Source organism: Gorilla gorilla, chromosome 18 (genome assembly GCF_029281585.2).
Source record: "Gorilla gorilla gorilla isolate KB3781 chromosome 18, NHGRI_mGorGor1-v2.1_pri, whole genome shotgun sequence".
Classification (NCBI taxonomy): Eukaryota; Metazoa; Chordata; class Mammalia; order Primates; family Hominidae; genus Gorilla; species Gorilla gorilla.
The window spans coordinates 87,988,095-88,060,183 of NC_073242.2; the positions used below are offsets into that span (position 1 = coordinate 87,988,095).

Here is a 72,089-nt window from a genome sequence, read left to right on the forward strand (position 1 = left end):
TTCCATGTCTTTGCCATTGTGAATAGTGCTGCAATGAACATATGGGTGCATGTGTCTTTTTGATGGAATGATTAGCTGTGTTTTGGGTATATACCCAGTAATGAGATTGCTAGGTTAGATGGTAGTTCAACTCTTAGTTCTTTGGGATTCTACAAACTGCTCTCCACAGTGGTTGGACTAATTTATATTCCTCCCAACAGTGTATAAATGTTCCCTCTTCTCTACAGCCTCACCAACATCTGTTTTTTTTTGACTTTTTAATAAAAGCCATTCTGACTGGTGTGAGATAGTATGGCATTGTGGTTTTGGTTTGCATTTCTCTGATGATTACTGATGATGAGCATTTTTCACCTTCTTTTGAGCAGTGTCTATTCATGTACTTTGCCCACTTTTTGATTGGGTTATTGGTTTTTAAGACACCCCACACTCCTGTTTTTCCTCCTACACCATAGGCTGCTTCTTCTAAAGTTCACTTTCAGCCTGTCCTCCTCTTCCCTGCGTTGATATTGGATCAGACTAGCGCTCAGACCTCATGCATCTTTTCTTTTCTTCTTTAGCCTAGATGATAACATTTGACTTCAAGGCTTTAATTCTTACCTACATCCTGAGGTTTCCCCTTTGTACATACCCTTGGGCTTCCCCTGACTTAGAGGATGTGCATATGAACGAGTAAAAAGAGATAATGTTTCTCTTTTCACAGAAAGACACAGCAAAAAAGCCCAAATAAGAGTACGCAAAGGAATCTCACCTTTAGTTATGATCATCTGTGCCACTCTCATCTATTTCCTTCTTTGTGGTTAGAAAGATGTCTGTTTTAAGGACTCGAAGTCCACAGACTGTTTCGGTTGATATGCAGGCTGTATTTTACATCTAAATGTCCCTCCTAAAAGGTCTTCCTATGAGCTACATTGGAATGCCACTACTGGTGCCAAGACTTCAAACAATTTTATGCAGGTTTGAATTAAGAGTAGGAAATGAAAGCTGCTCATAGCAAATTGGCTTCTCTGCCTTCCCAGGAGTCATTTTCTACTTTCAAACAGTTAGGAAAATCACAAGTATTACTTTTTTGGTTATTAAATGTATGAATGACACTAGAATTTCAGGTTATGTTTCAGGGAGATTTGTGATTTAAAGCCTCAGATACTACGATATGCATGGTTGTTTAAAATGAATAAAATATCTGAAGAATTATTTATTTTCTGGGAAAATAGGTCAATTAGTATATGTGAAAACACAATATGGCCAGGTTTTTGTGGCTCATGTACAAGATTGATTGAGGTGCCTCTTCTCCTTTTATTATGTGGTAAATTTTTACAGGTTGTTTAGATTCGTCCTTTTCAGACTTCTGTGGTGATGTCTGTAGTGGTTTAAAATATTGGTGATTCATAGGGGTACTAAATTTCAGGTGTTAAACAGGACACATTGTCACGAAGTGTCTGTTTTAACTGACAATAATGAAGGGAAATGTTTTTAATATTAAAGTAGGCATGATTATATTATTAAGCTAACCTTTACTGATATACAATACTTAAACGGCATTCATTAAGCGATTACTTAAGACTTCCTGATTCTCCCTCAGCCCCGGGGCTATGTGCTTACTCTTCCCTGGAGTTAGAACTACATTGATGAGAGATTTGGGCAGCATATATACTTTGGTAGAGGGGGGCACATAAGCAATATCATGTTTATTTCTTTTCTTTTCTTTTTTTTTTTTTTTTTTTTTTTTTTGAGACAGACTCTTGCTCTGTCGCCCCGGCTGGAGTGCAGTGGTGCAATCTCAGCTCACTGCAACCTCTGGCTCCCAGGTTCAAGCAATTCTCCTGCCTTGGCCTCCTGAGTAGCTGGGACTACAGGCATGCACCACTACACCTGGCTAATTTTTGTATTTTTAGCAGAGATGGAGTTTCACCATGTTGGCCAGGCTGGTCTCGAACTCCTGACCTCGGGTGACCCACCCACCTTGGCCTCCCAAAGTGCTGACATTACAGGCGTCAGCCGCCGCACCCGGCCTCATGTTTATTTTTAATAGCGTCCAAGCTCGGCCTCATGTTTATTTCTAACAGTGTCTAAGCTCCCCCAATTGTGGGACTATACCTTCCTTTATTTCATAGCCCAGCAAGCAGCACAGTGCTTGGCACTGAGATAGAACTCTAATAAAACTTATTGACTGGAACTAAACCAGATAGAATATAGAAATTTCAAAAATAATCTGTAAGGCAATAACAGAATCTCTACAAACATAGAAAGATTGTATTGTTCTCTGGCAAAAGGACTTTCCTGGTTCTTACATGGGGCAGTGGCTTGTTGGACCTAAGAGTCGGAGTTTGGGAATCACTGGCATGGACAGGGGATGGCAAGGAATTTGTGGGGCTACTGTCAGAGCATCATTAGAAGATTGCTAGAAACTTAGGGCACGATGATTTGATTTGCATTCATAGACCCAAATATGATGGGCTAATGGCTATATGGAGACCTGCATTTACAACCAGATAGACAAATCTTGATATAGTCACATTGTACAGCAATGAGAGTGAACAAACTATAGTCAGAACAGTATAGATGAATCTCATGAATTTAGGGATCACTCTGTGTGATTGTGTTTCTATAAAGTTCTGAAAAAGAAGAGAAGCAAAATGAATGCATGGTGTTAGAAGTCACTCTGATTGGTATACCAGTTACCCTTGCCTGGGTAATTTGTTCAAGGCACAAGGGGACTTTGGGGACTGTGGCAATACCGTGTTCTTTGATTGGGTGCTGTCTATGCAGAAATGTTTACTTTGTGAAAAGTTTATCAATTTTTACAATTAGAATTTGTGCACTTTTCTGTGTGTATGTTACACATCAATAAAAAGTGAAAACAACTAACTTAAATAAAATGTGAGCATGAGCAAGAGAACAGCTAAGATGGCTAGAATCTGCCCAGAAGTGCCGAGATACCATCATAGGGAAAACTGACTTGAGAAGGACAAGGATCTGAGAATAAATGGGCTGCGTTGTTTCAGTTCACTTATACCTGAAACTCCTGAGTTTTATCCTTTTTCATCAAGCTCTAAGGATTCTGTATATCAGGCCAATAATAGGGGTTAGGCTATTAGAGGCACACATTCATGAGGAGGCTTTAAAAGTAATTTGGAATTTCCAGTCTGAGAAAGCAGCAGTGCAGACTTTTAGTTTTTTCTCCTTTTTTTCCCCCAGCATATTCAGCAGGAAGGGCCACAGGTCTGGAGGTGGCTTTGGGACTCCTTCCTTTGCTCTGCTAAGTTTTCAGGAGTATCAGGAATTGCTACTAACTGTTGTTGAGAAATCATTTTAAGGATCATACAAAATCCTGGTAATAACTGAAAGGAATTCAAAGCTATTTATACTGGGGCCTTATCCCAGTTTCTGCCCAAGTTGCTCTAGGTGGAAGATGAATGTGGATCCCTTTATTCCTTTTACTTTTAGCCAAATGAGTTAGAATCAAAACCTTTTCTTATATGTTAGGTGGCATTCAAGGAGGTGTACTCTTTCCCATCCTGAACATGGGGTCAAAATAATGTAGAATTTGTGATATTGGTGTGGGGCCAGTTAGAAAAATTATGTTATTAGATGAAAGCTATCCTACCTCATGTCGTAATTCTGTTTATGTTAGAAATAAAGAGGCTGGGCACAGTGGCTTAGGCCTGTAATCCCAGCACTTTTGGAGGCTGATGTGGGTGGATCACTTGAGGCCAGGAGTTCGAGACAAGCCTGGCCAACATAGCAAAATCTCATCACTACTAAAAACACAAACAGTTAGCTGGGCATGGTGGTGCATGCTTGTAATCCCAGCTACTCAGGAGGCTGAGGCATGAGAATCGCTTGAATCCGGGAGGCAGAGCTTGTAGTGAGCCGAGATTGCACCACTGCACTCCAGCCTGGGCGACAGAGGGAGACTCTGTCTCAAAACAAACAAAGGAAACAAACTACCCTTCCTATTCTGTGTGTGTTGGTATGCTTGCATGCAAGCTCACTGTGTGTTATGTGACCTGTCATGGAGATGCCAAAAGAAGTTGCGTTTAAGGGATAATGAATTTCATCTCATAATTTTTTTTTATTATACTTTAAGTTTTGGGGTACATGTGTACAACGTGCAGGTTTGTTACATATGTATACATGTGCCATGTTGGTGTGCTGCACCCACTAACTTGTCATTTAACATTACGTATATCTCCTAATGCTGTCCCTCCACCCTACCCCCACCCCACAACAGTCCCCAGAGTGTGATGTTCCCCTTCCTGTGTCCATGTGTTCTCATTGTTCAATTCCCACCTGTGAATGAGAACATGTGGTGTTTGGTTTTTTGTCCTTGTGATAGTTTGCTCAGAATGATGGTTTCCAGCTTCATCCATGTCCCTACAAAGGACATGAACTCAAATCATTTTTTACGGCTGCATAGTATTCCATGGTGTATATGTGCCACATTTTCTTAATCCAGTCTATCATTGTTGGACATTTTGGTTGGTTCCAAGTCTTTGCTATTGTGAATAGTGCCACAATAAACATATGTGTGCATGTGTCTTTATAGCAGCATGATTTATAATCCTTTGGGTATATACCCAGTAATGGGATGGCTGGGTCAAATGGTATTTCTAGTTCTAGATCCCCGAGGAATTGCCACACTGACTTCCATAATGGTTGAACTAGTTTCCAGTCCCACCAACAGTGTAAAAGTGTTCCTATTTCTCCACATCCTCTCCAGCACCTGTTGTTTCCTGACTTTTTAATGATTGCCATTCTAACTGGTGTGAGATGGTATGTCATTGTGGTTTTGATTTGCATTTCTCTGATGGCTAGTGATAATGAGCATTTTTTCATGTGTCTTTTGGCTGCATAAATGTCTTCTTTTCAGAAATGTCTGTTCATATCTTTTGCCCACTTTTTGATGGGGTTGTTTGTTTTTTTCTTGTAAATTTGTTTGAGTTCATTGTAGATGCTGGATATTAGCCCTTTGTCAGATGAGTAGATTGCAAAAATTTTCGCCCATTCTGTAGGTTTCCTGTTCACTCTGATGGTAATTTCTTTTGCTGTGCAGAAGCTCTTTAGTTTAATTAGATCCCATTTGTCAATTTTGGCTTTTGTTGCCATTGTTTTTGGTGTTTTAGACATGAAGTCCTTGCCCATGCCTATGTCCTGAATGATATTGCCTAGGTTTTCTTCTAGGGTTTTTATGGTTTCAGGTCTAACATTTAAGTCTTTAATCCATCTTGAATTAATTTTTGTATAAGGTGTAAGGAAGGGATCCAGTTTCAGCTTTCTACATATGGCTAGCCAGTTTTCCCAGCACCATTTATTAAATAGGGAATCCTTTCCCCATTGCTTGTTTTTGTCAGGTTTCTCAAAGATCAGATGGTTGCAGATGTGTGGTATTTTTTCTGAGGGTTCTGTTCTGTTCCATTGGTCTATATCTCTGTTTTGGTACCATTTAAAACATTTTTTGACCATTTAAAACATTTTTAATTTTTAATTTTTTAGAGATGGGGTCTTGCTATATTGCCCAGGCTGGTCCCAAATTCCTGGGCTCAAGTGATCCTCCCGCCTCAACCTCCCAAAGTGCTGGGATTACAGGCATGAGCTGCAGAGCCCGGCCAGTCTTAACCACTTTTAAGTGTACAGTTCAGTAGTGTTACATATATTCACATTGTTGTGCGACTGGTCTCCAGAACCTTCATCTTACAAAACTGCGACTGTATACCCATTAAACAACTTTCCACTTTCCACTCCTGGAAACCACCACTCTAGTTTCTGTTTCTATGAGTTTGACAACTCTAGGCATCTCATATTAGTGGAACCATACAATAAAGCTTTGTTTTAACTTTTCACCCTGAGCCTGGCTTAGACCAAGACTATGGCTAAAATAATTTTACTGCATATAGCTTAGAGCTGAATGAGCCATCCTGTAAGTTATAGCAGAAGACACAAGAGGTTAAGACTGTAGGTGAAAACTAAATGTGATGATCAGGTGGCCCATAGTAACCATGCCTTAGATGTGCTATTAACATCTTCTTGAATCTTTGACCTACATTTGCAATAGGAAAAGGAGGTCTAGGATAAGCAGAAACTTCAGCTAGAAAGCTTGATGGCCTCACCCAACATCCATGCCCCTACCCCAAATGGAAGAGTTGGGCAGAGGCACTGGTCCCAGAGTGTGCAGAGTTAAGTACTTATTGAGTGCCTAGGGTACACTGGGTTCTTTTTCATATAAGCCATCTGATTTTAATCCTCATGTTAATATTATAAAGTTGGTTATAATTGTACCTGTTTTATAGACAGGAAACTGGAACTAAGACAGTGACAGTCTTCTTCAGAATCCCAAAGTTAATCAATGACAGAGATGGTATTTGACCTTGATTTCATTCTACCCTTCTTTACTTTCTGTTATGCAGTGGTAGTGGGGGTAATATATTCATGATCCTTATATTAGGGATGATCAAACTGAGTTAAGTTAGGCTAAGCAATTTTTAAAAAATTACACATTTAGCAGGTGATAGAAATAGGAGTTGAAATCAGGACATTATTAAAAATAAGCTGCAAGCCCTTCCAAGATTTGGGACTATCTTTACACAAAGGTTTGTGGAATTCTAGAAGTTAAAAAAGACATTAGTATGTGAGAAGTCTGCATGTGCAGGAATGATACTGGTGTGGTGACATACAGCAGTGTCTTCTTCAGAGGAAATGAAGGTCATGGGGATCATTTCATGGAAGCCCTTGAATGATCCACCTAAGAATGGGTTCTTAATTTGGTAGGTAATCAGAGGGTTTTGAAGAACCTTGATTGAAGGTGATCAGAGCTTGTGCTTTTAGAAAAATCAATGCATACATTAGAAGGTGAAGCAACTGAATGTAAGCATTCTCTCTGAACACTAAAATTGGAATGACTTTATTGCTTCTCTGTATTCCCTTGACCTTTTCCCAGTATCATCTGGGAAACCTTCTGTTATTTAACATTTAATACAAGACTGTTTTTCCCAAAGGCATTTGAGTAGTAAGGCTGAGATTGCAAACTTTTGTATATATACAAAAGAAGACATTTTAATACCAAGTCGGTAAGTCAGAACAGAGTGTTTCAGTGATGAAGACTGAAATGTGAAATTCTACATGTTGTTTCTTAGTTGACTTTTAAATGGATGAAATGATAACTATGTTGCAATGAAGCTTATAAAACACGCACACACACACACACATACACACACACACACACACACTTAGGATTCAGAAACATGGGCTATTTTCTTTTACTTTCTTAATGTTCTTCTCAGTAACACTAGAGGTCACTCAGACCCTGTCTTTAATTCAGTTTTGCCGTGATTCATCTTTATTTAAGCTACATCTGAATTCCTGTTGTGGACTTGTATTTCTCTTTATGAATTATACAGCTCGCCTCTCTTAACCTGCTAATGCTAGTTTGTAACATTCCCTATTACACTGATAGTTTAATTGACTAATTAACTTGTGCTAGTTTGCCAGATACTGGCACAAATGAGATTTTTCTTCATCTCTTCAATGGTTGATGTCAGCAACAGAGAGGCAGGTTGATTGGATGCAGAATGGTTCTAATTTCAGAAAAATCAATGCGATAACCTTTGTGTTCAGACTGCATTTCTTCAAACATTTTATGTTCAGTTATATAAAATCAGCTTTAATTTTTGTTTTCAGTCTATTTTTAACTTTTTTGGTTAGTCGTCTGTAGACATATACTCAAAACATTAGTTTATTCTGTGTACTAATTATGTCATCTATATAGTTAACAATCTTTTATTAAATACATACTATGGTCAAGAAACTGAGCCAGGCACTGAGAACACAAGGGTGAGTGATGGTAAAAATGACCCAATAGACTTTTGTTCACATTCCCCTAAACTCTAAAATGTTGCAAAGTTGAGAATTGACTTACTTGAGTTCTTGAAGTATAAATTTAGTAAACTCTAGGGAAAAGAGGTGACCATCTTCTTACATTTCTTATAATTTTCTTTCTCTCTCCTTACTCCTTCCAGCAGGTACACTGGTGGGCATCTGTTCTTGGGTCTCCATATAGCTTGCACCTAAAAGACATCTGTAATTGATTTTTCCAGCCACCTGAACCTGTTGTGACTGCTAAGGTATTGGCTATCAAAGGACTCCCTCAAGCAGAACATTTTCATACCATTTTCACAAAGTCCTTGATTGACAGAGTTTTATTATGAACATAAGGCTGTTTTCTCAATTGACCAAAAAAAGAGGCAATCTTTGCTTTTCTTTTAGTTTCCTTCGTGAAAATTCCTTGGGAATGTGAAAATCTCAACATGGTCGAGAGCAGCAATTCTCAAATTTTAGTGTAATTCAGAATCAGGTGGAGGGCTTTTAAAGGCACACATTTCTGGGCTATATCTTCAGAGTTTCTTGCTCAGTAGTTCTGGAACGAAGTCTGAGAATGTGTATTTCTAATAATCTCCTGGGTAGTGCTGAAACTGTTAGTCCTGGGACCCTTGTTTATGAACCACTGGTCTAGAGGATAGAGCACCACACTTGGAGTTGGGAGACAGCTTCTAGGTTTAGTTTTGCCACAAACTAGTTAGGTAAAAATGAACAAGTGATCTATCCTTATGTGACATTAATATTTTATTCAAGTTTGCTTATAACTCCATTATGGTCATTTCAAAAAATTGCAACCTAACATTTATGAGAATTGTGTTTTTTTTCTCATTTCTCCTCCTTATTTTACCCATTTCTTCTGGCTCTAATCTAATTTACTTGGAGTTCCCTGAAGATGCTATACTTTTCCTTGCTATTGTTTATGCTGTGCCCTAGAACCCTCTCTTCCCTTTGATTAACTTGTGAACTCCTATTCATCCTTCATGTACCATTTTAACAGTCATAACTGAGAAGCTTTACTTAACTTGTCTCTACCTCCGACTCCTCTTAATAAAGCTCATTATTCCTTTTAAAGTCTTCTCATGTTACCTTGAACATCATATTTATCGTATTAATATAGGGCTCTTATTTGTTTATTGGACAGCTGCTTCCCTTAGAGGATATAGAGTTTAATCATCTTTTTGACTCTAGTACCTAGTGCTTTCTAGTACAAAGCTGGCATTCAGTAAGTGTTTAGTGCCTGATCAAATCTATGTATGTTTCTACTTTCCTTTCTATATTGTGAATTCCTACATGTACATCTTCATCATTTTTGCTTTTTTGAGAAATTCATCTCTTTCTACATTATAGCTCAATTTTAATGAAGGTTAAATTGAATACAAAATGAAAGAGTTAGAATGAGAAGACTTCATATGTCTTTTAAAGTGTCTCCAGAGTCTAAGTGCAATACTGACTTTGTATTTTTGTATTGTGCAGTTATTGTAATTGAACCTGATTTTAATAATAATATGTGACATTTAGAAGTTCTTTTTTTTTGCCATGGACTGCACTAAACACATTTTTGTAATTTTTGCAATTTTTACAACCTAAAATGGGCGTTTCCTAGTTACTTGCATTTTATAGAATAAAATACTGAGGTTGGACAAGGCAAAGTCACATGTTTAGTAAGGAATCTTGGATTCATATTTATTAGACTATTATATTAAAAATAATTTTGAGAGGAGAAAAACATTTAACCAGTGAATTTGAATTGCCAAGCACATGTCAACATTTAATGTAATATTCACAAAGACAATGAAAGCAGCATGCAGTAAATATTTTTGTCCCAGAAGTAAGATGGAAACAAGTTGTCTAGGGGTGTCCTAAGATAGAGTGACTTTGTAAAGCTTTGATAATGTGTCGCAACTTTGTGGCAGGGAAAGCAAACATACATATTTTATGTCATTGGTTCTGGGGCAGAGCTCATGCTAAGCAGAAAAGCTGACATAATTCTTGTTCTGTTGTTCGGCTGCCAAATCTTAGGCTAAAAAGAGGTAGTTACTGTTGAATGAATTAAGTCTTCCATGCTCCTAGGATTCTGGTTCTTCCAGGCTGAAAGTTAAGAAAAAGAGTGGGTTTTACCCATTGGCTGATGAAAATACTTGCTTACTTTGTCTCAGTGTCGGTTACAGCTCTGTGTGCAAACAGAACATCCAAACAGCAAGGAACTTTGTTCCAGCCTCATTATATAAGGAGGTTGCTTACACAGTCAGTTTGATTTGGTCACCAAATTCTAATCAATAAAATTTAGGCTGCAGTTGTTATTAGTGACACTATTGTCGTTAGCAACATAAGGACTCTTTTTAACCTAGAAATGTATAATTACGATGTTCTAGTCTGGATTTAACCACATGTCCTCCTACCACTTAAAGTTGACTCTGAGATGAGGACTTGATGCAGGATGCTATGGGTGGAATGTGTGTTTAACCCCAGCATTGATATGTTGAAACCCTAATCCTCAATGTGATGGCATTCCAAGGTGGGGCTTTTATGAGGTAATTAGCGTTAGATTAGGTCATGAGGGTGGGGTCCACTTGATGAGATTAATGAGCTTATAAAAAAGAGAGAGAGACATGACATCTCTCTCTCCTTCTGGCAAATGAGGATATGGCAAGAAGGCAGCCATCTGTAAACCAGGAAGAGGGCCTCCAAGAAGGACCTAACCATGCTGGCACCCTCATCTTGAACTTCTATCCTCTAGAACTGTGAGAATTAAATGTTTGCTGCCTAAGTCACCAGTCTGTGGTATTCTGTTAGAACACCCCAAACTGACTAAGCTTCAGGGAGTTTGTTTTGGAGGCAATTGCAGAAAGTGGAAGTGCAAGAATAAGGAAAGAGACAGACAAGAAAGGGAAGAAAACAACAACAAGTGTAAAGTACGTGTTAACGAGCTGGTTACTGCTTAGAATTGTCCCACGGGAGGACAAGGAAGCTGGGACGTTTATCCATAGATTTTATCCCCATTGGATGAGGATTACCTTGAGGGGCATAGACTCCCTCACATTTCTGGGTTGCACCTACATGTGGCTAAGCTACTTTCCCCAGCTTTTGAGAAAGCGATACAGTAGGACACCATGGACATTGGCAAAGAGGCATAGAGCTGCCCACCACATCAGTACTGAAATTAGGTGTGCAGAGGGGATATGTATGGCACAGTTCATCACAAATATCTGCTACAGGTAACAAAAAGGCTTTCCTAGAAATAATGGCTGAAATGATGAAATGAATTGTTCGTGCCCTACTAATTCTTTTATATATTTCTGTATGCTTTTTTGTGTGTTTTGGGAGATTACAACCACTTCAAGTCAAATTTAGTTTATGGTTGGCAGTAGTGCCAACCTCTCATCATTGAAAACTTTGCAAAATGCCAATTTCTGGACCATTTTGAAAAGACCCAAAAAAGAAAACTAAAACTTTAGTTTTCAAGATCATTAATGAATTACCTTTTACTAGACAGGTCAGTGAATGAGAATAGGTGATTATAAGGCTAGAAAATGACTTACATTTAATTAAATAGCATTCAGAATTTTTGATTTAAAAATCATTTTATTTCTAATTTGTCATTGCAGAGTATGTTTTTTTTTTTTGAGATGGAGTTTCGCTCTTGTTGCCCAGGCTGGAGTGCAGTGGTGCGATCTCGGCCTACTGCAGCCTCCCCCTCCCAGGTTCAAGCAATTCTCCTGCCTCAGCCTCTTGAGTAGCTGGGATTAGAGGTTGCCACCACCATGCGTGGCTAATCTTTGCAGAAAATTTGAAAAGCATAAATTAAAATATAAAGCAGGAAACTGTATCAATAACTTCCTACCCAGAAATAATCATGGTTACTATACTGATATAATCCTTCCCAGTCAAAAAATTTTATTATAGATGTGAGTAGGTGATTTTTTTAATAATAAATGCCAGTTCCCTATTGAGTGGCAGGTAAGGAAACTAATATTTATTGAATGCTTTTTATTTGCTAGGCATCAAATTGAGTGTTCTATACACCTTCCCTAATCCATCAGCCTCTGTACTGTTTGTTTTTAGGAAGCTACATTTTCAGCCCCAGAGGCCAGTCTACGTGCATTGGGTACTGCCTAGTGCCTGTCTCCAGTCATTGAAAGAGTGCTTTGTCTTCTACAGGCCCCAAGTAAGCAAGTCAGAAAGGTTAAGGGCAGCCTGGAAAATGCTGAGAAGTTTTTTATCTAATGGAAATGAAAATGGAATAGAGAGAGGGAGGAGGAAAGCAGGAAATGCATTAGAGTAAAGCAATGAAAAAGAAATTCTCTTACATTTGTTTTCCTTGCAGCACTATGTTATGTCTGTTTTTAGGTCTGCTTGTTCAAATGACTAAGCAGATTTTCCCAATTAAACCATCATTTACAACCCTGCTCATCCCAAATGTGTAAATAAGCTTCCTTTGAGTTTGTCTGACAGGCATTTGCTTTGCATCATCATTGGTGTTTTGACAACATAACCAGAGATGGAAACAATTCTGCCATACGCCCAAATTCTTCAAAACGCCTTTTTCCTTCCTTTATCTTTGATTCATTGGTGTAAATAAATAAAACCTGCCATACTGTGTCCTGTTTATCCTCTCTCTTTTCCTTTCCAATTCAAGAATTTAATTTGAAAATGGTTATTTTTAGCCCTGTTCTCAACTTGGTTGCTGAGAACAAGCCTATTCTCCATCCCACCATGCTGCTGATTGCAGATAATGCAGCTGGCTTCAGGGTGGCAGGCACGATCCGAAAATATTACAGATAAGATTGATGGAAAAGTGGGTTGCGGTTGATAGAGACCCCTCTGAGGCCTAGGAAGCCTCAGAGCTTGCTTTTTAGGGTGAAGTTTGCATCTCCATGGGTAGGGGGAAAAAGCAGCTATTATAAACTGTCCCTCCTAGGGTATTCTTGAGACTCAGGGGTGAGCTGAGCAGCCATGACTTAAGAAAATTGTTGACTCTAGGGTCAGAGAAAGGGCTATTTTTGAAACGATGTAGGAGAAAAGAGTCAGGAGGTGGACCAGATCCAGAGGTGGTTCAAGATGCAGCTTTCAGATAAAGTATAAGCTGGCCAAGGTGGGAGGATTAGCCTAGGCAACATAGCTAGACCCTGTCTCTACAATAAAATATATGTTAAAAAATTAAAATATAAACAGCACTTCAAATCTGATAACCTGTAGGCCACAAGTGGCCTGTAGACATGTTTTGTTTGGTTGCACAGTGTCTTTCTTTAAACAGGTATTTTTGTTGTTGTTATTAAATTATAAATTCAATATTCAATTATGTATTTAACATGAAATTGAATATTACATATTAATTAGATGATACATATTCAAATATGTATGTACACACTTACCATACACCAAGAACTGCTTTAAACTCTTCATAAATATCAAATAATTTATATCCCATAGTAGCCTTGAGAGTTAGGTTCCAACATTGTTCCCACTTTACAGATGAGGAAATAGAGGCAAAGAGGGGTTAAATAGTTGTGCCATGTCATATATCTTGTACATGATATTAAAATAGTGACAGATTTTTACATATAAAACTAAAAATCAATATTTCTGACTTCCCTTGAATATTTGGGAGTTCTGGTGAATACTGGGCTCTCAATCCTTAGGGCAACAAATATCCCTATTAGAAAGGACATGCATGCTCTAGTTTGTCAGATTCTTCACATATTCCTATTTGTGATCGGTTGACTTTAAACATTTCTATTATTTTTCCATAGTCCTGTAGGTATTTAAGAAAATAACATGTGGGATAGAGCCATAGTTTTCAAGTCAAGGAGGTAAGGCTTAGCAAAGAAAGGGATTGGAAAATGGCCATGGGAGATGGAGGAAGTCCTGAGAAACTGCTTAGAGTACAGTGGTCTCCAGTCCTGCCACCCACCTGGGAAGTGACTATAGTCACTTTTCTATTCAGCAATATGTAGTAGATGACTGAAACTGAGCTGAATGCAGAGGACACACCTCTGGGTGAAAGTCGAGCAAAACTTCAAGTCTCATGGAAGAAAGTGCTGGATAATCTATGCCCACTCTGTACATTACAAAGAGGAGGGAATGGTGGTCAGGCACAGTGGCTCACACCTGAAATCCCAGCATTTTGGGAAGCTCAGGCAGGTAGATCTCTTGAGCCCAAGAGTTCGCGATCAGCCTCGGCAACTTCAAAAAAATACAAAACTTAGCCAGGCGTGGTGGCGTGCGCTTGTGGTCCCAGCTACTTTGGAGGCTGAGGTGGGAGGATCGCTGGAGCCTGGGAAGTCTACACTGCTGTGAGCTGTGATCATGTCATTGCACTCCAGCCTGGTTGACAGAGTGAAACTCTGTTTAAAAAAAAAGAGGGGACGTTGAAAGTGGCCACTCTGAGATGGCGATGGCGACTTTTATTCTAAGGTCATAAGTAGAAGTTAGCCAGGTGGTGGAAGTTAGCCAGGTGGGGATAGGTCACCACTTATGGCCATGGAGATTATGCCCTGAAAACATAGCTTTCCTGACAGAGCATTAAGAATACAGAGCAGCAGTTGCAAATGCTGGAGAGAGCGCAGCAGGCAGAGGAAAGGAACAGAAGATGTGTGTTTGCTGAGAGGGACGTGGAACAGGTTGGGGAGGACACACTAGCTGCCTCTACTGGTTGAGGCATTGGCTTCTGAGTATCAATTTTTGTTTTTTAATGTGATGATTAAAAAAAAGTGTTTGCTTCATAGTTTTGCTGTAAAACTTACTTTAGGCAATATAGATAAAGTGCTTACAGGGAACATGATGCGTTGTAAACAACTCATCAATATGGCTATTAAACTTAGTATAAAAACTTGTACTAAGTTTTTATTTTATAGTTTTTGGTATTGATAATGATAATGATGAGATTGATAGTATTTAAAACATTATTGTTATTAGAAATTCCACTTTGTGCCATGAAAACAAAAAATTTATGAGTTTCCATAAATGCACCATATGAAGATCCCAGTAGTAGAGCCATGGATGAAATAATGTACAATAAAGTGTGACCCTTAGGTGATGGGACATTGGGAAGCAGCAGATAAAATGAAAAAGCAAACAAAACAGAACAACAGCAACAAAAATCCACTCAAAAATGCTTTGACAAGATTTCTTTCTGCTGTGGAAATATATTTTATATATTTTCATATGAACTAAACCATCCGGGTTCCAATTTCTCCATATCCATGACCTTTGTAATTGATTGGAGAAGTAAAGAGAGACAATTCAGGTTTGAAAAGGTGATGGATAGTTTCTTTCTCATATCCAAAGTTAAGCTAGACTCTGAAGTTCAAATCCTCATTATAATCCTCTTTATAGCACTTACAATTCAGAAACAACTTATTTGTTTGTGCAAATAGTCCAGCTCTGCATCGGTGTGCTTATCCTAAAGGAAAACGAAGTGAGAGCTTCCTGCTAGAACAGCCCCACAGTCCTGCCAGCAGTTGTCATCTGGATCTGTCATATTTTGCCTCTATTAACATCTGATGTCACTGATCTCACAAAAGATGGAGAACAGATGTCCTTCCCGCTGTTGTGTATTCTCTCACCCTCACTTTCTATCAGTTTTTCCTTCCAGAAGACCTAAGAGGACGATGAGCTACAGGAAACAAACCGAGTCTTATACACCTAAAATTGGGTTCAGGTGCCTTTGTTTCTTGCTTGCCCTCTCAAATAGTTGAAAGCTACAGGCTCAGCTAGGATGGCATGTTCCAATGTGGGAACTCAGGGGAAATTTCTGGCTTTTTCCTTTCTCTTCTCAGCATTCATTAGTCCCACTAATAACAGCTTCTGGAGACTCATTTAGGAAGCACAGCATCTCCTCTCTTGGACCAAGAGGTGACACACCTTCAGCTCAGGGGTGTGTGAGTGACCAGCCTGGCCATCAGTTGATCCAATCCCTGGTGCCACAGCATTTTCTTCAGGAATGGGCACATACCCTTGTTAATCCAATCAGAGCTAATACTTTGACTGTTACCGGGGAGATTGGAAGGAAGTTGTTGGCAGTCCTTTGTGCTGCTCTTATAGTTTAAAGATGAAAGACTGGAGCTTCCAGAGACCACATGGAGAGCTCCTGTTTGAGTATGAAACGTACACAGATGAAAGTGGAGCCAGGGCATGGGGAAAGAAAGAGAGGCAGAGAGATAGAGATAGAGATCCATAGACAGGTGGACAGATAGAGAGGGATAAGCTTAAAACCAACTCTCCTACTAGCCTTTTTCCGTTACATGATTGAACAATTCCCCTGTTTTACTTATGTCACTTTGAGTTGAATCTTCATTAATTTGCAATTCTAAGAGTTATGACTAATAAATGTGTGCTCACAGCCATCTGGGTCCCAAGCCAAGCCTCGCCTTGCCTCTGAAGTCAGTTTGTTAATTCAGAAGGAGGAAGACAAAGTGAGGAAGAGAGCTGTGAAGCCAGGTGACCCAGAAATAGAGACAGTCACAAACATTCAAGTAGAGGGGCTGTGCTAACTTGGAGTTGGTTCTGAGCCATCGGGTGTGACAAATGGTATGAAGTGTGAATTTAAAGAGATGAAGTAAAAGGTTGCAACTCTTGACAATGACACTTTGTGGCTGGAAAGCCCCCATATGACAGCTGAAGTCACACTTCCTGAGGTCATGTGAAAGATGATCAGCTTCCAGTTCTGCTCCTATCAAGCTGTGTATCCTAGTCTTCATTTCTCATGTTCTTAGAATGTTACCAATAAAAGCATTGGTATTTTAAAATATCAATATTTATTGGTATTTTATAAATACTGGTATACCAATATTTATAAATACTGGTATACCAATATTTATTTTTTATTAATACAAGCACATGAATCTCTCTCTTTGGCTTGGGGTAGAAGGAGCAGGATCACTGGCAGCGACAAAGTTAGGCACTTATACATTACTGTTTCTCAGGAGTGCTGTGATTTTAGGTGCTTTCAGGTACAGCCCTATGAAACTCCCATTTACAATGATGTTGCAAGATAGGGTAGCGTTTTGTAGATAATTTTAAGGGGCTTGGAGGAAGCTCACTTCTACACCCCATCATGTATTTTGACACAAGCCTCATGCCACCTCTTCTGCTTTCCCTTCTCAAGCTAAATAATGTAAGTTATTCCCAACAATCATCATATGATTTTTATTTCACCAAATTTCTTGAATGCAGTAACTAATCTTATTTAAAGGTGCACCCCCAGATTCTAGCACAGTTCCTAGCACATATCAATAACAGGTGTTTAATACATTTTTGGGATTGGGATTAATTTCCTCATTATATCATCTTTGTTTATGTGTATTTTTGGTCACTCTGATTCTCCTTCTGCAAGGTGCTGCTTTTTATTCCAAACTCCACTCAGTCCTTCCTTGTCTCTCTGCACTTCTCCTACAAGTAAAGAGAGAGAGTGAGTTCTGGTTTCCTATGAAAAGAGGAACTCAGTCATGGTGGCCAGAGCCAATTGATTCCTAATTAAACGAAGCATAGAATTGAGCTGGGATGCATTTGTTCTGATTCAAAAGCCACCTTTCCTCCCCGCCTGATTATTGTGTCTCTTTCAGTGTCAGCACAATGTGGGCAGGGAGGAACTCTCTCTGCTCTGCTCCACTCCACACAGAGATAAAGAGAGATATAAGCACAGAATGCTTTGTGATGAAGCGGAAGCCACTTGTTAAAGCAAGGGGAGAATCGACAATAATAGGAGACTGTCCAAATGGAAAGGATGGGATCACAGGCAGTCATTCTTTTAGTAGCAGAAACTTTTCACTCCCCAAGACGCAGGAAAGAAGCCAGCAGAGGTGATTAAGCCAGCGATTGGGATGAAGAGCAGTCAGAGATAGTCGGTGTGCAGAAACGACTCAGCAGGCTCGCTGAGCTGGAGCTCAACCTGTGGCTGTGTGAACCAACCCAGACACTTCATCACCGGGAATCTGCCAAGAACCAGGGCTTTAATTTATTTGTGGCAGTGGACACTGATCATCGGATATCCCGCTTAGACTCACTCATTCATGCCCTCCACAAGTATGTATGGAGCTCCCTCTACATGCCAGACTGCTTGTTAGATAGTAAGGATTCATAGGTAATTAAGTCTCTTTCACTAAAGGAGCTCCTGTTTTAGTGGGGGAAATTATAAATGACACCATAGTAAGCTCTCCACAACCACTAGCTGTTATTTCCATGTACTGGGGACCCAGGCAAGAATTCATTAGTGATTATTTCATTTGACACTAGGAAGTAAATTCTGTTTTTCTCTCTGCTTTACTGATGCGAAGAAACATGATCAGCATTGCCCAAAAATCAGTTGCAAAGCTAGGGTTTGGCGCCATGTATTTAAGAAGCGAGCACAAAGTACTGTAAGAACACAGGAGTGAATGTCTCACCTTTTTGGGGCGGGGGCCATTCAGAGAAGTGTTACCAAATAGGTATTCTTTGATTTGGGTCTTAAGGTATCATTAAAAGTTCACCTGGCAGACAAAGGGCATTTCACTATTTGTAATATGTGAGTTGGACTGACCATAAGAGGTATTTCTGGTTTCATTTGTGAAGCCCAGTGAAGCAATAACCTTCGTTGAAAAGTCTATTTTGATAACCTGGTTTCTATTTAGTTTTATGGCTTTAAGCAATATAATTTTGGCTTCATTGCGATGTTGTCATTTTACTGACTTTCATAGCAAGAGGTGAAGGGTTAAGAGAAGGTTAGAAGGGACAGTGGGTTTGTAAAGGGATATGGGGTCAACTCCCATAATCAGACACAGGATTTAGAGCAAGGATAGCAAAGCCATCATGGAAGTTGAGCCCACAGTGATGATCTCAAGCAGGTTTAGAGTGTGAATACCTGGCTTTATCATCCACCTGATATGGGATACATGAGTTTGTCCACTTGACTTAAAAGAGTTAGTTCCAGAAGACAGAAATGATGTAAGGTCATTTAATTTGCCTTGGTGTTGAGTCATTTAAATGGTCTCCTGAGCTCCATTTCTGCTCTTCTCAAATCAGTACTTCCACCAGTAACAAAATTAAAATTATAAAAAATAATTTTTGCAAGTTACTCCTTTGCTTAAAAATCCTGTAGTATTCAGAATAAAATTCCCAACCATCAGTAGAGCATATAAAGCTTCTGTTTGACTCTTCAGTTTTAGCTGTTTTGTAAGCTAGAGCCTCCCCTCTTCTCCATCCCCAATGCTAGGCCCCAGTCTTTTCACATCTTGGGATATTATTGCTCTCCCATGCTCACACATACCTCCTTCATCTAGCCAACTCCTCTTTCCCTAGGGATCTCATATTAAACATCCCCTTTTTAGGAGGGCCTCTCTGATCCCTTAAAAGACTGGGCAAAGGTTGCCTTGGCTCTATTTTCGTTTCTTTTTTTTTTCTTTTTGAGACGGAGTCTCACTCTGTCACCCCCGCTGGAGTGCAGTAGTGCAATCTCGGCTCACTGCAACCTCTGTCTCCCAGGTTCCAGCAATTGGCCTGTTTCAGCCTCCTGAGTAGCTGGGATTACAGGTGCGCACCACCGCATCTGGCTATTTTTGTATTTTTAGTAGAGACAGGGTATCACCATGTTGGCCAGGCTGGTCTCAAACTCCTGACCTCAAGTGATCTGCCTACCTCAGCCTCCCAAAGTGCTGGGATTACAGGCATTCCTTGCCTCTATTTTCCATAGAACCTGTTTTAACACTTATCACGCAGTCCTGGAGGTGACTGTGTGTGTCTCCTTTGCAGCCTGTGAGCACCGGAGCATTTTTGATCATTTTGAACAGGTGGTATTCAATACATATTCTATGACTAAATGAATGGGCAAATGAAAAGATGAGAACAACTTCATTTTAAGTTTTATGGAAAAATTTGTCCAGATTTCTAGAATGCAATTTTGGTTGTGTGTGTTATATAATAATATGTTTGGTTTGAGTTGTGTCAGGATATAGCTCCTTGCTTTTCAATCATCTTCCCCAATAGAATCACTGGGTAAAGAGGATCTTTACTGTGATAACAAATAAAAATGATAATTTTTAAAAATATAGAAGAGCCCCTTTTAATTTTTTATTTTGAAATAACTTCAAAATGACAGAAAAGTTGGAAGAATAATACAAAAAATTCCAGATATTGTTCACCCAGGTATTCCAAATGTTAACATTTTGTCACATTGGCTTTCTTTTTCTATATGTACATGGTTTTTCTTCGAAAACATTTGAAAATAATTCAAGCTACTTAAACAAATTTACAAGAAAAAAACAAACAACCCCATTAAAAAGTGGGCAAAGGACATGAACAGACACTTCTCAAAAGAAGACATACTTGCAGCCAACAATCATATGGAAAAAAGCCCAAAATCACTAATTATTAGAGAAATGCAAATCAAAACCACGGTGAGATACCATTTCACACCAGTCAGAATGGCTATTATCAAAAAGTCAAAATAAAAGATGCTGATGAGGTTGTGGAGAAAAAGGAATGCCTTTACACTGTTGGTGGGAGTGTAAATTAGTTCAACCATTGTGGAAGACAGTGTGGTGATTCCTCAAAGACCTAGACAGAAATACCATTTGACCTAGCAATCTCATTACTGAGTACATACCTAAAAGAATATAAACCATTCTATTATAAAGACACATGCATATGTATGTTCATTGCAGCACTATTCACAATAACAAAGACATGGAATCAACTTAAATGCCCATCACTGATAGACTGGATAAAGAAAATATGGTACATATATACCATGGAGTACTATGCAGCCACAAAAAAGAACAGAGGATGTCCTTTGTAGGGACATGGGTGGAGATGGAGGCCATTATTCTTAGCAAACTATTGCAGGAACAGAAAACCAAATACTGCATGTTCTCACTTTTAAGTGGGAGCTAAATGATGAGAACACATGGACACATAGAGGGGAACAACACACACTGGGGCCTACTGGAGGGCAGAGAATAGGAAGAAGGGGGAGAATCAGGAAAAATGACTAATGGATACTAGGCTCAATACCTAGGTGATGAAATAATCTGTACAACAAATCCATATGACACATGTTTATCTGTGTAACAAACCTGTACATCCTGCACATGTACTCCTGAACTTTTAAAATAAATGTTAAAAAATTTCCAGCTATGATGTCTCTTTAACCTCAAATACTGTGGTATGTATCTTTGAAAATAAAGACATTCTCTTACGTAAATAGAGCCCAATGATCAAAATCAGGAGATTAATATTGACACAATGCTGTTATCTAATCTGTAGATCCTATTTCAAGTCAAAGTTACTTAAGAAGGATTCAGTATTTAAAGAAGCATTTGGTCTGTCCTGTGTCTTCATGCTTAGCTAACTGAGACATCTTTGAATTGGAAGCTTGCCAGGATGGGATCAAGAGGCAAGAAAGGAGGGATTGAGATTTTCCTGTTAGGACACAAAGGACTGAGACAGGATGCAGCCAGGATCCTTTGTGAAAATGGTTGAAAAAGACAGAGTTAAAGATGGAGATGGAGGGAGAGAAAGAAGGAAGAGAAAGGGAGGGGAGAATGAGAATGAAATCTGAGTGAGACTTCAGATGTCCATGTGAGGACAGACACTTAGACCTACTCTGCTCTGTTCAGCTTCCAAAGTCCCTGGTCCCTCTTCCCTGGATTGTGAGAAAGCTATGCTACATGCCAGATTGGGCTTTTTGGTGAATAAACCAGTGTGTTTTTCACACACACTCACACCCCATTAGATGACCTTTAAAAGACATTCTTTTGAAGAAACTATGCAAAGTTTTGCCCTCTCCTGCTTATACTAGTTTGCCTTTTCAAATAATTCTCCTTTCCATGCTTTAATTTTACTTCTCTCCCAATAGATGACAGCTAAATGCAAATAAATATATTGGTTTTTCCAAACACAAACTGACCCTCTTTTCACAGTATACATATATTAAAAAGAAAAAGCAGGTTGAAAACACCTAATGAATTGAACCTGTTCCTTCCCATTCGATGTTTAGGAATGGCTGAAATTTAGCTATCCAGGGCCACTGTGTCAGGGGTTGCTGGGACCTGGTTGTTCTTCACTTCTCATTTTTCATCACAGTGATCATGCTATCTGCTTTTTGTCCGTTCTTATCAGACACACCACCGCAGACCACACTGGAAATGGGAAGCAGGCAGCCCTGTCTGGTTTGACATAGATAGCCTGAGGGCTGCACTCACCCTTACCTTCGCTGTATCAGTGAAAGATTTTTTTGGGCATGACTAGTCTAAGACCTGGAATATGAGAACAAGACATTGAGAAATTTGTGTTTTTATCCAGAGAGCAGTCATTTGTTTATGCATTCTACAATTATTCCCAATTCTCAGCAATGTGATCTTAATCTGTTTAGGAACAGAACACAATTAGCTGTAACCTAGATCTAACAGAGGTAAGTCTAACCTCTCAAAAAACAGAAGGATTTGGCAGCCAAAATTAGTAATAAGTCACAATCAGCATTTTGGTCTTTGATGATATTCCCTGGTTCAATGATTATACCTCTGTTCCAGCAGATAATATTGGGGCACTAATTAAATGAGATAATTTTTAGCTTAAAAAGATCTTAAAGATGGCATACTCCAATCTCTTCCTGATGTTTTCGCAAATGTGCCTCGGTTTACTCATCTGTGGCTGTCAGTCCTGAACTTATGGAGGAGTTTGGTGTTCAGTGGAAGGTGTCCACTTTAGCATGCATATGGGAATGATTATTTTCCGTAACCTTCCAAGCACAGAAGACATTCTAAATACAAGATGTCCTGTGAGTTAGAAGTAGAGATTATTGGCAAAGACAAAGAATGGCAATGGACTGGGAAATGGATCCAGAATCCTGATCTCCAGTAGTTCTCCACCTAGTTTAACTGTGAGGGTCATTGCTCAGATGACCTAGAGATGCTGAAATTCTCTTTTGCTTTGGGATCAAGACCACAAGGAGAGTTTTTATTATAACTCTTCTCTTCTGGTAATAATGAAAATGAAATATTAAGAGCTCTTCATTACAAGCCTTAGGGAAATAAGCAAATATGTTACAACTTTCTAAAATATGTCCTGATTAAATATCTCATTTCTCCACTTTCATAATTGGGAAATAATAGACCAACTGATTGTGCTAAATGGATTTCAGCAAGCCTCACTGTCTTGTTCCATCAGGAGGGAATACTTATTTCTCCATCGTGTCATCTTTTTTCTACAAACGATAACTCATTCCTACTATTCAAAGTAAATCTCTTAAAAAAAATCTAACAAAGCTCTATTTCTGGATTATATAAGAGTATTTATATATGTCTGTATAGATATAAACATGATCATAGGTCTGCATTGGCCCATACTGTTGAAAGCAATTTTTCTGGTTAAGGAGATCAAGGAACTTTTTTGTATTTTTTTGTTTTGTCTTTTTTGGTAAGATCAGTGCATTTTTATGAGCAAACACAAACAAACATCATAAAAAATTTAGTACTAATTCATGAATTGCTAACATAATGTTGTGGTTTGTTTTGAACTCCCAAATACCTCCTATACCTTGTATCTGGGAAGAGGAATTCAGTTAAATTCAACAAATAAGGATGGAGTATACACTATATGCCAAACATCGTGCTGAGATCTGGATGTATAAAGATGAGATAAGACTCTACAGGCAAGACTTTTGTGTGCTTATTTGTCTTATTGTTTCATGCAGTAATAGTAAAGATATAGATCAGGTTTTGGAGATATAGAAATCATCTTTATTTGGAACAATGAGGGAAGATCTCTCAGAATAGCCTGAACAGGTTTTTGAAGGATGAGTAAAAGTTTACTATCCAAAGATAGTGAAGGAAGTCATTCCAGAAGGTGGGAACAGTATGGGCAAAGCAAAGAAAGTTTAGTACTGCATCATGTGTAAGGGCAAATAACAGTATTTGTGGATTGTTGGAGTATAAAGGAGTGAGACAGCATGAGGGTTAATGATCAGTATGGCTCAGAATATGAAGATCCATGAAGATCAATTAAAAACTTGCCCTTTATCTTCTAGGAAATTGGCAACTGATGAAGGGAAGTGTATCAGTCCATTTTCATGCTGCTGATAAAGACACACCCGAGACTGGGAAGAAAAAGAGGTTTAATGGATTTACACTTCGACATGGCTGGGGAGGCCTCACAATCATGGTAGAAGGCAAGGAGGAGCAAGTCACGTCTTAGGTGGATGGTGGTGGGCAAAGAGAGAGAGCCTGTGCAGGGGAACTCCTCTTTTTAAAAGTATCAGATCTCGTGAGATTTATTCACTATTATGACAACAGCAGAAGACAGACCTGCCCCCATGATTCAATTACCTCCCACTGAGTGCCTCCCTCAACATGTGGGAATTACGAGTTATACTTCAAGATGATTTGGGTGGGGACACACAGCCAAACCATATCAGGGAGCAGGAAAAAGAAACAAAAACAGCAACTAATAACTCCCAAGACCACAGCTTCGCTCCTGTCTAGAGCTTTGCTACTTAGCCACAGGAACATGGGTGATCATACCTCAACAGAAGTCTGCCAGCATTCATTACGACCAATGCTTAATCTCATCTGACAATATCAATGTCAAAATCAGAGCTTGGAGCTGGCGGTGTTTCAGCAGAGGAGTCTTTGGAGCTTCCACGAACTGGTTCAATAAACAATCTTGCTGTGAAACACAGAGCTTGGTATTTAGAAGGGTTTTAGCTGGCATATCCACAAAGCTGCAGCATCCTGTCCACTGCTAATTCCACTGTGAAATGTTGAAATACAGCTCTTAGCTCTGAGAAAGCATGTAGGCTTCTATTTGCATGCAAATCATTGCCATTCATGTGTGAACTACAGCAGGTAACAGCTCTGCCAGATGGAATAATTTGGGGTAAGGCCATCCTCTTTGTTAAAGGCCACAGGTATCCATGCATGCTGCAGTGTAGCTCATTCCTACTTTCCACGTCACCCCCTGCGGAATAATCATTTTAATGATGGGCCTCAAGGAAAGGAAACACCATTCTACCCTGTCATCATTTAGTAAACAAAATGGTGCCAATTAGTGTAATGCTGACCTAATGTAATATTTGATGCAATTAGTAAATTGAGAGGGATAAAAAGGAACATGGTAAATTGATAGATCAAGAAAACTCCCTTGGATTTTGAAAGAGTACAGATTGCATGCATGTTTCAAGGAAAACCACTGTGGTCTCACCCCAGGTGGCAGTGCCTTGTAGTGGTTAGGAGTATGTGTCTCTAGAATCAGAATGCTTGTGTCTCAATCACAGCTCTACCTCTTACTAGCCAGAAGACTTTGAATAAAACTCACACTTCTAAGTGTCAACTTCATCATCTGTAAAGTGAAGATAGTAGTAGATAATTGGACTTAATCCTCTCCTGGTCATATGAGGTAGGTCTGATTTAAGTAGTTTAGCAGCCTGCCTGATACATGTAAAGCTTAACAATAATAATCATAATTACAATGAATAAAATAGCCATAGAAGCTAGTTGCATTAAATTTATTTGTAATAAATGTAGTAGCTAATGCTGTACTTGATCAATTCACAGAGCTGATTTCTCCAATAAATAGGAAGCTCCTAAGTATAGAGACCATGTCTTCTCTTCTTCTCTTCTTGTCATCAGTGGTTTGCTCACCATCTAACACTTAGGATGTGTTCAACAAATGGTTATTAAATGCACAGGTTTTAAAATTAGTAGCATTTTTTGTGTTATTTATTCCTTTACCTCCTCCTTCTTCATATCTCTTTCTCCTCTGTCGTCATCATCATCATCATCATCATTTTTTATCCTCTCTGTTTCCAAAGACATGGGGATAAGATTTGTCCCAGCAGGATTCATGCTGGTTACATGGAAAGCAACACTGTTGATATTCAAATGTCCCCTAAGGCTACCTACCTCCTTATGAATCTTTGGTATCTTTCATTTGAATCTCCAGGCATACTCTTTATCTTTTCCCAAGCCTGCTCTATGCATTAATTTTATGGACTCCATTAATTAGTTTGCTTATCTTTTAGTTTCCTGTTGGATTAAGCCAGTGAGAACCCAGAAGGGTAAGGAGAGAGGGCAGGTTTCTGTCTTCTGGGTCTAACTGTTTGCCTTTGTTTTTCTCTCTGTGGCTAAAGCTTCCACTAGGCAACTTTCTCTTATAGCTTTAGTGTTCCTCTTTGGATTCTGGTATGTACTTCTTTTCCTTGCCATTCCCTTATTGGTTTTCCATCACCCTGCCCACTCTTTAGTAAATGTCCCTTTCATTAGTTTCTCCCCCAGGTTGCTCACCTTGAGTATGTCATCTGTTGCCCATCAGGACCTTGACTGATACAGGGTTCTAGAGCATATAAACTTCAACGGTCTGCCACCAAGTCTGTGTGATCTCTAGTTCCCACTTGCCACGTGGCAGGACCTTAGCAGCAGAAAGGGACGTTTTCTTGCCTTTACAGTGATCACTAAGTGACGAGAAGAAGAGCAGGTGTCTCCTACATAATTGCTGCAGAACCGTTGTTTCTCAGGTCCAGCTGTTTTTGTCTCTTTTATGCTATCTGTCTCCAAATCTCTGATATGTTGCTAATATACTGCTTAGGCCACCTATGAGATATCCATGAGGTCCATTATGGTGGATAATTAGATTTTAGGGTCAGAAACCCTGAAATCAAAGCCTTTCCCAAATTGCCTATCAGTCAGAACTCAAAAGGATTCTAGGACTCATTTAAAAATTCAACTTTTTTTTTTTTTTGCCATGGAGACAGGGAGGAGTTGCTCAACTAACATATTGGCAACTACAGACAGCTCTTTTGTCATCTGTTGGATAAGAGAGACACTTAATCAAACACCTAAAACAAAACATGCTTGTTATTTACAAAGAGATATGTAAAAGCAAATATCAAATGTTTGCACAAACTTTTTATAAAAGGACCACAACTTGAGAACCCCAGAATAATGTCCAGAGATGCCTGTGACTTCCATTTGAAACCATACTCACTTAAGAAAACTAGAACTTTATCCTATGAAAATTTATTTGAATGGAGACTCATCCACCCAAGAGAAAGCTTCTGTTTTAAAACTGGTAAATTTTATTTGTAGGTTATCAGCAAAATAAAAACATAACATTGAAATAGGAGTCTCAGAGACAGTATGGGTTCCTGAATATACATTCTTATATCACAGTTTGGGAAATACTTACATAAATAAACTATAGTGATACAAGAGAAATTCATCCCATTTGAAGATTCAGAAAGAAGGTGACGTTTAATTTGAGTCTCTTAAGGATGAGGGGAGATGGTGAAGGGATAAATATGGTGAGAAGAGGCAACAGCAGTTGCTCATAACAGCAACCGTTTTTTGAGAATATATGAAGTGTCATGGCAATAACTTATCTGCCTGCCCATATTTGAGGGCATGGCATATTTTAGAAAGTGTGGAAAGTCCAGTATGGCTGGGCTGTATTGTGCATTATTGGAAAGCCACTGGAGAGGAGGATGAAGTAAGAGATTAACTTTGAAGGCGCTTGAATGTAAAGGAGTTAGGACCAGTCTAAGTCAGTGTTTTTCAAGCTCATTCTGTCTCTCTCTTGCAGTGAAACCTTTTATTGAAAAAGTTTCATTCAGAAGACAAATGTGTAACAAAGAAAATGGGGTTCACCTCCAGTGGAAGATGCGGAGATGGGCAGGAGCTTCCTAGAGTTTAACAAGCACAGTCTGAAAGCCTGCTCTGGGTAGTGGGAAATCACCAGATTTGTGTTTAGGAAAGATTACCACAGCTCCATGGAGAAAGAAAGAAGACCAAATTGTCTAGTGCAGTAATAGAAGGGAGAGGTGATGAGGGCTGGCATGAAAGCTACAATGGCTGGCTGCGGTGGCTCACACCTGTACTCCTAGTACTTTGGGAGGCCAGGGTGGGAGGATTGCTTGAGCTTAGGAGTTCAAGACCAGCTTGGGCAACATAATAAGACCTCATCTCTACAAAAAATAAAAAAATTAGTCGGACATGATGGTGCACTAATTTTCCTGGCGAGGAAGGCGCTGACAGATTTACATCCTGATGAGGAAGGCACCAGCTACTCAGAGGTTTCAGCTACTCGAGAGACCGAGGTGGGAGGATCGCTTGAGCCTGGGAGGTGGAGGCTGCAGTGAGCTGTGATCATGCTACTGCACTCCAGCCTGGGTGACAGAACCGAGATCCTGCCTCAGGAAAAAAAAAAAAAAAAAAAAAAAGTTATGATGATGAAAATAAAGAGGGACAGATGCATAGTCAGGCCTGAGGTAGAATCAGTATGATAATATGATATTGTGACTTCTTAACTAACAGGTGTAAGGGAAGTAGGAGCACCAAGAATGTCTGGGGCTTTCTAATAGGCTTAGATTGATTAGGAAGTTCTAGGCATCACTAGGAAACAAACCAAAGAAGACTGCCTCCCTTGTTTCAGAGCATTGGTCTATCATGCTGGACATAGAGAGGGCAGTCCTCAAAAAGGCACTTGGGAAGAGAAGCAGAACAACCTGTTTCTGGAATAACATCTGGAATAGAACGGGGTCCCATTTCCCCATTAACCAAGAATAAATCCCAAAAACAAGAACTCAGGATGGAGCGCTCTGAAATCCCCATGGTTTGGAAAGGGTGTGGAGGACATGCTCAAGTTTACTGTATTTAGTTTAGGTGGTGAAAGAAGATCTCTTAGTAGATGACATCTGGGGGAAAAATCTGAACTAAGTAAGGGAGGAAGCCAACCTGATTCAGAAAAATCACATTCCAGGTAGAGAAAAAGGCAAGCATAAAGGCTCTACTCCTGCATATTTCAGGAGCAGCAGGAAAGCAAGTGTACCTACAATGGAGTTTCCAGGAACCTGCAGGTAGTCTAGGTGGAGGCAACAAAGGTGATAAGTGTGATAACTAGGCAGAGGTCAAATCATACAAAACCCTGAAGGCCAGGGGCAAGGAATAGGTAATACGGTAAACTTGGTATTTGGTAAATTTGGGTTTTGTGTAAGGTGACTTTGGAAAAGGACAGGCATAGTTTGAAACATGAAGGATCAATTTTAGAGTGAATGACAAAAAAGATATGACTTCCCCAAACTGGTGTACAGATTCAGGAATTTACCACAGCCCACGTATATCAACTGAAAAAGATTCAGGAGGTTAATGGACACCAGATAGTTAAGGGGATTTACTAAAGGAACAAAAAATATATCACCATAATCTGTTCTCCCAGAGACACCAAACATACACATATTGCTTGTCTTCGATAGTATAGGCAGCTCCCTTATAAACCACCTCTTCAGAGTGTCTTAGCAGCACGTTCCCTCAACTAATTGGCGTTCCTCTCATCTAACACATCAGCAAAATCTATTGGCTCTATCTTCAAAATGTCTTCTGAGTCTATAGGCTAGTTTCGTTTCTTTTCTTTCTGTTTTTTTTTTTGAGATGGAGACTCACTCTGTCACCCAGGCTAGAGTGCAGTGGCGTGATCTCAGCTCACTGCAACCTCTGCCTCCCTGGGTTCAAGCGATTCTTGTGCCTCAGCCTCCTGAGTGGCTGGGATTACAGGCACTTGCCACCTCGCCTATAATTTTTTTTTTTTTTTTGGTATTTTTAGTAGAGACGGGGGTCTCACTATGTTTGTCAGGCTGGTCTTGAACTCCTGACCTCAAGTTATCTGCCCACTTCGGCCTCCCAAAGAGCTGAGATTACAGGTGTGAGCCACCGCGCCCAGCCTATAGGCTAGTTTCTATCCCTCCTGTTCTCATTTCCATATTTTCCTGGCCCAATAAAATGGCTTCCATATTTCACTCTTTATTTTACCTTTACCTTGCACCCAGTAAAATCTATTTTCCAAAAAACAGCTAGAGCGATCTTTCAAAATGTGAATCTGATCCTGTTATTCACTTTTGCAAAACCTTCAGTGCCATCCTTTTCCTTGCCCCTGTCCTTCAGAGCTTGGTATGATTTGACCTCTGCCTGGTTATCCTATCACCTTTGCTGCCTCCAGCTAGAATACCTGCAGGTTCCTGGTAACTCCGTTCTAGCTACACTTGCTTTCCTGCTGCTTCTGACATATGCAGGAGTAGAGCCTTTATGCTTGCCTTTTTCTCTACCTGAAATGTGATTTTTCTGAATCAGGTTGGCTTCCTCCCTTTCTTAGTTCAGATTTTTCCCCCAGATGTCATCTACTAAGAGATCTTCTTTCACTTCCTAAACTAAAATAGCTGTATCCCCTATTCCCATCTCCAAGTTATCCTTAACCATTTCATGTTTTCCTGTAATACTTATGTCTCCTGGAAAATATATTACATTTGCATTCATTTGTCTCCTTATGAGTGCCTTCCTCATGAGCATGTAAATCTTTGAGGGTAGTACTTTAGTTTTTATTGGTCGTTGTTAAATTGCTAAGACCTCATACAGTGTCTGGCACATAGTGCACAATATGTTTCTTCTTTAGTGTATCTTGGTGCATAAATCAGATGCCTGCCTTCCTTTCCCCTTGGATATTTCTTCTCCTGGCTCTTACGTGTAATCTGCTGGCTATCCAACCCGTGCCACATCAGAAACCTCTCGCTTGTCTCGGGTAATGATTTTTCCAGTACTGAGGGGAATGTCACATTTGCCATGTGGTTGGAGCATCTGAAAGGACTGATTTATTTTGCAGAATCTCATGAAATCTGGGTGATTTAGGTGTGAAATAATGGCATATATAATTATGTGAAAAAAATCAGATACCATTATATAGAGTAGTAGCAGATACCAAAATGTTTAAGAATAATTTATAAACAGAAAGGAAACTTAAGTCTGTGAAAATTCTGTCCAGCGACTTATTAGGGGTTTTAGTAAGCATTTGAAGAAAAGGGTCAATTACTCTATTACAGTTTTAGAACTTCTTAGATAATTTTCTTGGGGTAACAATTAACTTGTCAGTCATAATTGTCAGCTTTCAATGAGCAGCGATTATTGCTCCCAAGTTTTGTGGGTTGAGGGGGAGTGGGGGTCGTCCAAAGGTGGTTAATGCTATCTTTAAGAGTGCACATTCTGCCGGGTGCAGTGGCTCACACCTGTAATCCCAGCACTTTGGGAGGCCAAGGCAGGCAGATCACGAGGTCAAGAGATTGAGACCATCCTGACCAACATGGTGAAACCCCGTCTCTACTAAAAATACAAAAATTAGCTGAGCGTGGTGGCACATGCCTGTAGTCCCAGCTACTCGGGAGGCTGAGGCAGGAGAATCTCTTGAACCCAGGAGGCGGAAGTTGCAGTGAGCCGAGATCGCGCCACTGCACTCCAGCCTGGGCGACAAAGCAAGACTCCGTCTCAAAAAAAAAAAGAAAAAAAAAAACAAAGAGTGCACACTCTTTCTTGTCTTTCCTGTTTACTGCTTCTTGGATAGTTTTGAGCATGGTAATATGAGAATTATTGTCAAAGGCATTAGAGCCCAAAAGGAGTCAGGAGGATTTTTTTTTTCCCTAATGATAAACTTTTCGAACCATTATCCAGCTAATTTGAAACACTTCAAGAAATGATTCACTTACGATTCCCCTTGTATGAATATTCTGCAATATCTAATAGAAGTGTCAAGGAAAATTTTTTTCTATGATCTAAAGCTTAAGCTATTTTTTTTCCTTAATTTCGCCCCATTAGTCTTACTTTCATCTTGTTCGTGTTAAAAATTTACTCTCCATTTTTAGCCTTGCACACTTCGGATGTGTTTCTGGAATTAGTGACCTGGATCAAGTTCTTCTGTCTTTCTCTTGACTTGGCTGCTTCCTTTCCTGTTTCTCTTCTTGGGGCTTTCTCAGGTTTAATTTCATATTTTGGGAGTTAAAGTGCTCATTCCTGAGTCCAGCAACCCATCTCGAGGCAGGGATGGATCAAAGCCTGCTTCATTTCAGATGTAGCCAACATTTGCTGGGCTTCCAGTCACGTTAGGCATCATGCCTATTGCTTTTTGCACACATTGTCTCATTTCATCACCATAAAGGCAGCCCTGTGAGGTGGGTATTATTTTTCTCATTTTAGAGGTGAAAAAATTGGATCAGATGAGATACCCGAGTTTGAATCTCAGATCTGTCTTATTGACTCCAAATTCTGCTCTATCATAGAGCAGTAAGCCAAAGAAATTCTTTTTGGCTGCCATTTAACATTATAAGCTAAGATTTAATTGACTTTTCACTCTAACTCCTGGGTCACTTTTAGAAATGGTGCTTTGGAGGAAGAAACGTCTTAGCAGATGATGTCATAAATGCTACTTTTTCCCAAATGATTCATGGAAGCAGAAATTATAATATAAATTACAAAATATTTATAAGTAAGCAATAAAAACATTTGATATTATAAAAAAAATTTTTCCCCGTCAGCTTCTTCCCGAATACCACTCCCCATACATCCTGGTTTCAACTCTGGCTTTCCATGTTGCATTATAGGTTATTCATTTGTGTCTAGATATCTTTCCTCTGTGAGTTTCCTTTGATAATTTAGCGATCTTTATCAGTGTTTGCGATGTCTCATTTGTGAATTTCATTAACAAGCTATTTGCTGCCTCTTTCAGACCATTAATGAAGATGCTAAATGAAACTCAGTCCATCAATCCCTATGCCACCCTGCTGGAAAACTAGGTACTCAGAGGTTTATGATTATTCCTTGTTCGTGACTCTTGAGCCAGTTCCCAAATCAACTGAGAGTACTTATAGCCAAGCCAATTTCAATTAATCTGCCAGGAGAATTTCATGAGCAAAAGCAGCACCTGCTTCTCTAAAACTAAGATGGATCACTTGCATTCACTTAACCTACTAAAATTAAAGTTGTGTCCAAGTAGCAATTATGAGACATTACTCTAGTGATAGTCAATCTTTTTTTGAATTTCTGTTTACCTCATATTTTCTGTGACCAAGAGTTGTTTCTTAAATATGTCTAATTTTCAGTTCTACATTTGAAAATCAATATGATTATTTATGTTCTTTATCTTCATAATTTAAAAGAGGCTTGTGTTAGTGTTATTTGTTTCTTTCTCTACCACAGCTAATAATTTTTCTGCCACAGTTTAGACTAGAAAAAATTCTTATGATCAGCATTGTGTAATAAAAAAACATGCAGGCTTTGGAGTTAGTAGATTTAGGTTTAAAATCTCTGCTTCCCCGCTTTCTAGCTATCTGACTTTGGACATATAATAACTTCTCTGTGCCTGTAAAAAGCCTCAAAATAATATCTATAGCATAAGAAAATCTATAAAAATAATAAAAACCATAGGAACAGTAATTTCTACCTTTCCAGTTTTCAGAATGAAGATGAAGATTAGCATTGATGGGATGTAATAAGTAGTCAACAAAAAGGAGCCATTATTGAGTTGAATTTTTCTTCTTCATTTGCAATGACTCCTGGCCTACTTACATATTAATATAATTATGTTCCATGAATTAACTTAAAAGGTAGTGAAAAGTCCAATAAAAACCAAGAAAGTCTAATATGAAAAAAATCAACCTTGCTAAGAAATTAATGAATTTTTATTTTGTTTTATTCATTTTATTTTATTTTTTGAGACAGAGTCTCACTCTGTTGTCCAGGTTGAACTGCAGTGGCATGATCTCGGATCACTGCCACCTCTGCCTCCTGGGTTCAAGCGATTCTAATGCCTCATCCTCCTGAGTAGCTGGGACTACAGGCACATGCCACCATGCCCAGCTAATTTTTGTATTTTTTTTAGTAGAGACCCCATGTTGGCCAGGCTGGTTCTGAACTCCCAACCTCAGGTGAGCTGCCTGCCTCGGTCTCCCAAAGTGCTGGGATTATAGGTGTGAGTGACTGTGCCTGGCCTGAATTTTATTTTATTTTATTTTTAATTTCAACTTTTATTTTAGATTCAGGGGATACATGTGCAAGTTTGTTATACTGGTATGTTGTGTGATGCTGAGGTTTGGGGTTTGATTAATCCCATCACCCAGGTAGTGAGCTTAGTACCAGTACATAGTTTTTCAGGCTCTGTCCTTCTCCCTCTCTGCCCCCTTTTGGAGTCTCCACTGTCTATTGCTCTTGTCTTTGTGTCCACATGTATCCAATGTTTAGCTCTCATTTATAAGTGAGAACATGTGGCATTTGGTTTTCTCTTTCTGCATTAATTTGCTTAGGATAATCGCCTCCAGCTGCATTCGTGTTGCTGCAAAGGACAAGGTTCTTTTTTATGGTTGCATAGTATTTCATGATGTATATGTACCATATTTTCTTTATTTAATTCACCATCAATGGGCACCTAGGTTGATTCTGTCTTTGCTATTGTGAATAGTCTGCAACAAACATATAAGGGCATGTGTCTTTTTGGTAGTACAATGTATTTTCCTTTGGCTATATGCCCAAGTGATAGGATTGATGGGTTGAATGGTAGTTCTCCTCTAAGTTCTTTGAGGAATTGCCACACTGCTTTGCTTTCCACAGTGGCTGAATTAATTTACATTCTCAGCAACAGTGTATAAGTGTTCCCTTTTCTCCACAGCCTCATCAGCACCTACTATTTTTTGACGTTTTATTGGTAGCCATTCTGACTGGTGTAGGATGGTATCTCATTGTGGTTTTGATTTGCATTTCTCTGATTCTTAGTGATGTGGAGTAGTTTTTCATGTTTGTTGGCCACTTGCACATCTTCTTTTGAGAAGTGTATGTTCATGTCCTTTGCTCACTTTTTATTTTTTATTTATCTTTATTTATTTATTTTTTTCACTGTTTTTGAAACTTTATTAGATCAAACTTTTAGACTACCTTATTGACTAATGTTTAACAAGTTGTATTTTAGTGTATTATTCTACTTGTTTTTTATTTTTATTTTATTTATTTTATTATTATTATACTTTAAGTTCTAGGGTACATGTGCACAGTGTGCAGGTTTGTTACATATGTATACATGTGCCATGTTGGTGTGCTGCACCCATTAACTCGTCATTTACATTAGGTATATCTCCTAATGCTATCCCTCTCCCCTCCCCCAACCCCATGACAGGCCCCAGTGTGTGGTGTTCCCCACCCTGTGTCCAAGTGTTTTCATTGTTCAATTCCCACCTATGAGTGAGAACATGTGGTGTTTGGTTTTCTGTCCTTGTGATAGTTTGCTGAGAATGATGGTTTCCAGCTTCATTTATGTCCCTACAAAGGACATGAACCCATCCTTTTTTATGGCTGCATAGTATTCCATGGTGTATATGTGCCACATTTTCTTAATCCAGTCTATCATTGATGGACATTTGGGTTGGTTCCAAGTCTTTGCTATTGTGAATAGTGCTGCAATAAACATACGTGTGCATGTGTCTTTATAGCAGCATGATTTATAATCCTTTGAGTATATACCCAGTAATGGGATTGCTGGGTCAAATGGTATTTCTAGTTCTAGATCCTTGAGGAATCACCACACTGTCTTCCACAATGGTTGAACTAGTTTACACTCCCACCAACAGTGTCAAAGTGTTGCTATTTCTCCACATCCTCTCCAGCAGTTGTTTCCTGACTTTTTAATGATCGCCATTCTAACTGGTGTTGAGATGGTGTCTCATTGTGGTTTTGATTTGCATTTCTCTGATGGCCAGTGATGATGAGCATTTTTTCATGTGTCTTTTGGCTCCATAAATGTCTTCTTTTGAGAAGTGTCTGTTCATATCCTTCGCCCACTTTAATGGGGCTGTTTGATTTTTTCTTGTAAATTTAAGTTCTTTGTAGATTCTGGATATTAGCCCTTTGTCAGATGGGTAGATTGCAAAAATTTTCTCCCATTCTGTAGGTTGCCTGTTCATTCTGATGGTAGTTTCTTTCACTGTGCAGAAGCTCTTTGGTTTAATTAGATCCCATTTATCAATTTGGCTTTTGTTGCCGTTGCTTTTGGTGTTTAGACATGAAGTCCTTGCCCATGCCAATGTCATGAATGGTATTGCCTAGGTTTTCTTCTAGGGCTTTTATAGTTTTAGGTCTAACATTTAAGTCTTTAATCCATCTTGAATTAATTTTTGCATAAGGTGTAAGGAAGGGATCCAGTTTCAGCTTTCTACATATGGCTAGCCAGTTTTCCCAGCATAAATAGGGAATCCTTTCCCCATTTCTTGTTTTTGTCAGGTTTGTCAAAGATCAGATGGTTGTAGATGTGTGGTATTATTTCTGAGGGTTCTGTTCTGTTCCATTGGTCTATATCTCTGTTTTGGTATCAGTACCATGCTGTTTTGGTTACTGTAACCTTGTAGTATAGTTTGAAGTAAGGTAGCATGATGCTTCCAGCTTTGCTCTTTTGGCTTTGGATTATCTTGGCAATGCAGGCTCTTTTTCGGTTCCATATGAACTTCAAGGTAGTTTTTTTCCAATTTTGTGAAGAAAGTCATTGGTAGCTTGATGGGGATGGCATTGAATCTATCAATTACCTTGGGCGGTATGGCCATTTTCACGATATTGATTCTTCCTATTCATGAGCATGGAATGTTCTTCCATTTGTTTGTGTCCTCTTTTATTTCATTGAGTAGTGGTTTGTAGTTCTCCTTGAAGAGGTCCTTCACATCCCTTGTAAGTTGGATTCCTAGGTATTTTATTCTCTTTGAAGCATTTGTGAATGGGAGTTCACTCATGATTTGCCTCTCTGTTTGTCTGTTATTGGTGTATAGGAATGCTTGTGATTTTTGCACATTGATTTTGTATCCTGAGACTTTGCTGAAGTTGCTTATCAGCTTAAGGAGATTTTGAGCTGAGACGATGGGGTTTTCTAAGTATACAATCATGTCATCTGCAAACAGGGACAATTTGACTTCCTCTTTTCCTAGTTGAATATCCTTTATTTCTTTCTTCTACCTGATTGCCCTGGCCAGAACTTCCAACACTATGTTGAATAGGAGCAGTGAGAGAGGACATCCCTGTTTTGTGCCAGTTTTCCAAGGGAATGCTTCCAGTTTTTGCCCATTCAGTATGATATTGGCTGTGGGTTTGTCATAAATAGCTCTTATTATTTTGAGATACGTCCCATCAATGTCTAATTTATTGAGAGTTTTTAGCATGAAGGGCTGTTGAATTTTGTCAAAGGCCTTTTCTGCATCTATTGAGATAATCATGTGGTTTTTGTCTTTGGTTCTGTTTATATGATGGATTACATTTATTGATTTGCGTATGTTGAACCAGCCTTGTATCCCAGGGATGAAGCCCACTTAATTATGGTGGTTAAGCTTTTTGATGTGGTGCTGGATTCGGTTTGCCAGTATTTTATTGAGGATTTTTGCATCGATGTTCATCAGGGATATTGGTCTAAAATTCTCTTTTTTTGTTGTGTCTCTGCCAGGCTTTGGTATCAGGATGATGCTGGTCTCATAAAATGAGTTAAGGAGGATTCCGTCTTTTTCTATTGATTGGAATAGTTTCAGAAGGAATGGTACCAGCTCCTCTTTGTATCTCTGGTAGAATTTGGCTGTGAATCCATCTGGTCCTGGACTTTTTTTGGTTGGTAGGCTATTAATTATTGCCTCAATTTCAGAGCCTGTTATTGGTCTATTCAGGGATTCAACTTCTTCCTGGTTTAGTCTTGGGAGGGTGTATGTGTCGAGGAATTTATCCGTTTCTTCTAAATTTTCTAGTTTATTTTCATAGAGGTGTTTATAGTATTCTCTGATGGTGGTTTGTATCTCTGTGGGGTCGGTGGTGATATCCTCTTTATCATTTTTTATTGTGTCTATTTGATTCTTCTCTCTTTTCTTCTTTATTAGTCTTGCTAGCAGTCTATCAATTTTGTTGATCTTTTCAGAAAACCAGCTCCTGGATTCATTGATTTTTTGAAGGGTTTTTTGTGTCTCTATCTCCTTCAGTTCTGCTCTGATCTTAGTTATTTCTTGCCTTCTGCTAGCTTTTGAATGTGTTTGCTCTTGGTTCTCTAGTTCTTTTAATTGTGATGTTAGGGTGTCAATTTTGTATCTTTCCTGCTTTCTCTTGTGGGCATTTAGTGCCATAAATTTCCCTTGACACACTGCTTTAAATGTGTCCCAGAAATTCTGGTATGTTGTGTCTTTGTTCTCGTTGGTTTCAAAGAACATCTTTATTTCTGCCTTCATTTCGTTATGTACGCAGTAGTCATTCAGGAGCAGGTTGTTCGGTTTCCATGTAGTTGAGCGGTTTTGAGTGAATTTCTTAATCCTGAGTTCTAGTTTGATTGCACTGTGGTGTGAGAGACAGTTTGTTATAATTTCTGTTGTTTTACATTTGCTGAGGAGTGCTCTACTTCCAACTATGTGGTCAATTTTGGAATAAGTGCGATGTGGTGCTGAGAAGAGTGTATATTCTGTTGATTTGGGGTGGAGAGTTCTGTAGATGTCTATTAGGTCCACTTGGTGTAGAGCTGAGCTCAATTCCTGGATATGCTTGTTAACTTTCTGTCTTGTTGATCTGTCTAATGTTGATAGTGGGGAGTTAAAGTCTCCCATTATTATTGTGTAGGAGTCTAAGTCTCTTTGTAGGTCTCTAAGGACTGGCTTTATGAATCTGAGTGCTCCTGTATTGGGTGCATATACATTTAGGATAGTTAGCTGTTCTTGTTGAATTGATCTCTTTACCATTATGTAATGGCCTTCTTTGTCTCTTTTGATCTTTGTTGGTTTAAAGTCTGTTTTATCAGAGACTAGGATTGCAACCCCTGCCTTTTCTTGTTTTCTATTTGCTTGGTTGATCTTCCTCCATCCCTTTATTTTGAGCCTATGTGTGTCTCTGCACATGAGGTTGGTCTCCTGAATACAGCACACTGATGGGTCTTGTCTCTTTATCCAATTTGCCAGTCTGTGTCTTTTAATTGGAGCATTTAGCCCATTTACATTTAAGGTTAATATTGTTCTGTGTGAATTTGATCCTGTCATTGTGATATTAGCTGGTTATTTTTCTTGTTAGTTGCTGCAGTTTCTTCCTAGCATCAATGGTCTTCACATTTTGGCATGTTTTTGCAGTGGCTGGTACCAGTTGTTCCTTTCCATGTTTAGTGCTTCCTTCAGGAGGTCTTGTAAGGCAGGCCTGGTAGTGATAAAATCTCTCAGCATTTGCTTGTCTGTAAAGGATTTTATTTCACCTTCACTTATGCAGCTTTGTTTGGCTGGATATGAAATTCTGGGTTGAAAATTCTTTTCTTTAAGAATCTTGAATATTGGGCCCCACTCTCTTCTGGCTTGTAGAGTTTCTGCCGAGAGATCTGCTGTTAGTCTGATGGGCTTCCCTTTGTGGGTTACCTGATGTTTCTCTCTGGCTGCCCTTAACATTTTTTCCTTCATTTCAACTTTGGTGAATCTGACAATTATGTGTCTTGAAGTTGATCTTCTCGAGGAATATCTTTGTGGTGTTCTCTGTATTTCCTGAAGTTGAATGTTGGCCTGCCTTGCTAGATTGGGGAAGTTCTCCTGGATAATATCCTGAAGAGTGTTTTCCAACTTGGTTCCATTCTCCCCATCACTTTCAGGTACACCAATGAGACGTAGATTTGGTCTTTTCACATAGTCCCACATTTCTTGGAGGCTTTGTTCATTTCTTTTTACTCTTTTTTCTCTAAACTTCTCCTCTTGCTTCATTTCATTCATTTGATCTTTAATCACTGATACCCTTTCTTCCAGTTGATCGAATCGGCTACTGAAGCTTGTGCATGCGCCATGTAGTTCTCGTGCCATGGTTTTCAGCTTCATTAGGTCATTTAAGGTCTTCTCTACATTCTTTATTCTAGTTAGCCATTCGTCTAACCTTTTTTCAAGGTTTTTACCTTCTTTGTGATGGGTTCGAACATCTTTCTTTAGCTTGGAGAACTTTGTTATTACCGATCTTCTGAAGCCTTCTTCTCTCAGCTCTTCAAAGTCATTCTCCATCCAGGTTTGTTCTGTTGCTGGCAAGGAGCTGCATTCCTTTGGAAGAGTAGAGGCCCTCTGATTTTTCGAATTTTCAGCTTTTCTGCTCTGGTTTCTCCCCATCTTTGTGGTGTTATCTACCTTTGGTCTTTGATGATGGTGATGTACGCGTGGGGTTTTGGTGTGGATGTCCTTTCTGTTTGTTAGTTTTCCTTCTAACAGTCAGGATCCTCAGCTGCAGGTCTCTTGGAGTTTGCTGGAGGTCCACTCCAGACCTGTTTGCTTGGGTATCACCAGCAGAGGCTGCAGAACCACAGATACTGCAGAATGGCAAATGTTGCTGCATGATTGTTCCTCTAGAAGCTTCGTCTCAGTGGGGCACCTGGCCGTATGAGGTGTCAGTCGGCCCCTACTGGGAAGCGCCTCCCAGTTAGGCTACTTGGGGGTCAGGGACCCACTTGAGGAGGCAGTCTGTCTGTTCTCAGATCTCAAACTCCGTGCCGGGAGAACCACTACTCTCTTCAAAGCTGTCAGACAGGGACATTTAAGTCTGCAGAAGTTTCTGCTGCCTTTTGTTGAGCTATGCCCTACCCCCAGAGGTGGAGTCTACAGAGGCAGGCAGGCCTTTGTTTAACTGCAGTGGGCTCCACCCAGTTCGAGCTTCCTGTCCACTTTGTTTACCTACTCAAGCCTCAGCAATGGCAGGTGCCCCGCCCCCAGCCTCTCTGCCACCTTGCAGTTAGATCTGAGACTGCTGTGCTGGCAGTGAGCAAGGCTCCGTGGGCGTGGGACCCTCCAAGCCATGCGCAGGATATAATCTCCTGGTGCGCCGTTTTCTAAGACCGTTGGAAAAGTGCAGTATTAGGGTTGGAGTGACCCAGTTTTCCAGGTGCCATCTATCACGGCTTCTCTTGGCTAGGAAAGGGAATTCCCTGACCCCTTGCACTTCCTGGGTGAGGCGATGCCCCACCCTGCTTCAGCTCACGCTCTGTGGGCTGCACCCAGTGTCCTGCACCCACTGTCTGACAAGCCCCAGTGAGATGAACCCGGAACCTCAGTTGGAAATGTAGAAATCACCCATCTTCTGCATTGCTCACGCTGGGAGCTGTAGACTGGAGCTGTTCCTGTTCAGCCATCTTGGAACCTCTCTCCTTTGCTCACTTTTTAATGGAGTTGTTTTTTGTTTGTTGATTTGTTTTATTTCATTATAGATTCTGGATATTAGACCTTTGTTGGATGTATAGTTTGTGAATATTTTCTCCCATTCTGAAGGGTATCTGTTTACTCTGTTGATAGGTTTTATGTGTGTGTGTGTGTGTGTGTGTGTGTGTGTGTGTGTGTTTGCTGTGCAGAAGCTCTTTAGTTTAATTAGGTCCAAATTTGTCAATTTTTGTTTCTGTTGTGATTTCTTTTGATGTCTTGGCCATAAATTCCTTGCCAAGGCTAATTCCCAGAATGGTATTTCCTAGGTTTTCTTCTAGAACTTTATAGTTTGAAGTCTTAGATTTAAGTCTTTGATCCATTCTGAGTTAATTTTTGTATGTGGTGAAAGGTAGGGGGCCAGTTTCATTCTTCTGCATATGATTAGGCAGTTATCCCAGCAGCATTTATTAAATAGGGACTCTTTCCCCCATTGGTTAGGATATTAATGAATTTTAAAACCAATGAGATTCTATTTTATATCCAGTGGACTTACAAAAATTTCATTGGTCAGGACTTAACATTATCAAAGCTGGCAAAGATATATGAAAACAATAACTCTTACACTGTGGGAATTTCAAGAACCTCCACTTTTCTAGGTGTTTTAAACTGTTTTCCAGAGTTGAATAGCAACATAACCTTATGATCTTCCAGTACCCTCAGAGACTCAGATGTGTGCAGAGAAGTTCATTGTGCAACAGTGTTGATTGCAATCTGGTTGTGGCTGGAAAGAAGAAAATAACTAATTGGAATGCATAAGTGGACATATAAACAATGGCATGCTCATTAAATGGGTTCTGTTATTAGTTAGGAATTAATTAGATTGCAAGTAAAAAGAAAACCAACGACTGTACCTTAAACAAAATGCGAATTCTGCTTTTCTCATTTGGTATGAAGTCTAGAGGCAGGGCTGCTTGTTAGGAAAGCTTTACAAAGTCATCAAGAACCCAAACTTCTTTACATCTCACTCTCTCCTATCTAGCAGGCAGCTCTTTCTCTTAACGGTTACAAAATGGCTGCACTTCCACCATGAAGTACATCCGCATTCTAGGCAGGAAGTAGTAAAGAGGAAAGAAATGTGGCGGAGGTAGCTGAGCCATCAGGAACTCTCCTGAGCAAACCCAAGCCGACTTTGCTTACATCTCATTAGCTAGGACTGTGCCAGAGAGCTAAGTCTAGCTGCAAGAAGCTTGGAAAGTATTGTCTAATTTTTCAGGGCACATGATTGCATTGAAAAATATTATGTTTCTCTTAGTAAAAAAAAAGATGGGGGTCATACTGTTGGTTAGGCAGCTGGCAGTGTCTGTCCCCTCTATTTAGAAGTTGAAAAGAATAAACTTTACTCATATTCACAACGTGGATACATCTCACAAACATAATTTGGGTAAAAAATCTAAGTAACAGAACAATATCCTGGTACGACACAATTTATATGGTTTTTAAAAAGCCATACACAAAATAAGAATATCTGTTATTTATGAATACCTTTGTATGTATTTATAAAGTAAAAACATGTTTGGGAAAGCTGTACACTTTGGGAGAGTAAGAGAGGGGAAAAAATTAGAGCTGGCCACAGAGGGAGTTTCAATTGTTTCTTTAATGTGTAATTGCTAAGTAAAAGTTCTAAGAGTATATAAAAGAGAAATAATTATGAGCATATTTTATGAAATTATAGATAGGCACACTTCCAGGTGCCTAGTTGCAATTGTTTTCTGTTTTCAGGATCTTTTCTGTTCCAAACTTCCTAAATATAAAAGAATGGACCCTGAGGTGACAATCTAATTAAATCGATATAATCATTTTCCAAGAAAGAAATCTGTCACTTAAAATCCATAATAAATATTTTGAAGAGAAAAATAATAAGAAAACATAAATAGGGATAAATAGGGATTTGCTTTTGGCAATCTATTAAATATTTAATTTTGAGTAAAAATGAAATAGTCAGTTCCTTATGTTATCCAATGCTCCCTGAACTCTGAAATTCTTGTGGAGGAAATTACAAAGATGAAAAGTAAATGCCATTTGATACGAGTAGACAATTGGATTTTTTTAAGTAATATGTGTTGCGTTATAAAACTTTTGAAAATACGTTGTTATTCAGAAATGATAAAGTTTGTAAAATTTTTTTCCAATTCTTGGATCAAACTAAAGCTAAAAGTATTTACTGATAGCAATAGTGGTATGAGACAGGCCAGTGTCACTAATAAAAGCATTTATTTATGCTGAGAATTACTCTTATAATTTCTACCATTGGTTTATACATTTATTCAATAAACTTTTATTAAACACCTTTTATATATGAGGTCTTTGCCATGTTTGAGGAGTTCAGATATTATACAATTATTACTCTGGTACTTAAGGAGCTAGTGAAGAACACAGACCAGTAAAGAAAGATACAATAGAAGAGGTCCTATGACTGCCTTTTTCTTTTTAAATTTAACAGTTTAATTGAGCAAAGAACTATTCATGAATTGGGCAGCCTCCACCCAGGATAGGTTCAGAGAGGCTCCAGTGTAGCCACGTGGTAGAAGATTTATGGACAGAAAAAGGAAAGTGATGTATAGAAAACGGACGTGAGGCACCGAAACAGCCAGATTGGCAACAGCTCAGCGTTTGCCTTATTTAAACATGGTTTGAAAAGTTAGTTGGCTGCCTTTGATTATGACTTTGAGATGGGAAGATGGAAAGGCTGAATTCACTTAATGGCTGGATCAGTCCAGATACCAACAGGAAATAGATAGTACACTCAAAGCAAGATAATGTGAGGTCGGTCGAATAAAGGACCATTTACAAAGGGTAGCCAGGGAATAAAAAAACCATAAGGCATAATGCATAATCCCAGGGCTGGGGTTAGTACCAGCTGCAGGTTCAGTGTGAAGAGAGGGAAGACATGGTCAATATTCTGCCTCCTCAGACCTGCTACCAAAGCTCTTTGTTGGCTGGACACAACTGGAAGTCAGAGGGCTTGACCCCTCACAGGTGTTGCTCATGCAGGTGACTCTCTTGGGAAGGAGAAGAGGGTGGAGAAGGGTGGGGAATAGATGTGGACACAAACACAATATCCTTTAGTATGGTTTTAGCTGGACCTTCAAAAATAGAAGGAGTTCACTGAGAAAGCTTTGCAGGGGTGTGAGGTGGGGTGAGTAGGGGTGAGGTCTGGCGGTCTCGGTCAGGAAATTACACAAAGAGTGAAAGAGGAACTTGTTTATGGGTTTAGTGTGTTCAGAATCTATTTTCACTTTATGCCATGGCACTGTAGAATATTGCGTATATATTGCAGCACTCTCTGGCCCTCTCTCTGTATCTCTTCTTCTCTCTTTCTGATGTTGGGGGGAAATGTGCCTTGAACTCAGCCTTGGCATGAAAATGTAACATTTTGTGTGTGCGCCTGTCCACATGCCATGGACCTCTTTGGCAGCCTGAAGAAGACTATGGATTCTTTCTCAAAATAATCTTTAAAAATATCAAAAATCTAATACTTAAGATTATAGAGGGCACATTTATGTTGAAATACTGCTACGATAAATCTAAAAATTGTGATGCAGCAAAATGAGCTTTGTTAATGCACTAAATAGCATGTTCTTGTGTGGGTCTGTTAACTATCATAATTTCAATGTAATGATGTGATAAACAGAAAGTATGTTGAGATAACAATTGTATTGTTAAATAGCAGTATCTGTGATTTTCACTAATGACATAGTGCCAATTGAAGGAAATGTTAAAATTCACTTAGCAGTTAATGAAAATTGAGATGTCATTTTTCCCATCCAAGTCTGGAACCATTGGAAGTCTGTGGACCCCCACGTTGAAAACAGCTGTTTTAAAGTATATTTATCATGTCTTTAAACAAGTCACATGAATTATACAATTATTAAATTCACCAAATAAGATGAGTGCATATCTTATGCCAAATGTCATGCTAAGGAGATACATGGTGAAAGATTTTTTTTTTTTTTGACATAGTCTCATTATGTCACCCAGGCTGGAGTGCGGTAGTGTGATCATGGCTAACCGCAGCCTCAACTTCCTGGGCTCAAGTAATCTTCCCACCTCAGTCTCCTGAGTAACTGGGAAAACAGACAGGTGGCACCATGCCTGGCTAATTTTAAAAATTGTTTTGTAGAGATGGAGTCTTGCTGTGTTGCCCAGACTGGTCTTGAATTCCTGGGCTCAAGCTATCTTCCCGCCTTGGCCTCCCAAAGAGTTGGGATTATAGGCTTGAGCCACCACATTTAGCTGGGAAATTTTTTAAACATTTAGAAATTCTGTGGAAAAATACAATTATCTCCAAATGGCTCACCATAAAATACTAGAATGCAATAACTAAAAATGTCTTCTACTATTTCCTAGAGACAATTAATAACACAGTGATACTCATGGAATAATCTACTATGTTTAATGCAATAAAAAATCTATAATTGCTGGATTTCTTCCTTTAATTTTTGTTTTAAGTTCAGGGGTACATGTGCAGGATGTGCAGGTTTGTTACGTAGGTAAACTTGTGTCATGGGTTTTTTTTTTTAAATACAGATTATTTCATTAGCCAGGTATTAAGCCTAGTACCCATTAGTTACTTTTCCTGATCCTCTCCCTCCTCTCACCCTCCACCCTCCAATAGAGGCCAGTGTGTTGTTCCCCTCTATGTGTCCATGTGTTCTGATCATTTAGCTCCTACTTATAAGTGAGAATATGCGATATTTGGTTTTCTGTTCCTGCGTTAGTTTGCTAAGGATGATGGCCTCCAGGTCCATCTCTGTCCCTGTAAAGGACATGTTCTTGTTCTTTTTTATGGCTGCATACTATTCCGTGGTGTACATGAGGTAACCACAAAATAAATTCAACCCAACTGGGGTCTACCAAGTGGGAGAAGGGACGAGGGAGAGAATAATATTGTTTCTTTAAGTTTGAATAGTACTTTTTTTGTTGTTCTGCATTAAGACCTTTTTTTTTTTTGCTTTGACTTGAAATAAGTTCTTTGACAGAACATATTGCTTAGTTAAGTAAGTAACCTGAAATATGCATTAGGATTGTGAAATGTATCATGCAAGAGACAAGCTAAATTTCTACAATAAAAATGTAACCTCTTTTTATGACACAGCTTTAGCCAATTATAGTCATTGTTAATTCTTATAATTGGATGCAAATCATGCCTTACTTCAGGAAATAGGCTGCAAAGATACTGTCTTCTATTAAATGTCATTACAGATGTGTTACTTTTGAAAACTTTCTGTTGAAGTACAATAACATAAATAAAGATAAGTTTGCATGTTGTTTAATTAGTCAGGGTTCTCCAGAGACACAGAATCAACAGAATATGTATATCCTTTTATCCATGTATTTCTATACTTGATGTGTGTGTGTGTTTATATATATATATATATATATAGAGAGAGAGAGAGAGAGAGAGAGAGAGATCTCTCATGTTTTCTCTCATTCTGCGGGTTACATTTTGACTTTGCTAGTAATATCTTTTTATAGACAGATATTGTTAATTTTAGTATAGTCCAATTTATCATTCTTTAAATTTATGGTTAGTACATTATATGTCTTGTTAAGAAAATCTTTGTCTACATCAAGACCATTAAGATGTTCTATATTTTCCTCTATGATTTTAACTTTTTGTGTTTAGTCCTGCAATCCATCTGGATTTTATTTTTGTAACTATTTTGAAGTAGATGACAAGATATATTTTTTCCATATGGATATCTGATTGATCCAGAACAACAACAAAAAATCCCCAGTCTATCCCATGTGACCATAGAGGTCTATTTTTGAACTCTCTATGCTCTTCCATTGGTTATTTTGTCTACCCTTGTGCTAATACCACTCTGTCTTAATTAAGCTTTACACTTGGCCTCCATAGACGGTAGTATAAATCCTCCAGCTTTGTTCTTTTCCTTTAAGATTTCTCAGATGTATCTCTCTTTAAATTGGATAAAATTAAAAATTCTATTTTAGAAGACAATGCAAACTAGACCAGACATAACTATTTAGATAAAGAATTACATCAGCTGACAGATAATCATAGATAATCCTTTATCATTCCTGTTGAGGTCTTTAACTTGAATTGAGATAAAGTCTAGTGTAAGAGAAGCTCATAGGGCTTTGGATTCAAGTCTAGTGAAACGTGTAGTACTAACTAGGTTTCCCTGATTTAGGTCCAGTAAATATTTACTTAGCACCTACTATTTGCCAGGTGTTGTTCTGTGCATTTCTGCTGTAGCATATTATTAACTTCATTAACCTCTGTGATCCTCAATCTCCCTTTGTGTAGGATAAATTATTATAGAGATATATTTCAATATTCAACCGAACTATACTCTTGTCTGAAAAACCAGTTATGGTTCCTTGGCTTTAAGTAACAGAAACTGACTCTGATCAAAATGGAATTTATTAGAGAGACAGTGGGTGACTCATAAAATCAAAGAAAGGTTGAACGAAAGGGCACCAAGAAGGATGAGGATCAAGATAGCTCAGGAGAAGAACCTCAGGGAGAATCTGAGCTCCCAATAAACAGAATCCAAAGCCAGATTTAAGTAATAATGATTTATTGGAAGTTCAAATCCCAGAGCAGAGAGTGAGAGAAAAAGAAAATGAGGCAGGAAAGGATGGGGAACGAATGTAGGTGATGCATTACCATGTGGCCGTGGTTTCATGATGAGTCGTGGAGAGGCTCTGCTGGTTTCTTAGTATATATACCAGCTAAGCCATGCAGAGGGGATAGCTGGACACAGTGCAGAAGGCAACTGGGCTTCAGTCCAGTGCAGTAAGAAACTGGGAGGAAACTAACTTGCCAGCTTCATTCCATCCCGTTTCCTATTTCCTGTTGATCAAAGGTTATCCCAGAGGGAGGATAGCTACTCTACCCTTCTAGATTGGATCACTCAGTCCCTTCAGCAATCACGTCCCATGCCCTGGGACTTGTGCCTTTTCTGTGAATCCAGAAAGATGAGGAGACAGAGCATGAGGCAGTGGGATTTGGTGGTCATGCATGGAGTTAAGGTCCCAGCAACAATTGAAGTGGAACAAAATAGCCAAGGGCCTAGAAGACAGGTGAGGTGAAGAGCATGTAATGATGTACATGTGATATGTTCCACACTCATGAATTTGAGAAGTAGCAGTTCTTCAAAGTAATTTTTGCAGGGCAGGTAAAAATCAAACCAAGGGGCCCAGGGCATGGTGGTTCATGCATGTAATACCAGCAGTTTGGGAAGTCAAGGTGGGAGGATTGCTTAAGGCCAGGGGTTTGAGACCAGCCTGGACAACATAGTGAGTAGCTGGGCAGATGGCATGTGCCTGTAGTTCTATTTACTCAGGAGGCTGAAGCGAGAGGAGGCTTGAGCCCAGGAGTTTGAGGTTATAGTGAGCTATGATTACACTATTGCATGCTAGCCTGGGTGACAGAGTGAGACCCTGTATCTAAACAGCAGCAGCAACAACAACAAGAAATAAAAACCGAAAACCAAACCAAGCAAAACAAACAAATAAGCAAATACATATATGTGTGTGTGTGTGTGTGTGTGTGTATTTTAGTACATCAAAATACTGCTCTTAATGCCTAAAATGAAAATGACTGACAATAGTAGTAATGGCAAAGGTGTAGGGCAGCTGAAACTCTCAAATACTGCTGGTGTGAATGTAAAATGGCACAGTCACTTTGGACAAGAGCTTGGCAGTTTCTTATTCAGTTAAATACATACCTACCATATGACCCACCAATTCTGCTCCTTTGTATTTGCCCAAGAAAAATGAAAACATGCTCACAAGATATTGCACATACATGCTCATAGCAGTTTTATTAACCACGGCCAAAATTTGTAAAGACCCTAAATATCCATCAACAAGCCAATAGATGAATAATAATCCTCATTAAATGGCATACTCAACAATCTAGAGAAATAAACTACTGATTCTTTTAACAACATTGTGAATGTTAAAAACATGGCAAGTGAAAGAAGTTAGGGAAAAAAATAAACATTTTAGGATTCAACAAAGGCAAAACTAATCTGTGGCAGTAGAAATTAGAATCAGCGTTTCTTTGGGATGGGGAGAGAATTGACTACACTGGGGCATGTGGGAACCTCTCGGGGTGATGGACATGCTTTATATATAACTTGGAGTGGTAGGTACATGGGAGTTTATGTCAAAACACATTGCACTGTGGATATATTTTACTTGGTGCAGATTAGACCTCAATAAAGTTGATTTGAAAATGTTGCTCTTAAACATGAGTCAGGACACTCTACATTGTGGGATAATGTACTCAGCTTATCAACCACTAACACCAACTGAAAAAGCATCCGCCTGGTTTTCCCATTTGCCTTCATCACAGATTGAGGGCAGGAGGGAAGGCAGATGTGTGTGGCTCTTGACTGATTTCTGTTGCCCCATAGCCATTCATCTACCATAGCTTTGTTGAATTCAGACAAACTTCTACTCACATGGCCCCATATCTTAATGTTGGAATGCATGAAAAGCTCAGAGAGACTATAGCCCCTCTATACAGTGTCTTTAGGATTCTGATTTAGCCTTTATTTATTAACATTTCTATTCATGTCTTCCACATCAACCTAGATTTTTGTATCACCACCAGTCCTTCCTCCTTTTAGCCCTGTTGCTTTTCTTAGCTTTATGATCCTCCATTATATTTCCAATGGGAGACATTTGGAAGGGGCTGAGGCAGAAACAGAGGAGAGTCTCCTAGGATTGGGGCGCTTGCCTTATTTTATAACTAAGCATGGTTCCTGAGTCATTGAATCAGAAGTAGATAATAAATGGAGATCCAAACTTCCTCCCAAGTATCTTCTGGGTGGTGTGTGTGCCGTGAGATTATTTGTGACTAGTCTCATTTCAGCTCTTGGCTTGTAATTGTTGGAATTTCCTAACAGATTCTGGCAATGGCTTGGCTGTCTGTTTCAGTTTCCAGGCTTCCTTTGAGGTCCATGTCTTTCTGAGTCTTTGTAGATATTTCAAGGGCATGTTTGGAGATGTTGATATAGGGATTGCTAACCAGATGCCATTTTATACCAGCAAATCCACTTCCATTAACATTGTAGGATTCTCTTTAAAGAGGGCTATATTCTTCAGCAAGATTTATTCTAACTTAAATGTGTGCTGTTTAGTCCTGATTTTGTCAGTTTGGAAATCTCTACTTGTGCTTGCCAACTCTCTCGCTGTCATTTCTCATCAACCTGGCACTTCCTCCCATGCCTGTATCTGTGTAATTACATTAATAGGATAGTGTCCTAGGGGATTTCATCTATATTTTATCTTGAAAGTGAAAAATCAAGGATCTTGTAAATCCCTATTTCTCATGAAACCGCCTTCAAAGGACTGAGTACATGCCTACTTCCTTAGATTTCATCAGCATATAAAACGCTGCTACAATGAAACGGATACTACCTTTATTTTGCAGAGTAATAATTGGCTTTCTTTTAAAAACCTAACCCAATTCTTTCCAACTTGTTTTAGATAACAGGGAAGTATATTTAGAAATTGTATTTACAGGTAAATTTAGAAAGATTAGGTAAGGTTGAGTTTGAACATATGGCATGCAGCTTATTAAAAGTGAGCTTTTCACCAAATCCTTTGACCCCTAGAGAAATGTTCTCAAATTTTAGGATACCAAATTCAACCCCAGACCTCAAGGATTAGAATGTGTATGTCTGGGAAATGGGAATCTGAATTGTTAACAGCAACCCAACCTGTGAGTTTCTGATGCTCATGTGTCCAGTCCACAATTTCAACATTACCCCATCGTTAGAAGACTCAATTCAAGTGAGTTTTCACATGTACAAAATAGAAATGGAGTCCTGTATTTTTATACCTGATCCAGTCAACATTGCTGAAACTCAGCCTTTTTATTATGTAATCAAGTAACAACATATTTTCTCAGTAAGAACTTACTGAAGAGTTTCAAGAATTAGAAAGAGTAAAAGAATGCCATTCCATTAGGGGAAATATATCTGTCACAAAGTCCATGCATTTTAAACTGGAAGAGAAATGCAGCCATTAGAATTTTTGTTTTTACTCAGACTTTCATACTTAGCCAGAGTATTTATCTGTTTTTTCTTAGAAACTTTTTCTAGCTGAAAGTGGAATGTAATATAGAACCGTGTGCACTGGTGAAAGGTAAAGGAGGGAGGGAGACTAGATCTAGTAACTAGAGAACTGAGATGTGACACATTTTGAAGCATCATAAACAATAGAAATACTATATTCAAGACATTTGGAGCTATATGGTTTAGGGAAAATAGCACTAAGTTCCTAAGAAAATAACTCCATATTATCAAAGCAAAAATTGGTTTGCATAAAATGGTCCAGTATCATAACAAAAAGTTAAAATTACATTCAGGGCCATCTGGTAAAGACATTTTCATTTGCTTTATTACATTTTGGAAAGTGAAATTCTTTCTAAGTAGCTTCTGTTAAAGCTTAGAGCTAAGAAAGGGAAGAAAAAAATGCTAAATAGAAGGGAAGAAAAGAACGATATTTATGCAAAAGCAATGGGACTTTTGCTGCTTTTCTTTACAGAAGAGTAAAAGGTGTCATATGCCAGTGACCTACTTTGGGGAAACAAGTGAAGCAGAATCATGCGAAGATGTGTTTTGGGAGCCCTGCGGTGAGATTTTCAGTTGGATTTCTGCCAGTATTTGATATCAAATTTTAGAAACAAAGTTTCTGCAAGAACCTAAGAAAGTAATGCCCCAGTGACTGAGAATGATGCTTTTGGACAATTAAAAACCATGATTGAGATTTTGCTGATGGAATTCTTAATTTCCATCTAATATACACATAATTAATAGAGATATCACAATGATAATGACTATTAGATATAAACTTGGTTCCAGCCACTGCAATAAGTGTTTAGTGCAAATTCTCGCATTCACTCATTGCATTAGTCCTATTCAGTATGTATTATTATAATTCCAACTTTACAGGTGAGGATGCTGAGATTTAAAGTGATCAGAAAACTTACCTAAGGTAATATGACTAGTTAAGGGACAGATTTGAACTTCAAATCCCAACTTTAAACTGTCCCACTAAACTACTACCACACATGTGTGTGTATTTATAATCATACCAACATTCATATTTATATCTATATGTGTTTGCATTTGTAGTTATTCATAAACACTAATTATGTCTCTTTCTATAATCTTGAGAGAATAGCTTTTTCCCCCCCCAGAAAAGTAGATATTCACAGTTAAGTTGAAGAGACTACAAAAATCTAAAGGGAAACTTTTGAAAAATTTGGCATTGAGTTTTCCTTCTGTTTGGCTGAAGTTACTTCAATATCAGCATCAATATAGAATATAAACTTTGTGAGAGCAGGGACTGAATTCCTTTCTTTCTTTTTCTTTTCTCTGGTTTCTTACTGCTGCAGTGTAATTAATAGTGCCAACACAAATCAGACACTGCTTTATACATCTTTTTGAGTTAATGAGCAAATTAAACAATCAAATGACTCTCAATTTTTCTCTCTCAGAGACCAGTCACTTCAAGAGTAGTGAATGGAAGTCATTCTGATTTTGATGCTTTAAAAACCGTGGGATTTTCTAGAATCAAAGGATGAATGATTTGGGGCTGAGTGTTCATTCCCCTTCTCTCTTACTTCTCTAAGACTAGGGTGGTGGTCAGGATTGATTAGTTTTCCAAGTAAAACATCCAAATGCAAGTCTGATCTCCTGGTATTGACAACAGGTGCTGGAAGGGTAGAATGGGTTAGAGAACTCTTGTGAAATAAACATTTTGGTTAGAAGTTTTGGAGATACTTTATTTCTAATTGCTTTAACTCATTATGAGTTGAAATTAATTTGGAAAGAATTATTTTTTAATAAACGAAGTCAGTATCACAGTGCTGTTTGCTCCATTTGAAAACAAACGTCTCTGGATCTCCATAGGAAAAATAAAAACAATTCAATTGGAGGTTACCTAAAACTAGTCCTTGTCATTCAGAATAGCTTCAGGCTGCTCACATCATGCATACCTTGGGCATATGCTGAAGAGAAAACAAAAAATCATGGAGAGATTAATTGAGGTACATTATTCTGATAATTCCTAGCAAAGGATAGCCACTTTTGTCTTTCGTGTCCTCAGCCTTTTTATGAACTGATAGTTTGGAGCTAATGAAAACCAAGCTTTCAGATTTCCTGAGTCTCATTTAGACAGTCAGTAGACTGTCAGCCCAGAGAGGGACATCAGGTGCTTTCCAAAAACATTCTTTAGTATGAGGTTGTGGATTTGACTATGTTAGAGAGATTGTGAAAATTGAATACAGGAATTTGCTTATTTATTTTATTAAAAATTTTTTTTGGGGCCAAGGTCTAACTGTATTGCTCAGGCTGGCTCAAACTCCTGACCTTAAGTTATCCTCCTGCCTCAGACTCTTGAGTAGCTGAGACTAGAGTTGTGCGCCACGGCACCCAACTCTGGAATTAATTTTAAATCCAACTTTGCTACCTGATTGTATGACCTTTGGCAAAATGCTCGCTTAGTTTAAGCCTTACTACCTGTAAAATGGGAATAATGTGTACCTTTATGAAGATTAAATTAAATCTATATATGTACACACACACACACACAACATCTGTTACATGGCAGACACTGCGTTAATAATATGGTAGTTAATACTACTGTTAATCGGAGTAGTATTACAGTTTCTTGTGTCTTGCTGGTGTATTTTCCTCAGTGACAGACAGAAAAGACCCACAGAAAAGGAAACCCAGATAATTTTGGCTACAGTGGATGTTTTATAATAAGCTATTTTTAAACTACATCTTGTCATATTTAAGCAATGTAGTCAATCATACAATATGATCCCTAAAATTTCCCATTAAGAATAATTACCTCTGTTCATATTTTTCCCACACCTCAACCAAATATATACAACTATGATCCCCCATTACTACTACCACTCATCACTACCATCACCGTCTCCCACACAACCACCACCACCACTACCACTACCACTCACAACTACCATCATCTCCTGCACAATGTTCAATGACAGCCACACCCCACACAGCTACCACCACCATCACCCCCACTACTACCACTCACCACTGCCATCACCGTTTCCTACCACCACCACTACCTCCCCCATCTCCCACACAACCCTCAGTAACAACCACACCCCAGACAGCTACCACCACCACCACCACCACCACCACTCACCACTGCCATCACCATTTCCCACACAACTCTCAACTACAACCATACCCACACAGCTACCACCACCACCACCACCACTCCCACTTACAACTACTGTCATCTTCTGCACAATGTTCAATTACAACCACACCCCACACAGCTACCACCACCACCACCACCACCACTGACAACTACCATCATCATCTCCCACACAACCCTCAACTACAACCACACCCCACACAGCTGTCATGACCACCACCACTCCCATTCACAGCTAGCCCCCACATCATCACCATTACCACCTACAGTAACTACCACTCATAACTGTCACCACTATCTTCCCGAATTGCTATCTCCATCATCACGTCTCATAACTATCACATCCTCCATCACCACCGTATCCACGATTACCTCAAACTGTCATCACCACTGCTACCCATAGCTACTGCCACCCACAAATGTCACCATTATCTCTCCCATAACCACCACCTCTACTACCATCACCTCTACCTGCAGCTACCACCTTCCTTACCACTGTTACCCATAACTATCCCCACTGCCACCTCCCTCAACTACCACCATACAACCTACAACTACAACCACACCAAGCACAACTACCATCACCTACCAGAATCACTCACACCTGTCACTCCCACCACCCACAACTGCCACCATGCCCTCACCGCCTCTGCTAATACCACCACCACTATCACTTTCTTTTCTTAAGGAAGAGTGCAAGTTATTGGTAGAAAATCTTGTAAAAACCAACTGGAAAAAATATTCCAGAAAAGTAATTATTTCTTTTCTTTCTTCTTTTTTTGAGACAGGGTCTCACTCTGTTGCCCAGGCTGGAGTGCAGTGGTGTGATCTCAGCTCACTGCAGCCTCAGCCTCCCAGACTCAGATGATTTCCTACCTTAGCCTCCCAAGTAGTTGGGACCACACACACGCACCACCTTGCCCAGCTAATTTTTTGTATTTTTTTTTGTAGAGACAAGGTCTCATTATGTTCCCCAGGTTTGTCTCGAACTCCTGGGTTCAAGTGATCTGCCCGCCTCGGCCTCCCAAAGTGCTGGGATTATAGGCATGAGCTACCTCATCTGGCCAGTAATTCTTTAAATTAATTCTGAACATCATTTTTCTACTTAAAATCTTTTACAGTTAACATTTTCTATTGCTGAGAAAGTGATTCATTATAAAACACTTCTCATAAAATTGCCAGAAGGATACTGTACCTCTGTTACATAAATTTTGGCTTCCTCAAAAAGTTCAAAACGATAACTCTGCTGCTTTAAAAAAATAATTTCAACTTTTATTTTAGATTCAGGGGGTACATGTGTAGGTTTGTTACGTGTGAATATTGTGTGATGCTGAGACTTGGGGTACTAAGTGTCATCACCTAGGTACTGAGCATAGTACCCAATAGATTTTCAATCCCTGTCTGCCTCTCCTTTCCCCCTCTAGTAGACAACAGTGTCTATTGTCATCTTTGTGTCCATGCGTACCCAATATTTAGCTCCCACTTATAAGTGAGAACATGCAATATTTGGTTTTCTGTTCCTGTGTTAATTCACTTAGGATAATGGCCTCCAGTTCCGTCCATGTTGCTGCAAAGGACATGATTTCATTTTTTTTTATAGCTGTGTAGTATTCCATGGCATGTATGTACCACGTTTTCTGTATCCAGTCCACTGTTGATTCCATGTCTTTGCTATTGTGAATAGTGCTGCAATGAACCTGCAAATGCCATGTGTCTTCTTGGTAGAAAAATTTGTTTTCTTCTGGATAGATACCCAATAGTGGGGTTGCTGGGTTGAATGGTAACTCTGTTATAAAGTTCTCTGAGAAATTTTCAAACTGCTTTCTGCAGGGGCTGAACTAATTTACAGTCTCACGAACAGTGTATAGGCGTTCCCTTTTCTTTTCCCCACAGCGTCACCAGCATCTGTTGTTTTCTGCCTTTTTAATAATAGCCATTCCAACTGGTGCGAGATGGTATCTCATTGTGGTTTGGATTCGCATTTCTCTGATGATTAGTGATGTTGAGCATTTTTGCATGTTTGTTGGGGACTTGTATGTTTTCTTTTGAGAAGTGTCTGTTCATCTCCTTTGTATTCTGCTGCTTTTCTTCAAAGTTTGACTCTTCTACCAGTCTTTGTTACATATATTTATACCATACACTATAAATATGCTCCTAATTTGTGCTGACCTCATTCATATATAAACACAGGGAAAGGCAAAGAGTTAAATTTTAATACATTTTAGTAATATAATAAAAAATGCATTCTCTTGGAAAAAGTATAATGTTTAATTAAAACTGTTGGCCCATCTGCATGTTAGTCAGGTATGTGTATCAGGATAAAAAACATTTACTTTTGTTTAAAGGACCCTTTTGGAGAAAGGGAGGTGCTGGTTACTGTAATAGTTTAGTACTTTTTTTTTTTATAAAGTCCGTTTCACTTTAAAGTTTAAAAATGCCCCCTCTCTTCTGCATAGGAGTGGGCGTTTTTCCTCTGGTTGAAGATTCATTTTAAGAGCAGTTTTTCTAAAAAGATTCTGAGAGTTTCCCAGACAATGTTAAGAAATGTGGGGTAGAGAGAGAAAGGGCTTTATTTCTACTCCATGCGTGTCATGACTCTATTTTTTCGACCCAAAGTGTAAGCTTTCATTAAATTTATCAAGTGCATTTTTATTTTTATTTTTTTTAGGAAGGCATGGACTATAACCAACTTTTAATTAATCATGAGGTTGAAAGTTTCAGCATTTATCGTTAAAAAAAGCCTTCCATGGAATAGTTTTATTGAGAAGTATTCTGAATTATTAGCTTGCATACAAGCTAATAGAACTCCTGAGCTGGAGGGAAGAAAAAGAGAGGTGGCGTTTATAGTGAGGACAGGTTAGCGTGGTGACACTCTGATAAGGAACAGAAACTGGGAAAAATAAGGCCTTGCCAAATGTAGATGGTTTCCTGGGTACCTTTTGTGCATGTGGGGAATTCAACTACCCATTACCTATTTATATATTCCCGCTGTGTTGTTAGTACCAAAGGAAATAACTTGCCCAGTTTTCTGCCCACTACATAATTATTTATTGCAAAATTAAATTAGTGAAAGGGAAATTTTTATATCTGTTTTTGTTGTCTTCAAACATAGTTTATGCGCATAAATTACTTTGGAAATCAAATGCCCCCTTGTGAAAGAGAAAGTTTATTTTGGAGATGTACACAAAGCATGCAAAAAGGACATAATAGCGTGTGATTCTCTAGAAGTTTTTACAAACATCAAAGAATATGACAGCTACTGCTCAGTGTCTCTCATCTGTGAATATGCTGGGCTGCCTCCCAAATGTCCATTTCTTTCTTTTTTCTTTTCTTTTTTTTTTGAGACGGAGTTTTGCTCTTGTTGCCCAGGCTGGAGTGCAATGGCACAATCTTGGCTCACTGCAACCTTTGTCTCCTGGGTTCAAGCGATTTTCCTGCCTCAGCCTCCGGGGTAGCTGGGATTACAGGACACACCATCATGCCGGGCTAATTTTTTATTTTTAGTAGAGATGGGGTTTCACCATGTTGGTCAAGCTGGTCTTGAACTCCTGACCTCAGGTGATCCACCCACCTTGGCCTCCCAAAGTGATGGGAATACAGGTGTGAGCCACCGCGCCTGGCCCTAAATGTCCATTTCTGTGTCCAAAAGTCAAATGATTTGCTCAAGCTAAGCTGTCTGTTGTTTCCTCCAAAGATTGATGAACTTCTTCAAAAATACACAATGAATGAGAGTGACCTATAATTTCAGAGAATTGCTGCTTGAACATAGTTTCATTAAAAATGCCTGCCAGACACTGTTCACAAAAGCAAAGACTTGGGACCAACCCAAATGCCCATCAGTGATAGACGGGATTAAGAAAATGTGGCACATATACACCATGGAATACTATGCAGTCATAAAAAAGGCTGAGTTCATGTCCTTTGCAGGGACATGGATGAAGCTGGAAACCATCATTCTAAGCAAACTATCACAAGGACAGAAAACCAAACACTGCATGTTCTCACTCATAGGTGGGAATTGAACAGTGAAATCACTTGGTCACAGGGCGGGGAACATCACACACCAGGGCCTGTCAGGGGGTGTAGGGCTGGAGGAGGGATAGCATTAGGAGAAATAACTAATGTAAATGATAAGTTGATGGGTGCAGCAAACCAATATGGCACATGTATACCTATGTATCAAACCTGCACATTGTGCACATGTACCCTAGAACTTAAAGTAGAAAAAAAAAAAAATGCCTGCCAGAATCCAGTTAAACAACCAGCCTGCAACAAACAAACCATGGTCAATTAGATATAGAAGGACGACCCCTCTTCTAATTGAGAACCTATTGCTGCCATGAACCTCATTTTACAATGTCTCTTTGAGACCCTGCTTTCAACTCTTTTGAGTATATACCCAGAAGTGAGATTGTTGAATCATATGGTAATTCTGTTTTTAATTTTTTTGAAACATTGCCTTACTGTTTTCCGCAGCAGCTGCATCATTTTACATTCCTGCCAACAGTGTACACGGGTTCCAATTTCTCTACATCCTTAACATCCTAGTGGATGTGAGATGGTTGGTATTTAATTGTGATTTTGATTTACATCTTCCTAATGATTAGTGATGTTGAGCATCTTTTTATACGCTTTTTGGCCATTCATAGATCTTCTTTGGAAAAATGTTTTATTTCAGTCCTTTGCTTAATTTTTATTTGGGTTGTTTGTTGTTTTATTGTTAAGTTGTAGGAGTTCTTGATACATTCTGGATATTAACCCCTTAACAGACTACATAATTTGCCAGTATTTTCTCCTCCATAGTTTCCTTCTCACTCTAATTGTGTCTTTTGACGCACAAAAATTTTAAATTTTGAGTATTCCAATTTATCTATTTTTATTTTGTTGCCTGTGCTTTTAGGGTCATATACAAGAAATCATTGCCAACTCCAATGTCAAGAAGCTTTCCCCTGTATTTTGTAAGAGTTTCAAAGTTTAGCTCTTATGTTTGTCTTTGATTCATTTTGAGTATTTTGAGTTTTTTTTTGTTTGTTTGTTTATGGTGTAAAGTAAGAAGAGTTCAACTTCATTCTTTTGCATGTGGACATCTGGTTTTCCCAACACCATTTGTTGAACAAACTGTCATTTCCTCATTGAATGGTTTTAGCAACCTTGTTGAAAATCATATGAATATATGTGTAAGGGTTTTATTTCTGGGCTTGCCAAATCTTTTGATATTTCAAAACAAACCAGATTCAGAATTTCATGTATAATAGTATTTTAAAGTATAAGAATGTAAATGTAAAAAAATAAAAATTAAAGGACTACAGAGCTAAAACAAACAAAACACAAATATACAAACATACATGGGCCATTTTTGAGTCCATTGGGTATTAGCTTGTTGCTTTTATTCTGAAGAGAACAGAGATAGATGGATATATGCATGCATACAAGAAAATGTTCTTCTTTACTGCATTTACAGTTAAGCTTTTTTTTTTTTTTTTTTTTTTTTTGGCAGAGTTTCTTTTGCCCAGGCTGAGCGCAGTGGTGTGATCTCAGCTCACTGCAACCTCCGCCTCCCAGGTTCAAGCAATTCTTTTGCCTCAGTCTCCCATGTAGCTGGGATTATAGGCGCACGCCACCACGTCCAGCTAATTTCTGAATTTTTAGTGGAGATGGGGTTTCGCCATATTGGCCAGGCTGGTCTTGAACTGCTGACCACAGGTGATCCACTGCCCCCCGGCCCCTGGCCTCCCAGAGTGCTAGGATTACAGGTGTGAGCCACCGCACCTGGCCTAATGAAGCAAGTTTTTGTAGAGAAGTATTAGTCTGGAAAAATAGGTCATTTTAGTTTTGCTAGAGGGGTGAAAAGTAAAGTGGGATTCTGAAGCCATTTTCCCTTTGCAAGGGTAGGCAACTTTGCCCATGGAATGTTACCCATGTATCTCTCCAAAAGCTCAATTTCTCCGAGGCTATAAAGATGGAAAAAGAGAGAAGGAAGCTAGCATTTGTTCAGTGACAAATCTATGTCAAGTGCTTTACAAATTTTAGCTTATTGTCTTACAAAAATTTCCCTGTAGATTGGCTTTTATTATTCCCTTTAAAAAAAACCCCAAATGCTTAAAGTTAAGAAGAGGTGGGGAGTTTATTTTAGGTTACAGTGAATGGCAGAACCAGAATTCGGATAGTTCAGCCATCCTCCAAAATTTGCATGATCCATCGAGATACTACATTGTCTTTAAATAAAAGTTTCCCAGTGACTGAGATGGGAAGCCAGGTGGCTGAGTGCAGAAGAAGAGATCATGCTTCTTCATTAGCTCTTTTAAAATAATCAACTAGATTTAAAGTAAATAAAGATAAAATCAGGGCCATGCATGGTGGCTCATGCTTGTAATCCTAACACTTTGGGAGGCCAAGGTGGGAGGATTTCTTAAGCCCAGGAGTTCAAGACCAGCCTGGGCAACATAGCAAGACCCTATCTCTACAAAAAATACAAAAATTAGCCAGGCATGGCTGTAGTCCTAGTTACTCAGGAGGCTGAGGTGGGAGGATTGCCTGAACCCAGAAGCCCGAGGCTGCAGTGAGCTGGGATCATGCCACTGCATTCCAGCCTGGGCGACAAAGCAAGACTCTTCTTCTTAAAAAATAAAAATAAAAAATAAGTAAAAAGAAATAGAATCTTCTTGGCTTTGCACTGTGTTGCTACCTTAATATAAGCCCCAAATCCATCAATTTATGCAAGTGTTTGCACCCTATAATTAGATTTTTTCCTTTTAACTAAGTTCCTAAAGTGTGGGCACTTAGTAATTGATGACAGTTATTATCCTGCATCATAATAATGAAAAATTTGAAAAACCATAATTACTGAAAGCAGTGGTTTTTCAACTACCACCTTTTGGGAATATGTGTGTGTTTCTGAATGCTTATATAGGAAGCTTTTAAACTTGCAAGTCCCTTCTTACGTCAACAAGCCACATGTGCTTCTTTGAGGATACCAAAAGCAGGGCATAGCCCACGGACTCACAGAATCTGAGCCAGAAAGGACCCCGGATAGCTCAGTTCTCAGATTTTCCTCATGGTGCAACCAAGGTTAAGTGTGTTCTTCATGTCCAGAGCCAAGACTAGAAGTGAGCTCTCTTCAATCTTAGTGCAAGACTTTCTCTGACGCATCTTTCTTTATTTGCCAGATGCTGCTCTGCAGCTAATGCAAGAGGCCCCAAAATTCATAATGGCATCGAATGGTATCTGTACACTAAATATTCTACAAGTCTGTGTTTCTTCTTCCTAAAATATATGTAGATGTTACTGTGATTTTTAGTGTTCATTGAACAATTCAGCAGCTTGCTGAGCACTTATATGAACAGGGACTGTGCAAATTGCTCCACATACAGTAATGAGCTTAATGACAAAGCCAACACCTTCATGAAGTTTATATTCTGATGAAATGAGACTGACAATAGATGGTTAAACAAGCAAAGCTAAAGCATTACAGTTGGCAAAACATTCTATGAAGAGACATAAAACAGGGTGGGGTTAAAAAGTGCAGGTAAGTGAGGTTTGCTCTTTTTTATTGACAGGTTCAGCAGAGGGCTCACTTAGCTGAAAGGGTAATGTCTGAGCAGAGACTTGCAGGAAAAGAGGGACCCAGCCATCGGGGTGTGTCTTGGGAAGGGGAATTAAAGGAAAAGGAAGACCTTGGATGTCAGTTTGCCTGGAGTGAAGTGAAAAAGAGAATTATATGTATCATAGACTACATATGAAAAGTCTATATGTTGAGGAAGTTAAAATTTATATGAAAATTCTAAGGAAAAACATCTCCTAATCAATGTTAAAATTTTGATCTATCTTCAGCTTCTGATCTGCTCCAATATTATATAGTGAGGACATTGTAATTTATATGGAAATATTCTTAGGAAAAACATCTCCTAGTCAATGTTAAAAATTTGGTCTGTCTTCAGCTCCGACCTCCAATCCTGTCATCAACCAAAGCATTTTTATCTTCCGTTATAGAAGCTTCAGAATAGCAGGGATCTTGCCTATTCTGTTCATTGTTTTATCCCCTCTGCCTAGAAGCATGGTCAGTGCCTAATAAGATGTTGAAAATACCTGTTGATATAACATAAAATGCAGATAGCCCCATACATTTATTGCAATAAGTTTTTTTTCCCAAATAATGTGTCCATACACTTTAAATATTGAAAAGTGCTATTGTAAAGAAAGAGGTGAGCTATAGAATCTTATGATCTAGAGAAATAGTATTAATAACAGACTATTTCCTAGGGTTTTTGTGAGACATAGATATGGTAGTAATACAAGCTGAACACCTCATATAGGGTTGGCAGATACAAAGTGCTCAGTAATGATTCCTAGTGGCTGCATTCCTCTTGCTCACCAGCTGTTTCTCTTTACAGATTCTGCTTTTGGAATGCATCTCTGATATGAGCAAGTAAACACCGAGCAGAGAAATTTGAACAATTGTTCAGTCTTCTAAAATTCCAACCACTTTCATGATCTATTGAAAACAGAATTGGATAAAATTGTGCACAGCCACCTTATTCTAGGGTCCTGGCATGAACTTGAGCCCTGTTCCTCCTTCTGTCACAATATGTCAGAAATCCTGTGGAGACTTTCCCTCTATAGATCTTTCAATAACTGACAGTTCAAAGATGAGTCAAATAATTAAGACAACTCTATTTGACATAATCAAGAAACATTGCTTTGGGAGCTGGGGAAAAGATAGTATAGCTGCCCTCTTATATAGCAAGCCTGTTGAATTACAAATGAATGAACCAATGGTAAAGGGAGAATTCAGAACTTGATGCTAAGTGCCTGGTCCACACTGGGCATTTTGCTAGATGCTGTGGGAAATGTGGTAGTGAAATAGGATGTTAGAATCAAGTGGACAGAAGAGACAGTTACTAACAATGAAAGAAGTGTGTGTGGGGACAGAATGAATGATGAGGAGGCTGAGAATGGATTGGAATGGCTGAGGGAATCAGGGGAGGTTCAGTGAGGAGCTGGCATATTAAGTGTGTCTAGAGGAGTGAGGAGAATTTTGTAAGAGGAATTCTAGCAAATGCAGCACTGTGGTCTGCAGGTTAAGAGTTAAATCTGGGGCACCAGTAAACTTTAGCTCTAAATGGAGTCTACCACATTCTTAGCTGTCTGACCTCTTAAGTTTCAGCTTTCTTGTCTGTGCAATGGAGTGGGGTTGGAAAACAGGCTTGGCATAAAGATTAAATGAGATGATCCACATCAGGGACTTGCACAGGCTTCAGACCTGGAAAGGACTCAATAAATATTAGCTACTATTGTTATTATTATTATTTTCCATTTTAACCAGATGCCAATTTTTGTGCAATGGCGTAAGACCAGAGAAGCCAGGCAGAACTCAGATGACAAAGAACCCATTCTGGATTTGAGTGTGTAGTTAAATTCTGCCCAGTAGGGTACAGAGGAAGGAACACCCACCCTCATGTTGAGGGCTCACACGGCTCCAGGTGCTGCAGGTTTTGGAAGGAACAGATGCAGCCCTACCTTCTAGGTACTTAGCTTAGTGAGAGTCAGGCAAGAACCCATGTCATTCTGAATGCAAGAAAGACTGTGATTAGGTTCTGTAAAAGGGGTGCAAAGATATCACGAGAGCATAAGTGGGAATCATCAATTTCACTTAAAATACTAAGAAGAGGTGACATTAAAATGCATCTTTAAAAAAGAGCTATTAAAAAATGAGTCCAAACCTGTTTCTGATTCTAGAAGTGCCATCAGTTTCCTGGCTGTGATATCTGGGTGAATTGCTAACCTCCCTAAGCCTCAGCTTTCTTATCTATTAAACAGGGATAATATAATACCTATTGCTTAGAGCTATTGTGGGGTTTATGGAAGATAATCCATGTAAAGGGGCTTACCCAGGACTATGCCAGGAACTGGTTCAATAAATCACTGCTATATATTAGTGTTATTTCAAGACTGTTTTATAGAATACAAAGCACTTTCTTACAGATTATCTCGTTTGATCCTTAAAACATCCTTGTAACATTGGCAAGATGAACAACTATCATTCTGCTTTAACTGGCGAGGAAACTGAAGTTTGAAGAGATAAGTTTATCAAATCACAAACAACTGGTATGGGTCCTAGTAAGGGCTCAATGCCAAATCCAATACCCTGAACACATCTCCCCTCGTTTTTCTCTGGTGAACGCCCTCAGAAGATGTAATTGTTATATTGGTTTTAAAGCTATGGTTTCTTTTTTTTTTTAAATCAGAATCAAATTGTTTTATTGTTATTGGGATGTGGTCATTTCTTCAGTCAAATCTTCTGTTTATGGAAGTAGGTAGGATCAGATTAAAATCTAAATAAAATGAATTTGCAATAATTATGTGGAAAATCATAGCTGAAAACAGAATTTAGAAGATTGACTTGGTTCACTACAGCAGTATTCACATTAGCTAAAACATGGAAGCAATGCAAGTACCGATCGACAGATGAAGGGACAAGCAAAATGTGGTGTATACTTACAAGGGAATATTACTTAGCCTTAAAACAGAAGACAATTCTGACACATGCTACAACATGAATAAAGCTATGGTTTCTTTATAACTTCAGTGCTTCTTTCATTCAAATGAAACCTCATGGAAACCCCTAACTTAGGCAACAGTAAATAGAACTGCTCTGTTGAAAGACTGAAGACTGTAAGATTCTCTCCTTTCCTTTTCCCCAATGGCTCCATAGAACCCAACTTGAGAAAATGAAAAAAGAAATAAACAGACTTAAAGGAAAGTTCTGGATTTGGAGTGTGGAGAACAGCACAGGCAAGGGCTTTGTGGCCTGGAAGTTCATGGTCTTTTCACAAGCGCTCAAAGAGTCTGATGCTTCATTCTTGGCCGGGTGAGCTTGCACAAGGCAGTGTGGTTGTCTGGAAGTCTAGTGGCCTGAGCCTTATAGAGTCAGAGTGCGTGATGTTTCCTAGCTGTGGGACCCTGGGCATGCTTCTTTTTTTTTTATTTTAAAGATGGAGTTTCACTCTGTCGCCCAGTTTGTAGTGCAGTGGTGTGATCTTGGCTCATTGCAACCTCACCTCCCAGGTTCAAGGGATTCTCCTGCCTCAGCCTCCCAAGTAGCTGGGACTACAGGCATGTGCCACTGCCCCCGGCTAATTTTTTTGTATTTTTAGTAGAGAAGGGGTTTCATCATGTTGGCCAGGCTGGTCTTCAAGCCCTGACCTCAGGTGATCCACTTGCCTCAGCCTCCCAAAGTGCTAGGATTATAGGCGTGAGCCACTGCATTTGGCTTTGCTTCTTAAATTCTCTCTGGCTCATCCTCTCATTCACAGTATGCAGGTAAAAATAACATTGACCTCATGGGTTATTGTGAGAGGTAAATTTGATAATAAACATAGCATTTTGAAATATGCTTGCCATATAGTAAGTGCTCAAGAATCATTTATTGCAAATACTTTCATCTTTTAGGGCCTCTCATTTCTGCAGAATAAGAATAATAATTTGTCAAGCAAGTTTTTGTCAGACTTAAATGGGGTAATGTATACAAAATGCCTGGCACAGTGCCTGGCACATGACTAACTAAATAGAAGTCATCATAATGAGAAGAATAGTGAAAATGATAATTATCTGGGTGACTTTACTCTTTTCTCTGAATCCTAACTTTCCCCATTAAAACACATCCTGTCTTGTGTTCCCAGTTTTCTCTTCTCTCCACTGCCCCTGCTCACACATGAAGGATCTTTGCTGTTTCTGACGTCAGTCCCTGGACCCTTTCCACAGGAAAGGCTCATGTCCTCCAATTACACCAATACCATTGACCCAGGCCCTTTGGCAATCCTGGCGCTTTCCATATTAATTTTACATCTGCACTTCACCTTGAAAATATGCTAATTGCAGCAGGGATCTGAAGACTGTATGAAACACGGGTTTGCAAGAGTCTATGGTGTGCTAGCGATAATTGCAAATTTAATTCCCTTTGAGAAGATGTACAAAAACCTGACCACTCCCATCAGCCCAGAAGAAATTAGAATCTCTGAAATCAAGTGAAATGAACCAAGTGAAAGGAGAAAATATCATTTCTAAAGAAAAAAGCTCTGAACTTTATTATTTAAAATCTCCCTAAAAAAGTTTGATTCAGAAACAGTGATTTTTAGCCCATTCATTTACATTAGGCAATTAATTTTTCAGAATTAGTATTCTGAAAAGAAAAAAAATGGATCCAATCTTATTTTACAGAGACAAGTTTAATTTAAAATATAAGTAAATAAAAAGGAGAATTGTAGGCAAAAGTTTATTGTGTTTTATTATCATCAAAGGAACACTAATTTAAACTAAGCTGGCAGTGCCATTGAATAAGAAAAAATATAATCTTAAATTTGAAGAACAACTTTATTGAGGTATTTTTTATGTATCATAAAATTCTCCTATTTCACGAGTGCAACTCAATGAGTTTTAGTAAATTTACTGAGTAGTACAACCATCAACTTAAATCAGTTTTAGAGCATTTTCACTCCCCTAACAAGATCATGTTTATTTACAATTAATCCTCATTTCTACCCCCGGTCCCTGGCAACCACTAATTTATTTTCCGTCTTTATAAATTTGGCCTTTATGGACGTTTCATGTAAATGGGATCCTGTAATATGTGGCCTCTTGTGTGTGGCTTCTTTGACTTGGCATAATGTTTTTGAGCTTCGCTCATAATGTACTATGTGTCAGTAGTTCCTTTTTATTGCTGGATAGTGTTTCATTGCATCGATAGACCATGTTTTGCCTATCCATATGCCAGCTGATGGCATTTAGGTTGTTCCGAGTTTTTGTGTATTGTGATGTAATCTTATTTTTACAAGACCAAATGTTTTACAATCTGGTCCTCTGTTGGCTCTTCTCTCCTGAGCCTAAACAACATGGGAAGTTATGGAACAGAGCGGAAGGCAGCACCTATTACAACCCATGGCTTCCGAAGTGTCTCTCTTCCTCAGCTTTCTTTGTTCCACTCTGTTTAATATACTATATCAGAAGAAGAGCAGCATTTTCGAAGCCTAGTTCAGGTCCGTAACTATAAGGAACCACAGATGATTTTAATGGACAATGGGGAAGGCAGAGTGCTGAATGTTCTGTGGTGCAGGTCAAATCCCCCACCCACATTTTGCAAAACTTCCTCTGTCAAAATTTTCTTCTCATCCCAATTGAGGCCATATGTTGAAAGTAAGTGGGTGAGCAACCCCCCAGCTGAGATTATTCATTTTGTCTATTCTTGCCCACATTTTAAATATAAATGTGAACCTATCATGAAAGTGCCAAAAGCTCAGTTGGTTGTACTTTCATGGTTTACGCTTTGCTGAAGCAACATTATTCATCTTGCCCAGGATGGCATAAGAGAGAGTATTTAGAACCCCAAATATCTCCAAAGGATCTCAGGCAATGAAATGAGAAAGAGATAGAGAGAGGTAGAGAGAGAGAAGCAAATAGAAAATAGGAATGAATTCAGCTGTAGATATTTTCAATTGCATGGTCTGCATTTGATAGAATCCATTTACTTCTGAGCAGCGAACATTAGCCAAGTGCCTATTACATGTAGAATGCAGAATCCTCAACCATTAGCTGGGGGTGCAAAGATAAAAATGTTCATCCATTCGATTGCTAACAATATTTATTGAGTAACAATTTTGTTCAATGCACTCTAAGTACTAGGCATTTAAAAGTGTGAACCAACTTGGTGCTTGTCCTTGTGGACCTAGCAGCCAACTGGGGAGCAAGATAAAGAGTCAATAAAGAAATATACGAAAGAACTACATAGCGATAAATGCTATGAAGAGATAAGAAACCAGGCTATTGAGGAGGGTAAGGAGAGGGTGACCTCTGAGTGGGTGACATTTAAGCTGAGTTCTAAAGGAAGGGAGGAAATAGAGTGAGAGAAAGAACATTCCAGGCAGAATCAACAACAAGGACAAGGGACCCTGGAGGAAAGGGACACAGCATCGTTCTTACCCTCAAGGATCTCACATGCTCCTAGGGAAGATGGACAAAGTAGTATGTGGAAAAAAAAAAAACGTACATGGGTACTGTGTGGACGAGAAGTAGCTCAGAATGATCTTTTGTGGGTCATAGGAAAATAAGAGTTTAATGGCTGAACTGATGAATGAATAAGTTACTGAATGGACAGATGGACAGGTGACTGACTGAGAGACTGACAACACAAGGATGCATAAATTGAAAGAAGCCTTTTTGATAGATGGAGAGAGAATGATTTATTTATACTCCAAGGATAGGATTGTGTAAGAGAGAAGGCATATAGGATGGATGGGAAGGAAGGGAGAGAGAGTTGAAAGTATTTTCCAGTCTTATGCTTTTTTCCCCCTTAGGGGCTAGCTCTGAGTGGCTTCTTGCATTCTAATTTGAAGAACCCTTCTCTACACAATTTAGGCATGAAATGAGAGCATCTTCCACCTCTGTGACAGCTGTCTGGCGAGCAAAGGAAAATTAATTAACTGGCACGAATGGCCTGCAGGTCAGATTTTCCACATAAATGACGCATAAAACAGTTGTATCTTTTAAGATTGGATTCATTTTGAGAGAGTAGGGGAGGCAGAATATATGAACCCAGAGTAATTCAATGAAAATGATCTTTATCTACGAAGCCACTTATACCTGAATTCACACATACGACACACAAATATGTTTGTTGACCTTTTTTTCTTTCTTAGCTTTTGAGCAAAACCTTGTCTTAGAAGATTAACAAGAGAGGCAGTAGACATTATGTCCAGTGCTGCTAGATTGCACCGCTCTGGGTTGCAACATCCTTCCGTGTTATGCCACATGGCAGTCCTGACAACTGTATACGTTATGTGATAGCCTCCATGGGCCAAGGCCAAATAGACTATCAGTATCAAAAATCATTCGAACCACTCACAGTTGGCCAATTTCCAACCTGATGGATTCTCTACACATCTAGAGAATAAACAAGGGTGGTCCTTGGAAACCTGAACTTTTTGATTTCCCTTCAGAATTATTTGCTGTCATTCCAAGAGGAAATGAATATATTCCATCAATACAGGAACCCCAGAGTGCAAATGCAATTTCCCACAGCACAAGCAACAACTCCAGAAAAGGCTCTTAAGCTTCCCACTCATGGCCAGTAAAATTCTTTTGTCTGATAGCATTAGTAAAAATGACACGTGGAGCATTCGCTCAAGTTGCAAAATGGGACATTTCTGGCTCTTTATTTAAATTATTCTCTTATTATATTTTATTCTTTCAGATCAAAATGAAATTAACATACATGGAGGCCACTGCATAGTGGTTACCATAACAGGCCACAGCCCCAAATTACTTCATTTTGCTCTCTGTAAGCAGAGAGCAATTGTTCTCCAACAGGCAGAGATTTCTAGGTGGACTGTGCTGATGCCCAGTCCTGAGATAAAAGAAGGGATAGAGGTGGGAAGTGGAGTCAGAGCATGCAGATTAAGCCTGACTCCTTTGCATGGCTATTGCCTTCTAAACCTTATTTTTTCTTTCTCTTCAGTTTCACCCACCTCACAATGACTTCTGATTTGTTTTCAAAGCACAGCATCTCTTCTTGTGCAAAGCATTCTTGTACCCTTCCTTCCCTGCCCTAGGTACCTGCTGGGGTCTTTCTTCCTCTTTAGCATTTTGCACTTACTATCATTGCATATGAAAAATTTATATAAATTGAAATTATTTTGGTAATCTCTCATTTGGGCTCTGTGATTCACAAAAATAGGGGCTGATTGTGAAACCACCTTTGCAAAAACTGTAACAGTGAGAAAATTATGTCAATGAAGGAGATCTGATCTGGCCAACTCTCATCTTGCCTTTGGCCTTCAAGCTGCCCTTAATGATTCCTGGGCTTAGGCCAGGCTAACTCTGGGAGACATTTAGTTTATAGTTTAAATGTTAATAGCCCTTCTCCCAAACTCAACCGCCTTTAGTAAAGCTAGTGAGAGACCACCAGGCTAGGATGATAGACGAGCCTGAATTATACTGAAGTATGGACATAAATCATCACCAGCCATTATTCTGGAGGTCACAAGATAATGCAACTCCCTCAATTACTCCTGCAGGTAACGTCACAATTGTAGAACCTAAGATTGCCCTTTTGAGATATCTTTTCAGGTTTTTGCATGTCTGATGACCAGTGGCTCCACCTGGAACACCAACCACTCCTGTGGTCACCCACCCAGAAGGAACTCAGTGCCCAAGAGAACCGTTTCCCACACCCCTATGATTGCACCCCCAGCCAATCAGCAGCAAGCACTCATTGCCTAGCAATTCCCACCCCTTACTCCCAAACTACCTTTGAAAAACCCCTAACCTCTGAGCCTTTGATGAGATTGATGGGAGTAATAACTTTGTCTCCTATGTGGTGTGGCCAGCCTCTTGTCAATCAAACTCTTTATTTACTGCAATGCCATAGTCTCCATGAATTGTTTGTGCAGTGGGCAGGAAGAACCTGCTGGGTAGTTACAATTGTGCTGATTGTTTTCTCCTGTTATTCCTATCCATATTGTAGCCACTTAGAAAATGAATAAATATGTAGTAACACCCAGAAATTTGTCCCCATTCTAGCAATTTTCACTGAATCTAAACTTTTTTCTCCATCTTTATTTCTACTTAGTCTACACTAATTTTAACATGTTTCTGATATTTCTTCAACTGATTTCCTAGAAAAATTAATTTTAATTTTAGTTGAGATTCAGGGGCATATGTGCATGTTTGTTATATAGGTAATTGTATATTGGTGGGATTGGGCTTCTAATGTACCCATTATGCAGATAGCGAGGATTGTACCCAATAGGTAATTTTTCAGTTCTCCCACCTGTTCCCCTTTTGAAGTCCCCAGTGTCTATTATTTTTGTCTTCATATCCATGTTTACCTATTGTTTAGCTCCCGCTTGTAAGTGAGAACATGGTTTTTTTTTTCTCCCAACCCCGAGTTAGTTCATTTAAGATAATGGCCTCCAGCACCGTCCACGTTGCTGCAAAGGACATGATTTCTTTCTCTTTTATGGCTATGTAGTATTCCATTATGTATGTATACCACATTTTCCTGGGAAAAATTTTTTCAGGTACTTTTAGGTAGAAACTCTGTGACCTTTGCCTGGATTCCTGTAGCAGCCAGCCTTTACTCTTAGGGTAAATGTAGCTTTCTCTCAATGTATCCTCTAAAATGCCTGCAGATTAATATTTCTAAAACCCTAATCCTTACCCTGCTTCAAACAAAATCAAAACCAACCAAACAAAACTTTTAATTTATTTCTGTTGCCTTAAGAGAAAACTTGGGCTGGGTGTGATGGCTCATGCTTATAATCCCAGTACTTTGGGAGGCCGAGGCAGGCGGATCGCTTAAGTCCAGGAGTTTGAGACCATGAGACCAGCCTGGGCAACATGGTGAATCCCCATCTCTACTAAAAATACAAAAATTAGCTGGGCATGGTGGCAGGCGCCTGTAGTCCCAGCTACTTGTGGGGCTGAGGTGGGAGAATTGCTTGAACCCAGGAAGTCAAGTCTGCAGCGAGCTGAGATCATGCCACTGCACTCCAGCCTGTGTGCCAGAGTGGGACCCTGTCTCAAAAGGAAAAAAAAAGAGAGAGAAAACTTAAGCTCCATAGATAGATAGTATGGGTATTGGATTAGAATCCCAGTGCCATCCTAACTAGTTCCATAGATTTTCAGCTGTATGAGCCTTGGATAAGCAATTTAGTTTATCCGAATCTCAGTTTATCCATCTGAAAAATGGGGATAATAATAGTAGCTGTCTTTCAGATCAAGTGTGATAAAGCATGAAACGTGTAGAACAGGGGGTGTGGCTTTTAACTATAATAAATGTTGTGGGTAGTGACTATCTGGGGCTGGTGTCGTGTATATGGTAAAAAGAAGTTACCAAGTCATAGGTAAAGAAAGGCAGATTTATTAGAGAAAGTAGGAAAATACATTGTATTTGACAATAGGCAAGTCAGCAAGAGAGGAGCTGACTGCAAGGAGAAAAAGGCTTGCTGGGGATTTTATAGGACGGTGCTTGTGCTGTGTGCTGAAGGGGGCTTTGAGCAGCACTGATAATGCC

General features: G+C 39.1%; 1 long non-coding RNA gene across 1 annotated transcript; it reads right to left on the reverse strand.

The window, feature by feature from the left end:
- Positions 1–9,613: 9,613 nt before the first annotated feature.
- Positions 9,614–41,841, reverse strand: LOC134757513 (uncharacterized). Its single transcript, XR_010131578.1, has 3 exons — positions 41,689–41,841; positions 41,400–41,558; positions 9,614–9,960 (listed from the first exon to the last, which is right to left on the reverse strand). It is a non-coding gene; the product is annotated as an uncharacterized lncRNA (long non-coding RNA).
- Between the last annotated feature and the right edge of the window lie 30,248 nt (positions 41,842–72,089).